This window comes from Callorhinus ursinus, unplaced genomic scaffold (assembly GCF_003265705.2).
Source record: "Callorhinus ursinus isolate GAN/ISIS: 27379988/994484 unplaced genomic scaffold, GSC_fseal_2.0 scaffold20, whole genome shotgun sequence".
Classification (NCBI taxonomy): domain Eukaryota; kingdom Metazoa; phylum Chordata; class Mammalia; order Carnivora; family Otariidae; genus Callorhinus; species Callorhinus ursinus.
In genome coordinates, this window is record NW_027397082.1 from 25089533 (window position 1) to 25144230 (window position 54698).

A 54698-nucleotide genomic window follows, 5' to 3' on the forward strand; every position below is an offset into this window, starting at 1 on the left:
GTGTGTGTGTGTGTGTGTGTGTGTGTGTGTGTGTGTGTGTGTGTGTGTGTAAGCCAGGCACCGATGGCGCCCCCATGGGGAGAACTGTCTCTATTCCTGACTGACTGTCACCCGGGCTCTAACTGGATAACTGGATGTTTGTTAAAACAGGACACAAAACACAGGCCAGAAGGCAGAAAACTGGCTCACATGCCAGTTTCTCCCCAGCAGTCAGGTGGGGGGTGTGTGGAGGAGACAGGTGGGGAGGGGCATCCCTGGATGTTGCAGGAGGAAAGATAAAACCAAGAGTCTGACAGCAGGAGAGGCCCTCAAAGACCCAAAAATAGTTTTTTCTTTTCCAATAAGCTGCAGGGAAGGACCTGGGAAAACCAAAGGACTGCATCCTGGTGGAAGTACATATACAGCTAATCACTCAGGCAAAGAACACTTAGTGAGCACCTGTGATGTGCCAGGCACTTTTAAGCCCTGGATGACCAGGAGTGGGTAGACTAGAGGAGTGGCAGGAACCACCCCCCCAAATGCTAGGGTGACAAACACCCTGTGTCCTCTCGTCCCCCTCCTTCGCTCACCTCTTCTCCCTTCCCCGAAGAATCTGCTACTTGGTGAATGGGACAGAAACTCGAGTGTGTTTCTCCGGGCCACCTGAGCACGAGGCAGACTCTGGGGATGGGGCGGGGGCGGGGGGGCAGTGCTGATGGGCGAGGCCTGCCTGAGGGAAAGTTACCTGAAATGTGAAGTACTCATCTGTAGGGGCATTCAGCATGTTACATATCTGTAAAGCAAGAGAACATGAAAGTCCTAAAACATCATGTGGCAGAACCACGAACCCACAAAGCAGACGTAAGAAAGAATGCATCGGAAGTGAGGGTTTCCTCCGCGCCTCTCCATGGCTTGCAGGCAAATTATTCACACTGAACCCTGGCTGGGCCAAATTTGCTAAAAACACATTGAGGTTCTCTTCTGCTAATTAAGTCATTGCATGACATTTAGCACAATCTTTGCTCTTTCCTACTCCCAGCCTCTAAGGATTCTTCTTCCAGATTCAAAACAACTGTTCAGACCAAGGAGAGGAGGAAGCTGAGCAGAAGATGGTTCTGCTAGAGCAGGTGGGGCAGTGATGCGAGGAAGGCTCTGTTTCCCTCCCTCCCTTCCTTCCTTTCTTTTTTTCTGATGTGGGATCTGAATTGCAAGCAGGTGCCTACGGGGCAGAAGGAAGCAGCCAGGCAGATTTAGGTATAAGGTAAGAAGTCACTCTGAGATATATTTGAAGTACTGAATTCAGAAACTATTGCTTTCACCCATAAGGACAAGAAATCATTCCATTCTTGGTAATTTTTAATTATCTGTATGTCACATCATATCCACAAATGAGTCTTAATAAAATGCTATAGCTTTGTTTCTACCAAAATTCTAGTAGATATTTAAAATCATAACATTTTAAAGTTGGAAGGAACTTTAATCATTAAGCTTAGCTTTTTTGTCTAAAGATGAGGAAATAGAAGCCCAAAGATGTTAAGAGACTTTGTTCAAAACCATGGGCGGAAGCTCGAAGTGAAGTCTGAGTGTGGGGCCTGGTGTTACCAGTTCTCCTGGTGAGGGGTGGGGAAGGCCCTCATTCGTCAGATCTGCCAATTTCCACGGCTCCAATTCTCCCACCATGGGGGATTGCCAGCAGCTGACAGTTTAACAACTTGCTCATAAAATCGCTGAAACTCTAACGCTGGTGAGCAGGGAGCAGTGGCCCTGTACTGTGAGCCAGCCCGGCTCACAGCGCCTCCGGCCCAGCGTCAGCGCTCGCAAGCAGCCCACGGTGGCTGAGCCACATCAGCTGTGTTTGCGTTACTCTCAGGAAGCAACTGTGCAAGTCTTTCGAAGTTTTTGTTAGCATATACAGCTGAAGAATCGAAGGAATTATGTGTGCCGTCCATTAATTTTATGATCTAATCTGAATGAATTACATGAATTCGCGGCTGAGCATCCTTCAGGTGTGTTTTAAAGAGGCAAAATGTAGCTTAGTCCTCTTTTCTGACCTTTCTACCAACAGTGTCAGTTTTCACCCATCCTTTTAAGGACTCTAGAGAACATCTACAGATGGGTCAAGGTCCTAGAGGCCAGGCTTTTATCTCATATTCAGAAATCCTCGCTTCTCTCTCTGTCTCTTTCTCTTTCTCAGTTCACATGTCTTCTTGATTCCAGCTTGGCTCGATCCTGTATTTAGTGCCTTCAATTCTACAAATGTGCCTAATTCTCATTTTTAATATCTGAGAAATCATTAAACCAGTGCCTGTCACGTCCCATTCAGAGCTGGGATGTACTTGTCTAATGAGAACTCTGTGCATGTGTCCCCTAAGTCCAGAGAGGTCCAGCCTCGGGACTTCTGCGACACCTCACCCTAAAGTATGCCTTTACTCTTTCTCTCTCTCTAACCCTTTTAGCTTTAAAAAGCTAAAAGGAAAAGTTTCAACACTATAGGAGCACAAATAATTGTGATTAAAATTGCAGATCATTTTTATCTAGAAAATAGCATTTAGAAACTCTCGAAGTCCCCATCTCTTAAATGATTAGGTCAGTAACCTTATTTTACAAATGTGAGTGTTAAAACCCAGAGAGGTCAGGGCATTTGCCCGAGGTCAAGGATTTGCCAAGGGATTTGGCCAAGGCAGGACTGAGTCAAGGCACCCAGGGTTCTTCAGCCATAGCCTTTTGCTCTCTTGGCCAGAATGCATGACTATATTACAGAATGCAGGTTCCCCGGGGATGCATTGCTCTGGCTGAGGCTGCTGAAATGTTTGAGACCATTCTTTAGACTAGGGGTTCCCAGCCAGGGTGGTGTGTATAGCCTCTGGTGGGTAGAAGGCAGGGATGCTGCTGAGCACCTTACAATGTGCAGCTAGCTCCCCCTGCCCCCCATAAAGAATCGTCTGGCCCCAAATATCAATAATTAAGTTTGAGAAAATCCTGTGCTAAACACAAAATATGTTCTTAGTAATCCCTGCCTCTTGTAAGTACATCGTATAGTCTGACACCTTTAGGAGGGGAGAGGAGGACTATTAATAACTCCAGCACAACAGGTGTACATGGAAGCTGGCCAGGCAAACTGGGATGTATGTTCACCCTAATTATGGAATCCCAGGAAATGGCTCAAGCTCAACTCTCTGAAAATCAATTCCCACTTTGGGAATGCCAAATTGCCTAATGAGCACTTTGGTGAGAAATACCTTAAACTAGACTTACAAGAGTTTGCCCCCAGTCCTGGGCTACCAGCAGAGCAGGGACGGGGCCTGGGGCGCGAGCTGAGATATGAAGGGCAGGGGTGCAGCATATGCGGGCGATCTGTGATAGAACCGAAACCTGGGAGAAAATCCTCCCCTGCTTTGGGAATCCATCCCTTGGCAAGCTGGTTATATGGCAAGTTGATGACTTGGCAGATTAGCCATTCAGTGAATTGGCTTTTGACACCTTTGCTTTGTCCAAATTGATTTTGGGGGGAAAACCTGTTTCCCTAGGAAAGAGCCTAGGAGAGAATAGGTACTTAAAAGTCGGGGCATAAATCCCTCCACACTGGCATGGCAGCTTTGGCCATATCAAATTTGATAAAAGCTCCAAACAGGGGTCTAGTAGGTAACCCTCTCCAGGAAGCCAAGGACGGGTGCCGATGGTCAAGGAATTTGGCGATGTACTGAAGCTGAAAAGTTGTGGTATCTGTGGACTCAGGAACGAATTGGAATGTTTTGGTCATTACTACTAAGTCAAGAAGGACATTTAAAAAACATTTTGACTATTTTGGAGCAAACATGAAAATATGGTATTTATTTGTACATAGTCCTGTTTATTCCTAAAAGAAATAAGCTTGTTTTTTTCCCTTCTTTCTCTTTTCTTCTCCTTTGGCAAGTCTCTACACTAGAAAAAGGGATCATGTCACCTGTTCGAGGCCACCTGGTCCTGTAACCAGTGAGCCCAGGGTTTAGGCCTCCTGGGAACCCCCAAGTAAAGCCCCTTGACATAGGAAGATCCTTCAGCCACATCCAGAATTTTCCTCACTCTGCTACCATTCCAAACCCAGCAATTTTCACACTAAGCAGAGACCAATTTGTGCCAGTAAAGGAAAACGGGAGCTAACCTAGGTTTTGTTTCCCCTTCTCTCTGACCCTTGAGTGACTCTATTGGTCACTATAATTTACATGCCCATTTACTAAATAATGAGGATGAATGAACATGGTCGACAACACAAGGACAACACTAAAGAAAAACCAAATATGCAAATAAGTGCTATAAATACATTACAGAAACTTGGACTTGTAAAGCGGAAGACAGGAAAATGCCAACATAAAGAAGTGTGGGAAGCACTGAGCTCTCTTGCAGGGAGGAATCTTGATACCAAAAGATGACACAGATGGTGGAGAAGCCCAGCAGGGGAGAGAAATCCACCAAGAGAAGGAAGGAGAGTATGCTGGAAGAGTGGGGAAGTTATGCTGACTCTAGTTCTCTGGCCTGGAGACCTATGGGACCTACCAGAGACCTCTTGTTTGTTGTCTATCCACACCTGACCTCTATTCGCCAGACCTGACCTGCTATCTTTCCACCCGACCTGACAGACCAGGGCAAAACTCTTTACTTCCTTTATCAACTCACTCATTTTGCATGGCCATCAGTGGCAAAGTTCTCCATTTACACATTTTTGTCTTTTGTCAGTAATTTCTCATGCTTCGAAAGTTTTGGCCGAGGTAACTATACTTGAGATCTAATTAAACCCAATACGAATCATAGCCACAGACTTTCAAAGGACATCTGAAATTTGCATGACTGCTGAATAAGAAGTTGGGGGGTTGGATGAATCTTTCTCATGTTGACTAAATATTTTCGTGTAGAGTATGGAAGTCTCTAGTTAACCTCCTTTCAACTGCCAAGATTCCTCTCTCCCACGTCCTGTGCAGGCATGTCACTCTTCCCTCCTGCATTTTACTTTCACAACTGTTCCCATCCCATAACAAATAAGAGTTTCATCCAATACTATTCAAGATTTGAATAGAAACTTACAAATCCATTTTCGGCAACGTATGTTGGCAACCCACTAACAAGAGTCCAGTGGTCTGCAGGGGGTGTCCTTGAGGAAGATTAGAAGAAAGAGAATCATTGCCACACAGAGAAATGCAACATGGGCAAAAACAAAATGACAACTCCTGCCACCTCAGGACAGTACTCACGGAATCACTTTGATCTCTTCTTTTCCGTGTAAAATGTAATCGATGATTTTGTAAAAGATGACTTCCTAGGAGGAAAGAGATTATGAGAACAATCTTATTTCCCAAAGAAAACACTTTTCATCAGCGAACTTGTACTTTAAAGCTCATTTAATTGTACCTTATTTTCTAACCACATTGCTCTGCATAAGTACCACCTAATTACTCACGTCCTGATTACAAGCTTGCAGTACATCTAGAAATACTAGTGGCTGTTTATCTACATGAACAAGCCTGTGGAGCTAAATTTTTTAAAAGTTGAATTTATCCAGACAGCTTTCAAAGGAATCTTGTTTTACTTTTAACTGATCCCTTTCTATTGTCCAGAAATATCTGGCTGATAACTGTAGTGGAACAAAGCATGTAATTTCTCAACCTCGGTCAATGTGTTCCCTTCCCCACTGTGCATTGAACACTTCCCACCTTCCAGCACTGGCTGATTGGAACAGGTGTCTCAGGAACAGGATTCAGCAGTTGCTTCGTCAAAGCTGGGAGGGACTTGAGAACTAGTCTCTCTACTTCTTTGGGCAGATGACAAACCTGAGGCCTGGACACATTCCATCCCAATACCCTCACTTTCCTGTGCGCTGGGAATACGGTGGTGAGACATCATTCCTGCCCTCTGAAGCTTGCTGGCAAGGGGAAAGTAAATCCAATCTAACCCTTGCCTGGAGTTTCCAATCTAGCAGGTTTGAAGGAGGGCCTGGCCACAGGGTGCTCAGAAAGCTAAGCAGGGGACTCTGATGTGTCCCTCCCTCTGGAGAATTACTGATTCACCAAGCCCGGCTATATAGAAAAGGAAACTGAGAAGTGGAACAATGAGTTTAGGCAAGGGCCACCCAGCCAGCTTGGGCAGAGCTGAGACTTGAACCTCAAACTCCTTGTCCAGTGCTCTTTCTACTACTCTGAGGTTTCCCAGAAACTCACAGGACTAGAACCCAGGGCTTCTCGGGCCGGTGCTCTTTCCTCTCTGCTGGTTTTGGCACTCTGTACCATGCACACGTATCACTGAGGAAGATGTTGGCACTTACTCTGCCATCGGGGGTCTTCGGACCTTTATAAGGTTCGACTTCTCCAAGTTTGATTGGCCATTCATCGTAGAATTCCTGAAAGCAATTATATTTAAATATTATTAAACAAACTGTTTCATGACCTACTGTATCTTCTGTGAGTTTCATGGCTTTGCGTATTTTATGTTAATTTAGAATTCTGGAATTTTAGAGCTGAAAAAGACCTATAATTCCCAGCAATACTGCTTACAAACTTGAGACTGTGAACAAGTCACTTAGCTGTTTTCATCTGTAAAACAGGGATAGTAATAGAATTTATACTATAGGGTGGTTGTGAGGATTAAATGAACAATACAGACAGAGCACCTACCTTGACACATAGGTAAAGGGACTCGGTAGCTAGCAGCTTTTTATAGATAATTAAACTAAATCTAAGTAGGTTAAGAGATGTGGCCAAGGTCACACAGAGTGGCCAACAGTGTGGGCTGCCTTACCCAACGTCTATTCTCCCCCTCTTCCTCTTTAACAGATCCCAATTTATTTAGGCATCAGGTAGTCATTTTCTCAGGGAAGATGGGCCTGCACAGCCCCTGAGTGGCCTATATATGGTGCCTGGGATTAGTTGGAGGGCAGGCACACGGCCAGTCCTGGACAGCGGAGAAGGGGGAGAAGTCTGTAGAGGCGCTTCTGGGGAAGAGCATCCCTCGGATGAAAGGCAATGGAAATGATATTTGCAGGAGGTGCCTCCCAGTTTTGTCCTGTCTGTGTGTCACACCTTGAGCTGCAACAGCTTTCTTGCCACCCCTAAGAGGAGACCTCTCCAGCTTGCTGCAGGTGGCAGAGACCTTGCTAGGGGAAAACAGCAAGCCGCTGGGACCTTGATGACTATACTGAGCTCTGAATGAACCAGTCGTAGAACTGCCCGATCTTGGGACTTCTTGTTAAATGAGATAATAACTGTCTTGCTGTTACTTACTGGGTCTTATGTTCCTTGCAGTCAAAAGCACCCTAACCAATACACTCAACCACCAAGTCCCAGAGCGAGGATCGAAGCCCAGCTCTCCTGACACCTGGTCCCGTGTTTATCCACTTAGAACAGTTACTCTGAAAAAATAACTTCCATTCACATGCAGAATAAGCAGTATAAATGATATAGTATTCATTACTTATGTTGAGCTAGGAGACCTCCAACCGAATTAATGAAACAAGATGAGAAATGAACATTATATATATATTGTGTGAATAGTATCCATTTTTTAATGGATCACATTTCATGTGGTAGGTGTTGTATAGACGATTTGAGGGGAGACAAAATGTGTGAAGTGACGAGGACCTTCTCCTTGGTCATGTCCAGCAGTCCGATGGAGTACCGCTCACAATTCAGGTATGCTCTAACTGTGTAGAGTGCTTTGTGAAACTGGCGCTCCACATCTGTGAGCTCTTCAAACACTTTGTTGGCCGACCACATGAGGATCTGGAAGGAGGAATTAAAAAGAAAACACTCAGAACAAAACACACAGTGAAGAGGTAGAGCATTAGCCAAAAGAAAGTAGGAGGGGTCTCCAATAAAAAGAACATGTATCACTGAACAATGCACTTTCATTTTTGAACTTGTGCTTGTCTGACACACTACTCAGATTCTCTGAGTGGGATGATTAGACCTGTGCAAGGGTGAGGGTCTCTGAAAGAGGTATGCCATGATTGGTCCCCATGTCAAAGGGCAAGTGACCTCACCTTGGAAGCAGAGACAGTCCCTGGGCAGAGGGTCCAGTATTGGTGGTGCCCTGGCTCCTGCCGTTCCCCCACTGGGGAGAAAGCCATATGCCTCCTTCCACACATCCTGAGCTACTCAGAGGTAACCTTATCTGGACAGTTGGATAGGAGGGGATGTTGGAAGCCCTTCATCCCCACCCCTCTCCCACCATTGTACAGATGAAGAAACTGATGTCTAGAGAGTGGCCCAGACTGAAGTACTCTGGTTACCAATGTTGTTCCTTATCCCTCTGGCTCAAGGAGGCAACAGACTTCAGAAGAGTGATTGGTTCCTCAAATTAATAGCTTCGATATGTACCAGGAACTGTTAAGAGCTTTGTGTGGACGAATTCATATCATGATCATGTAATAGTCACAACAACCACGTAGGGTAGGTACTATAATTATCTCACAGAAGAAACCATGGCTAGCCAGAATAAAGACGAGGCAAGCCAGTTGTACACACAGATGGAGGAGCAGAGAAGTGGGGGTGGGAGGCAGGGGCAGACCATGACCATGGTGAAGACCATGACTATGACCATGAGAAGACAGCCAGGACTAAAGTCTGAGAATCAGCTCCATGTGCCTTAAACCCCCAAGAGCGATAGGAGGGGTCTGGGCTTGTTGCCTCTGGGTCCCTTTGTCAGCACAGGAAAGCATGGAGTGATGAAGGTCACCTTCCTAGTACCTGGCTTCTTCGGGATTCAACACTGTACAGGTAGTTGGTGTGATGAAGCTTTAGGATGACAGACACAAAGTTGAGGTATCTGCAAAAGACCTACAGGAAGCAAAGAAAAACAAATTAGGTATGATGTCTTTCTCTCCATTAAACAACAAATAAATTTCCTAAGCTTCCAGCTGGATGCCCAAGGTTAGCATTACCTCTTCATCCTGTTTGGAAAATTCAGATGCGTTTACTTTGTTAACTGCCATAACCACGGCAAGAACCTCTTTGCCCATCACAATTGGAGTTGCCAGCAGGTTCTTGGTGACATACCCAGTTTGTTTGTCCATGAAGTCAGAGAAATGGCTGTTCTGAAAGACACATTCACACGTTTGCCAAAGCAGCACAGAACCATGGAGTGTAGGTCTAGGAATGGCAACAGACCATTCTCTCTAGTCCAAACCTTCTGGACAGGTAACCAGGGCCCCAGCACAGCGGTCCCACCCACAACCCCATCCTATGATTGCACAGAGTGAACTCACTGGTTTTAGGACGAGCAGCTCCCACCTGAGCTATGGCCTATCTAGGTGAGGCTGCGGTAGAGCTGGGAAAAAAGAGCTGATGTCACGGCCAAGAGGAAAGTGAGATGCTAAGAGGAAATGGGGTTACAATGGACAGAACGTGTGCAGGGAAGTAGCACACAGCTGGGATTACAGGTGTAGGCGCATGGAGCTCTTCTTTCTAATTATGAGAGTAAAATGTACGTGAAACCAAACAACCGGTACATCATAACATAAAGAAAAAATTAATGACTCCTCAAACTCCTTCTAATCTCGCTCACTTGAGGGAACCAGTGTTAACAGCTTGGTATGTCTCCTTTTTTCCCTTCTTATTTTTTAGAGATTGATTGATTGGAGAGAGGGAGAGAGGGGAGAGGGGCAGAGAGAGAGGGAGGCAAGCCGACTCCTTGCTGAGCGGGGAGCCCAACACTGGGCTCCATCCCAGGACCCTGAGATCACGACCTGAGCCGAAACCAAGAGTCAGATGCTTCATGGACTGAGCTACCCGGGTGCCCCGGTATGTCTCCTTGTATGCCTTTCTCTAACTCTTGGACAAAAGTTTTTCTTTTTTATAAAATTTTCTTTTCTAATTCACACAATGCTTGCATCATATAACAATATTTTATGGACTTCCATCCAGACTCGTGCATATGGGTGTGAATTCAGCCTCTAGATTCTTGCACAATACTGCACAGTGTGGGAGGCCCATGGTCTGCTCAACCATTCTCCACTGACTTAGTCTGCTTATAGTTTTCCCCACTGAAAACAATGCTGTACTAATCATTCTTGCTTTCATTTTTATGTGATGGATTCCCCGAATTGGAAATCTCTTTTGCTGGATCCACAGGTGTATGCGGTTTTTATTTACACAGATTACTTTTATAAAAGGTTGGAAATCTTACTTCCACTGGTCATGTGTGAGAGGATCCTCTCTTGCCAGCACAAAATGCTTATCAGTTTTTAATGTTCTACCAAGCTAACATCTTTCATACATGTTTCTCTCTCTCTCTCCCTCTCTCTCTCCCTCTCTCTGTGGGAGAGAGGAAGTGGATCTTCCCAGATACAAGCCTCATGCAGTAGATGTGAGAGATGATTCTAATATCCTAACCATGGAAAGGGTGGAGTGATGAGTGTGGCAAGGTCCCTAAATGGAAGAGCTTCAGAAGGTCAAGGACAGCGGCTCTTATTAGCTGTGAACTAGAGGATCGCCCACTCTAGATGGGTGTAGACACAGCCTTCCATGGTTCATACTATCTCATCTTTGAACTTGAGTCTCCTTCAACTGGAACTAAACTTTCAGCCTGATTCTGAGACTCACTGGCCAAAGTTAATGGGGTTTTCCTTTCATAGGTTGTATTATTTTCATTTCCTTGTGTTGACGGTGCTTCTGAGATTAGCACGAACCCCTGGAAGCTGGACTCTGTTCAGTTTCTAAAATTAAAAATATGGGAGTCTGCAGTGCTACTTCTGGGCCAGAATCTCACCCAGGGAGCAGGGCTCCTTGGCCAATAGAACTCGCAGCTCAGCTCAGAGCAGCAGACCTGGGCTGTGCCTTACAAACACCTGCAGACAAACTCAGATTTGCAGACCTCCCAGCAGGCCCACCGAATCCTGACCTTCTAGAGTAGCATCTGTCTTCCCCAGGAATCTGTACTCTTAGTGAGTGAATCACTCCTGTGGAGGATCCCTTAGGAATGGTGAGATGCTAAGGGAGTCAGATGCAGCCCCTTATCCCAGATCTCTTTTCTATCTTTCCCAGCGTGGACCCACACAAACCAACTATTTACTTACGAGGCTGCATCACCTAATGTTGAAGAAGGCTCTGGCATCAGAGTTGCCCGGCTAAAACCAGACCCCAGTTCACTAGCTTTGTGATCCTGGGCATGCTACTTAGCCTTTGTGGAAATAAACGCTGATATTATGGACTGTTTAGAGTCCCAGCACATAGAATAATACAGTATGGGAAGAGCACTTAGAAAAGTGTCTGACACATGGTAGGTCCTCAAGGATTACTGGGAAGAGACGCCTGGGATTTTATTGGGCTTCCCTGGATGAGAAGTAGTTCTCTTTTGCAGTGACCATTCTGCTTCTAGTTCTAGCTTTTATAACCAATCCTAACCACTGAAGAAACTAGATGCTCTTAGCCCATGTAGGCCTCCTATGCCCGGAAGCACTCGTTTGCCTGAGGGCCAATCTCTGGCTTGCCCCCCATCTCCCACCTCCAGGCTCCACCTTCAAGAACCACATTTCTTTCCTAACCACCTGATCTGCCATTCTCTCTGCCTCTGGTAACATCTTCCCTGTCAGGTCAGGACGTCTTCAGACTTTGTTAGTTTCTTTCTCCTCATCCACTGCTTGCCCACGGCAGCTCGCATTCCATTTTCCTCCTAATCTATTACCCATTATGGGTTGCGATCACCTTCATTTACACAGCAATCTTGGCCACTAAATGAATAATCAAAATACCAGATCAGATGCACACACCATGGGATGGTCAGGCAGGTGTGTTTCTCTGCAAGCACACTTCACTCGGCAGCTTCAAACTTTATGCTCTTTTATTCTAGATTCTAAACACAAGGAAGTATTCCTAAATTCATTTGGCTGTTTTCAGAAAATGATATACGTTTCAAAAAGTAATGCTTGCCTATTATTGTATCTGAAAGCCCTACATAAAACCATCCGTCAGATGACAGGGTAGGCAAGGTGAGGCTTTCAGGTTCACTAGCCGAACAATCCCTAGTGAAGTTTGCTTGAGTAATTCCTATGGTTCTCGGATTCACGAACTCCCCTGGGTAGACCTTCAAAGATGCCAGTGAAGGCATCTGGGGAACACTGTGTACAGCAGCAGATGGACCGGGCCCCTCATCCAGTCTCAGCCTTGTTAAACTCTGATTAAGTGCCATTATCCCTTGAGACCAGGAGTCAGAAAGAGAGGAGGGAAGGAAGAGAGAGGAGAGAGGAACAGGAGTTAGAGGCACTCTGTTAATTATTGAAAACTTAGGATTTCTCCCATGGTTTCCTTTTAAACCACAGTCAGAAGGAGAACCACCCATAGAGTTAATCAGCAGTTTTCCCAATAGAAAAAGAAATAACCTGAGGAGGTTATCTCTCTGTTTCCTGTCATTAAAAGTTTCCCTGTCTTTAACCTGTTTTAAAAACAGGCGATAATCAGCAACCCTTTTTTTGGCCACCTACGCCCAGCCCCCAAATGCCCCTTGGCATAAATATAATATTATAATAGTTGTCATTTATTGAGCACCTACTAGGAGTCAGGCACTTTATATTCATTTAATCTGTATATTGGTTTGCCTCCACGTCTCAGGTGCAGAAATGCAATCTATCACACAGTTACCTAGCTAGTCTCAAACCCGCATCTGCGCCGAGGTCTCTCTGATGCCAGAGGTCTCACCCTACACCTTAGCTTCCTGGCTATCACCTTCATGGACCCCCAAGGTTGGGGACATCTGGCTCTACCTCTTTGTCTAGGTATGAGAACTCCTTCCCTCACCTGTGCACACATTGCCAACCAGGGAGAAGCCACGTGTGGTCAGTGGCGTGGTAAAAGAGGGAGGCCTCAGAAGACCCAAGTTATGGTCCCAGACCCGCCACATCCTGCCTGATTGACCTTGACAAGATTCTTCCACATACAGGTTGGAAATAAAAATATGCTCCCTCCTTCCTCACAGGGTCTTTGCCAGAATCAAATGAGATTAAGAATGTGAAAATGCCTTAGAAATTGTCAAATACAATGAGAAGCTGAGAATTAGAAATTTCATTCAAACATTGGTTTCCATTTTCTTGCTTTTTGCAGATTTTACCATAGCTATTCAAGTCTGGCAAATTGCAGGGAAGTGGGGGTAGGTGGAGGGTGGAAAGAGTGCTGGACACAGAGTGAAGACACCCCGTCTAGTCCAGCCCTTCTCACTCACTGACCGTACCATGGACTCTAGGAGAGATGCAGCCCCTGTGACCTCAGCTTCCTGTCTGCCCAAGGGAAGAGTCAGCTCAAGAGTCCCAGAGCCCCCGCCACTGAGAATCCCCTGGTTGCTCTGAAATCCAATTTTTCCTCCTGCATCTGCTCACCCAACACACCAGTGTTTTTCAGCATTGACTGCATTTTAGAATCACCTGGGGAGCTTTTTAAAAATACTGTTGCCTGCATCCCAACCCCTGAAAGTCTGGTGTATTGGTCTATTGAGTCTTGGACGGTATTTTTTTTGAAGCTCCAGACTCAATTTTAATGTACATTTGGAGTTGAAAAGCACCACTCTTCTCTTCCTAAGAGAAACATGCTTAGAAGCAGTAGAAATGGAAAGCAAATGAGGCCCTGTCTCTCCTCTGAGCTGAGGAGGGTGTCTGTCTTCAACTTACACTTCTCTGTCCTGCCCGGAAGAGCCAGGAGTCCTTAGGAAAAAAGACAAGGGGAAAACATGGCCCCCCCCCCCACCTCCATTTACTGCCCTGTCCACGCAGTGACGCTCACCATGGACAGCAACACACTAAGGCCACCTGCTCTTTCCAGCCGCCCTCTGCTATCATTCTCTTCTCAACATGCCAACTGGGCTCACTGATAATGTGTTACAACAGAAATCATTTTACCCATCTCTTTAAACAATTTTTTTTTTCAGAAAAAAACTTGCATGTCCCTTTCTTAAGTTTGAAGTCCTAGTAATTTTGGAGATGTCCTCAGTTGGGGACTGGCAAGAAGCATACTCCTGTGAGAAAACCTCAGAGTGTGCGGGCCTAGCCTCCTAATCGAAGTCTGGAGAATTTTGCCTAAAGGGGACAAATCCATCTAGTCACGGGAGCTGTGACAGTCAGCGTCAGAAGCTCCCTGAAACTAGCTTGAGCTCCCTGAAGGCAGGGATCAGAAAGGGACTGAGGACTCTGGTGGCGGATAGCAACCCTTGCACCAGAGGGTTGTGCTGGGCTTGTTTGCTGAGGGTTGCTAATGTTTGATGACTTCTGTGCCTTCTGGATCCGTGCGGCCCTCATCCTGTAATCAGCTTCAGGAGGCATGTAGGGGATTAGCTTCCTGCCACCAGCTGTCCCTGTCCACGAGCGGCCAGTAAACCTTGGCACAGAAGCGGGAAGCATTTCAGGGACACTCCCCATCAACCCCATTCCATCATAAGCCACTGCTCCCCTTCGGTTAACAGCAAAATCATAGTCACAGAACATGCATGTAGAAAAAAAGTTAGCAGGAGAAACCCCAGGCTGGTACCTGTGGTTACTGATGAGCAGAGCAATTATGAGTGATTTACATTTCCTCCTTCTTGTTTATTTGTATTTTTTAATTTTTTTTTTTAATGAACAAGCATTGTGGTAAGAAGGGTGATTTTGTTGTTGTTTTTAAAAGCGCAGAACAACACCTTGTGTTTGCTCAGTATGCTGTTAATCTCAGGAGCATACTGCATGATTGGAGTTGATTCTCGCTAGAGCTGACTTATGGGGGGTTGGGATGGTCGATTGCACTTATCAGCCAAATTTACATTTTTCACAATCCAAATGTGAACATCTGAATTTTCACATGGTATTATCTGTTCTTTCTGCACATTTGGTCTGTAAGTGAAAGAATCCATTTATGAGCCCTGCCGTCCCAGAGAACTGAGTGACCTCAAAGGGTTGTGAGTGAAAAAAAAAAAACCAAAAAACCCCAAAACAAACAAACAAAAATAAGGGTTGTGAGTGAGAGGTGTGAGGAGCAGCTCACGAGTCTCGGCACCAGGCACCTTGCTGATCTCACCAGTGTGGGCTGCTTTGCCACGCTGTTCAGAAGGAAAGTTCCCAGAGCAGGGAGGATATGTAAGGAGCAGGTGTCGGATGCACCAGGCCCAGCTAAGTTTGCCCGATAAGATGCCAAACATTATAAGGGACACCCACTAAAAACCTACTCATTGTTTATCTCAAATCCAACTTGAACTGAGCATCTTATATTTTTATTTGCTAAATCGAGCAACCCTTGGCCTCGGGGATCCCCTCCCCGCTGTTCCTACCCCTCAGGTTATAGCCACGCCGATGCCGCAGGCTGGCCCCTGGCTCCCAGCTCTGCCCACTGGCTCTTCCACGACCCTGCCAAGACATCGGTCGGCCCCACTGTCATCAAGCCACCTACCTTCTGCACATCTGGGACATTAACGGCTTTCTTCGTGCGAGCAACCCAACCCACTATCCCAATGTCCAACGGAAACACAACTTCTCTGTCGGGGACCACCAGGCTGTCCTCAAACCTGGAGGTAGGGGTGATGTCGAGCAGCCTGGAGGCCACCTCGGGCGTGCCGTTGCGGGCCCGGCAGGCAAAAAGGCTGCAGCGGTCAGCCTGCAGCAGCTGGGCCACCTTCTGCAGGGCCCGGTGCACCGTGGGCTCGGCACTGGCCTCCTCCTCCCGCACGGCCAGCAGCAGCTCTTCGCATACGGCCCACTCCGCGGCCAGTGACAGCGGCCCGCTGGGCCCTGGGGCTTCCCCCAGCCTCTTGGCGAAGTACTCCTTGGCAAACTGAGGGTGGTCCTCCAGGTACTTCTCTACCGCCTCTTGGTTGATCTCACCCATGGTGTGGCTTGCTTTGCTGTTCTGGTTCAGAAAACGAGACCCTCAGAGCACCACCTGGGATGGAGGCCCCAGAAGGAACTACATCCTGGTCAAAGTCACTGAGAAAACCCTACATGGCACCTCAGAAGATCCCCCAAAGATGGAGCAGAATGGTTGCTTAGCAGAGCTTTCAAAAAAAAAAAAAAAAAACAAACCAAACTGCCGGTCACTCTTGGGCTGTGACAGAAGGTCTGGCTTAGAGTAGGATTCAGGGAGCACAGGATTAAAGAGTTCTTCAGGACATGCAATCCCTAAGCATTCTTAGCCCATAAGTCCTCAGAGAATCCTCAGAACATCTTAGATCAGCCAGGCAAGTGGCAAGTCGAGGTGACTATTCCAGAAAAATCATTGGACATGGGCTGCTGTCCACAGCAAGGAGAATCATCGATGTATCCATTAATGATAGGACATTAAAATCACACTTTGACTCATTTTTTTTTCATGATAGCTATATAAAGTGAAACTATTAGACCTTGGACATGTCTGGTTATTTATATAGCAACTTTAATTAGCATTTGGGGGAGACAGAAGGGTTTAGCATCAATGCAACATAAAATGGCATATTAATCTTTCCTTCTCTTAAAAGTCCTATGATCATCCAAGTTGCCTGGCCTTCTTTTTCTAAAACCTTCGCCTCTCAATTTCCCTCATTTAAAAGCTTGACCTCGGGAGTGTTTTAAAGGAACAAACCTTAATCTTGTTCTAGAAAGGTGAACATGGCAAAACATTTGCCTGTGATCCAAGCCTAATCAAGCCACAACGTAAACAATAATCCTTGTCAAAAGACATGATTGTAAAAGGCAGCCCATGCACCTGCTAACTGGGTCTTCCTGTCACGCGTATTAGTTTGGATTTTGTTTTGAATAGTAGTGGCCAGCCCCATGCATTTTTGCTTCAAGATACAGTCTGTTAAATCTAGTGGATAAAACCTGTCTTGTCTGTTGCTAGGATCTCTAACGTCTCGGGGTGGGGGGGTTAGGCGTGGAAAAACACTTACCGCTACTTAGTTGTGTTTAATGTTTCGTTTATTAAGCTTTTACATCGATTAAGCACACTTTCCCAAATATTTAAACACTATTATACAACTAATTAGGTCACACAACACATTTCATGAACCAATTTCCTTGAATATTTAAATGCTGATTTCAAACTTCGTCAAGGTCTTCTAGCATTTCAATAAAACTGCAAACTTTGTGGCAGATTCTCCTGAATGAACACACACATTACAGGGACTCTAAAAGTTAGTGTTAGACCCACATTTAAGTCCACTTCAAAGAGAGCAATGCTGTGGGTTTCATTTACTTTGCTAAACTTATCTTGATAGAGTGATAATAGTCTTATCAGAAAAGAAAAAGACATCTGCTGAGGTTACAGGTTCTAGGCCAGTAAACAAGAGGTTCTTGGTCAGAACATGGTTTTCCCAGGGGAACTGAACTCAAACTGGCATTTGTTAAGCTATGTGGCTTCTTTACAGATGAGTTCACTTACCACCTCAAGAGCCCTGCCAAGCACATATCTTTTCTTGTGCCTTCCTTCTGTCACACTCAGTGTAGTCTCAAGAGGGTCCTCTTCAGAGTACTGTTAACTGCATAACATCCTATTAGCATCTCGTTATAATTATAATAATGCAGAGATTTATCTCCTAAGAGGAAGGAGTTGAGTCAGCCCAGTCACCCCTCCCAGGGGACCATCACATTCTAACACAGTTTGGGACACTTTCTACCCAGTTATTTTGTGTGACCATGGCACAGCTCCAAGTTCTACCAAAAGTATGTTGTGTGCTCACAATTCCCCAATTCCACGCTTCCCTCGTGCGCAAAGAGAGAAAAAAAAACACGTATCTGTGTTCCATATGCAGATATCTACTTAAGAAGAAAAACAAAATAACCATAGATGTAATATTCCTCTACTTATAGAAATGAAAATTAACATAAAAATGAAACATAGCCTACTATTGTCACCATTCTTTTGGTTTTATAACTATTTCTAGATTTGTGATTTGCTCATTCTTTGAACGCATGCCTATTGATTGTCCATTATAAACAAGTCGCCATATTAGCTTCTGTGGTAGAGACTTCATGTTCCCCTTCATCTGATTCTCCTCCTAGTTATAGGGGAAGATCCTTCTTTTCTGCCCTCCTCCCCCGGTACTTTGCCTCTGGGTTGTGGTGTTAAATGTCTCTTGCAGGTAAGAACAGTTCATTGCCAGCATAAGAACCTGGGCTCTCCATTCTCCCCGTTGCCACATCAGTTCCAGATGGAGGGGTCTCTGGATTCCGAGTGAGGATGTCCTGGAACAGAGCCCCCTGCTGACCTGGGATGGACTTGTAGCATGAGGGAGAAAGAAACCTTTCTTGTTTTTAGTCTCTCAGAGATGAGGGTTGTCTGTTACCGCAGTACAGCCGAGTCAGTCCTGACTGTGACACTTGTACTCCGGGGATGCCAGGGATGAGTAAGTCTTGGTTCCAGTTTCACAAGCACTTGTGGTGGAGAAGGGCGATGAGAGCAGTACATAAAGAGCCATGGAGCGAGGTAGAGAATATGATAGATGCCAGAAGTGAGGTATATACCCAGGGGTATGAAAGTTCAGAAAAGAGATCATATCTAGAATGGGTAGAGATGGGGGGGGGGGCGGAACCGAGTGTGTTCCAGGTGGTAGGAACAGCAGAAGCAACAACATGGGGTGTAGAGTAACGGGGAAGGGTGAGAGATGAATCTGAAAAGGCGAGTTGGGCTCAGATTACAGGCGCCTCAGAAGCTAGGCTGAGGCTGGACCCTGGAAAGTTTTGGGGGCAGGAAGAAAACATTATAAGGGTCCTTTCCTACAAACTTAATCTGGCAGTGCTTAGAAAGATGAGTTGGAGAAAAGAAATACTGGACATAGGGATAAGGTTAAGAGGCTATACTGCATTTGGTTCATCATCAAATACCCTAAAAATGTGTATAGGCTTTGACCCTGAAATTCTGCTTTTATGAATTTATCTTGCAGAAATATAAGATTGTATGTGATTAATGCAGTTATCAGGGTGTTCATCAAAAGTACAACTATAAAAGTGAAAGATCAGAAATAACCTAGATTTTCAACAATAGGAGGTTGAGTAAATAAATAGCATTATATCCACAGAATAGAAAACTACATTTATTAATAATCCTACTGTTAAGGTTTATTTATTTATATGAAGAAATATTTATGATATGCAATAAATTGTAAGATAGTTTTGCAATACAATTCCACACATATACACATACATGAAGGTGTATGTACCAACATGGTAACAGTGATTATTACAAAGTGACTGGATTCAACACGTTAATCTTTTTCATTTTTTTTGCTTATCTGGTTTTTCTCAAGTATCTACAATGAATATATATAATTTATGTAATAAATTCATGCATTCATAAACAAAGGTTTTAAGGTTATTTTCATAGGCTATGGGTGAGGTTGCTTGGGAACAAAAAAGGAGACAAATGTGAGACCCAATTCTAGGCAACAATTGACAGAAGAAGGCAATTGATGAGTTAGAAAAAGCAAGCAAGACAGAGGGATCACTGGTGACTACTTTGCCTACGGCATGACATTGTATAAAGACAGATTGTTTTTAACGTGAAATATTGGAAGTATGCCTTGTTGCACGCACACAGATCTCTCTCTCCTTCTCTTGTCTTTGACTGAGTCCCCTTGTCTTCACTGCCCTTCCTCCTGGGGGCTGGTCCTTGCAGAGTCTCTGGCTCACAAGAGTGAGCTCACAAGATCTTTGTGTCTCCTACTGGCTTGTCAGTCTGGGGCACTGAAAAAAACAAGTGTAAGAAAAGAACAATATATTTTTTTAAAATTTTCAAACAGACCACTTAGAATGAATTTCTAATACTACACAATATGGGTTGACTTTGTTGAACTTCACTGTTTCTTATGTCAGCATTTCTAAGATTTTACAGACATTGATTATCATTTATTTAGATAAAACATCTCTGAAACAATAACCAGGTCAATGTGAAAACTCCATTCCATTTACTCAGAATATTTTTAGAAATATAAGCCATAGGTATTGATAATAAAAAAATGATCATAAGAATAGCTAACATTATAATATATAATCTGTGCCAGGTACTCTTCTAAGACCCTTACATATATTATCTCATTTAATTCTTACAGTAACCCAATGAGGTAGGTACTCTTATTGTTTGTATTTTACAGGTGAAATTGAAGCATGGAGAAATTAAGTAACTTGCTCAAGGTGACACAGCTAGTAAGTGATAGTGACCTACCCCAAAACTGCCAGTTTAAATAGGATTAGATTAAAAAGGGTACCCATGAGGTGCACAAGACATCATACTAGCTTCTCTAGGGGAATATACAAAGACATTTCCTTTAAGAAATTTAATATATAGGGTGCCTGGGTGGCTCAGATGGTTAAGCGACTGCCTTCGGCTCAGGTCATGATCCTGGAGTCCTGGGATGTAGTCCCACATTGGGCTCCCTGCTCAGCAGGGAGTCTGCTTCTCCGTCTGATCCTCCCCCCTCTCACGTGCTCTCTCTCAAATAAATAAATAAAATCTTTAAAAAGAAAAGAAATTTAATATATATACGAGAAAAAAAAATATATATCAGAAAATGTTATTAAACACCAATTTAAAAAAAATCTAAATCAAAATTCTAGGAACTCTTTTTAAAAGCCTACAGAGGGGCACCTGGGGGACACAGTCAGTTGGGTGTTCCACTCTTGGTTTCAGCTCAGGTCATGATCTCAGGGTCATGAGATTGAGCCCTGCGTCGGGCTCTAGGCTCTGGGCTCTATGCTCAGCATGGAGTCCGCTTGGGTTTCTCTCTCCCTCTCCCCCTCCCCCTGCATGCTCTCTCTCGCTCTCTCTCTCTCTCTCTCAAAGAAATAAATCTTTTTTAAAAAGCCTACAGATGTACCAAAGAATGGTTTCATTTCCTTAAACTTTCTGCTTAACAAATTTACATTTTTCAATAGTCTACTAATAAACACATGTAACGCCTAATTCTATCATTGCTAACATTTCCCACGGCAGTTAACCATTTCTACAGGAAGCAATGCTTATAGCCCAACCACATGAACCTGAGGTTGAAGCACCAACCAAATCTAATAATGTCCTGGATTAACCGAATGCACTCCAGATCATTATACTGAATTCACTCTTCGGCTCCACTTTAGCCAGATTCTCTGTTCCTACCATTACTCATCACCAAAAGGCACCCCCTAAAGTTAGGGATTTCAGGCACATCCCAGCAGTCAAGTGCAAATGGGCTCTTTCACCTTGCACATCTGCTCACAGGAATCTCTGCGCACACCTAATTGTTGGGTGTGACCCAGTGTCTCAGAAATAACTCACTTGGTGGGATCCATGTGATTTTCCCCTAAATTAAGGACACTGACTGGTGGCTTTGTGATCACTGAAAGAAACCTTATTGAAAAAAATTAGTTTGACTCTTTGTACCTGAAAAAGCTGGCTGAATAATCTTTTCATTTTCCCACCAATTATTTTGGCATTTTTAAATGTAGTCAGAAGATAAATCCTACCCCATTTCCTTGTTTTTCATTTTCTTTGGCCTCTCTGTCAGGATGTGGATGTAAATGTCAGTTTGCACAAAATGGAGCTGGTTTGAAATGCTTCATTTTTATGAGGGCAAGGACATAAAGTTCTTGCCTTAGCTCTTCTTTTAATTAGGGTAACACATATTTCCCTATTTCCCAGGAGCCAGTGACTAGCTTGTTGCTGAGTTCATTAAGGCCGCACGAGCTTCTGTTACAGGTGGCCCCCTCAAAAACGCAGCAGCTAATCCAATGGAAGTTTATTTTTCATTCACAGAAAGTTAGTCACTGGTGGGGTCCTAGGATGATGGAGGCTCCACCACTTGGCAGATGAGAGAAGAGGGACAGGCAGCTTTTGCAAGTCCTGTCTGGGAGTGACACGCAGCACTTTTTTCCACATTCCTTCCACCAGACTTAGGCATGTGGCTTTATAGAGCTACAGGAAGTGAGGAGGTGCCCTCTGGCAGAAAAATCTCTTCCCAACAACTCTAAACCATGGAAGAGGAATGCAGACTTTTTGGTGGAAGACTAGCTAGCCACCTCTGCCACAAGTGCTAAATCCTGAGAAATTATCTATTTTTAAAGATATTTTATTTATTTGAGAGAGAGTGAGCAAGAGAGAGAGAGAGAGAGAGAGAGAGAGCATGAGCAGAGGGAGAGCCAGAGAGAGAGAAACAGGGAGCCAAACGTGGGCCTTGATCCCAGGACCCCGGGATTATGACCTGAGCTGAAGGCAGATGCATAACCAACTGAACCACCCAGGCAACCCCCGAGAAATTATATTTTAGAAACAATGACCTCTGACCAAATCTTTTTAAATAAATATTTTTGGAAGTTTACCTAATGTGATGAATTTCAGTAAGATTATAAATCTTATTATATTATATGTATATTTATAATATATTATAAATCTATTATAAGAAAATAAATCAATATCTATTGGTTGAGCACCTGGTAAGTACAAGTCTCAATAAATCTCATGGAAAAGTTTGGAGGAGGAACAGATAACAAGATGAATGAATCACGGTCTGTTCATGCAGTATGGCAAAAATGAACTTTTGTGTATATACAATTACAATTACATCCATTAAGATGCCATTTAAAACATAATCTCATTGCTAGAAAGAGAAAAATGTTTGCAACAAGAATATTTGTTTTGTTTTCCGATTAAACAGTTTCACTGTAGGAAAATTTGGAAATTATAAAAAGTACAAATCAAATGTCCTTAATTCTATCACAGGGAGGTAATCACTGTGAACATTTTTTTCCTGTTTATATTATATATATATGTATATTCGAAAAATTATTTTATGAGGAAAAATTTCAAAGCACTGAAGTTAAAAAAACATCAGTCGTCCTGCATTCACCTATTTGTAATCATGAAGAAATTCGAGAGAGAATGCCAAAATAAACTTTTTCTTTGCTGGTATCTGGGACACCAAGGTTCACGATTTATCATTAAAGAGAGAAGGAGAGGGGCACCTGGGTGGCTCAGTCGTTAAGCGTCTGCCTTCAGCTCAGGTCATGATCCCAGGGTCCTGGGATGGAGCCCCACATCGGGCTCCCTGCTCAGTGGGGAGTCTGCTTCTCCCTCTCCCTCTGCCTGCCTGTCTGCCTACTTGTGATCTCTTTCTCTCTCTCTCTCTCTCTGTGTCAAATAAATAAATAAAATCTTAAAAAGAGAGAGAGAGAAGGAGAAACAGTTGCAGCCCCTCTTAGGCATCTAACACATAGAGGAAAAAAACATGTTGCTGCAAAAACAATCAACGTAACGATGCACTGAAAGTCCCTCCATTCAGTCAACATTTATGTAGCATGTGCAAGGACCACCAGAATATGTTCTAGAAGAAACAGATGAAAGGGAGGGGGCTGTTGGGAGAACTTTTCTGGCAGCAATAACTGTCCAAAGGCAATTAAGGCTCAGCCAGGAGCTCTCCGTCCATCACTGGACGTGTTGGAGAAGAAGCTGGAAGACCTTGTGGACTCTGGAATGTTGAGGGGGGACGCAAGCGCTGGGCAGGAGAAAGATGCCCTACGGTCACTTCCCACCCAGGGTGCGTGGACGCTACCACTGCGCATCCCCACACGTGGTCCCTGCAGGAGCAGCTCTTATAGGAGCTATTTGGGATTACACATCCTGGGATAAAACTGGCCGAACCAGTTAGCTGGTTGGCCAGAAACAGGGCTCTCCTAGCTCTGGGGCAGGAAGGAGTTAAATGCGGCATCCTTGGCACTCCGGAGACCCCCTAAAGACTCAACTGGGAAGCAGGAACGGAGGGAACGGTGGAAAGTGGAAGCGGAGAACCAGGCAGGTAGATGTCCAAAGAGTTATAGGAAGGTGCCTATTTCTTTGCCAAATTACTGATTGTCATTCAGTCAAAAGCTGCATCTTGTGACTTCTTTGATCAATTAGAGGAACTGTAACTCTGAATGACATGGTCAGTAAATTCTGCCATCGCGTAGGCAAAATAACATAAGTCGTCACAGCGTTTTGACTCAATTGACCATTGACTATAGAATTTTGTTCACCTCCCCACTCTTGTCCGCTCCTCAGGTGAATGCACCTTAGCTGTTTTGAAAACAAACCTCCACTGTGGCTTTGCAAACACATTGCGTCATAAACAATTGGTAGAGGCGCTTCCAAGTGGTTTGAGCGAAGTGCCACAGAGTAAACAGGCGACCACCAAGGTTGCTAAAGTTATTTCCTGCCCTGAGCAGGGTTCATTTCTGGAGAATATTTAACAGGGAGGGTTTTAATGCTTCTAAAGATGTTGAAACTAAAGAACAAATATTGACCCAGAAGGTACCACAACTCTCCTGAAAGAGAGTAAAATAAATCCTTTATAAAATGAAAAACTACTTGGCCGAAATACCGCGCCCCCCGCCGCCCCCCCCCCTTCGCTGCACAACTGGCCCTCGAGGGCAGAGAGGCCGACCTGGCAGGGCCAGGGCGCGGGCGCTAAGGCACCGGCCAGCATCGCGGGTCCCCTCTCTCTGGGAGGCCGTGGTCCACCCGCCAGGCCGACTCGCGCCTCCGGCCAGAGCAGCCGCCCCCCCCCCACTTCCCCCACTCCTCCGCCAGACCACCCCAGGCCGCAGCTGGCGGCCGCTGGCACGAGTGCCGGGTGACCAGGCCAGGGCTTGTTCCCGCGGCTCGGCGCCGTGGGGAGCTGGGCTCGGCCGAGGCGGCCCTGGACGTGCGGCTCCCGCCCAAGGGGACCCTCCCTGCGCCCGGGCGGCGGTGAGTCAGGGCGCGTTATGCAAGTGCTGGCCGGCCGGCCCGGCGCCTCCCCTCGGTCTTTCACCCCGGCCGTTACGAAAGCGCGACCCCCCTCCCGCCCCGGCTATAAAGCGGCCGGGCGGCCCCAGCGGCTCGTTCGCTTCCCTGGCTCCACGCGCGCCCGACGCCGCGGCCAGGCTTGAGCGCAGCTCCGGGCGGTGAGCGGCGGCAGGGCGGCCGGGGACCAGGGGCCGGGGGCCGGGGGCCGCGGGCGGGCAGGGCCGGGGGCGAGGGGCCGCGGCCAGGCACTCACGGCGCGCGGTCCCCGCAGGGAGGACTCCGGGCACGATGGCGTGGGTATGGGCGCTTGTGCTGCTGGCCGTGCTGGGCAGCGCCCGGGCGGAGCGCGACTGCCGGGTGAGCAGCTTCCGAGTCAAGGAGAACTTCGACAAGGCTCGCGTAGGTATCTGCCGGGCGGCCCCGGTGGCCGCGGTGCCGGGTTCCCCGCGTTCTCCCTTCCCGGCGGCCGGCCGTGCATGCCGGGCCACCAAACCCTGCGCTCACCTCTTTCGCAGTTCTCCGGGACCTGGTACGCCATGGCCAAGAAGGACCCCGAGGGCCTCTTCCTGCAGGACAACATCGTCGCTGAGTTCTCTGTGGATGAGAATGGCCAGATGAGCGCCACGGCCAAGGGCCGAGTCCGTCTTTTGAAGTCAGAGCCCCCCACCCCCAACCCCCGGCTGAGCACCAAACCAGACTGGGGAGGGAGGGGAGCATCAGGGTGAGACGGAGGGAGGAAGCCCTTTGCCGGCCTGGCTCAGGATCTCCTTGGCTTTTGCAGTAACTGGGAAGTGTGCGCAGACATGGTGGGCACCTTCACAGACACGGAGGACCCCGCTAAGTTCAAGATGAAGTATTGGGGCATAGCGTCCTTTCTCCAGAAAGGAAGTGAGTAGTCAGTTCAGTGGAACCGTCTCAGGGGATGGGGATCATACCTGACAAATTTGCTGGGTTTCTTCTCCAGTGGCAGCCTGGAAAACAATGGTGTGTAGGTGGCAGGAACCGTCAGCAGAGCCGGAGGTTAGGGACGTGAGACCGGGACTAGTGAGGCCCCTTCCTGGCCCACCCTTCACCTTCAGCTCCAAAAACCGGGCCCAAGCTCAAAATGACCTTTGGGCCTGTCAGGTGACATCCTTCTGCCATTTTCACGTCCAGCCCTTGTGCCAAGGTGTGTCTTCTCCATGCTCAGACGTCCCACCTCCCCAAGACCCAGCCCACATCACCACTCAACCTGGTTTTGTATTTCCTCCATTTCATTGGGCTGGATCCCTGGGACAGCTTGATTACTCGGACACCCCCAGCAGAGGCGGGGAGACCCTCATCCAAGGATGTAGGGAGCATTGTGCATAGGGCTGGCTCACTCCCGGGTGTCCTACCTGCAGATGCTGAAATACTGAGCCAGGCATAGCGTTCTGAGTGGCACCAACCTCTTCCCTTGTTCTAAGCACCAAAACTCAGATGGGGGACAGGGTGTTGAAGACTCTCAGAAAAGCACCCTACAATTTGGGCTGATCATAAGAACACGACATTTACGTGCCCTTTCTAATTTCTTTCCATTTCTCTTAAGTTTCAAATCTGGAATCTCTTTGGTGCCCAGAGAATAAGGTAGGACATATCATGGGATCTTAGAGATGGAGAGTTAACCCTACGAAGGGGGTTCAATATACAGATGAATAAAATGAGACCAAGAGAAGGTAGCGATTTGCCCATGGTCATACAAGTTTATGGGAGCCAGTGTCAAAAGCCAGGGGTTCCAACTCCCAGGTGAGTAGTAACAATTATTTCAAGTAATGTAGCAAAACTTGCTAGAATGAGTCATTTAGTGTGAAAGGTACGTTTTTCTGATAATGAATTACAAATTACTCTGGGGTGGGGCCCCAGAGTCTGTAGGTTTGCTGTGGTCCTTAGGAATGCTCCTGCACAATGAAGCTTAAGAAACTGCTCTAGATAATTCAATTCAAAGAATTTGGAGTTTGGAGGACCAAGTTCATTCCTTTCGAGTGGCGCTCAGGCTGTTCATCTCTCATCTCAGGAGGGAAAGTCTAGTAAAGATTGTTAGGATTTAAATTCTTTGTTGTCTTTGAACTATTTAGCCAAAAAGAGCCTGGAGATCAACCAAACCAACTTAGGCCTTTCTTTTAAAGTCAAGAATGGTAGTCAGTTGTCTTTAAAACCAAGCATCGACAGTTACTTAGTTCTTATGTCAGAATTCACTTCTGGCAACAATCTTGGAAAAAGGAAATTAAGCTGCAGATTGGCTGAGCTAATAGCTGCCTCGATCATGAATTGGGGTAACATTTCAAAGAAGAGTGCATGTGTGTCTGAGGGGTTAGGCTGCTGGGGTGCCTCCGACGGACAGACTGAGCCCCACCACCAGGGAAGAAGTGACTTCATTTGCAGAGGAGGAAGACTGCCCAGAGGCTCAGGAGCCGGTGAGGGGAGCGCATGGGTAGGGTGAGGCCCAGCAGGCGGTCCCATGGCTTCTGTTCCTGGCCCGTCTGATGAATACCTGAGCAGTCATGTGTCTGGGCGCCCCCAGCTCTGGCCTCTGACACTCTCCTGTGGGAGAGCCTGGGAGGTGCCGTGGTGGCCCATTCTTCCTCCTGGAGAGCTTGGAGGGAGCCGAGTGTGGGGCTCTGGGACCCACGCCCGTGCAGCTGTCCTGCAGGCCTGAGTTTGGGCTGAACCCCTCCTCGGCTGGCACTCCGGGGGTTCTCAGAACCGAGAGGTGACTTAGGGTGGGCAAGAGAGTCCTCCCTCATGCTGTCTGATGCTGGGGGACCCGGGTTCCTCTGCATTCCTCCCGCATGGAACCAACATAGAGCAGAGACCATCACCCGCTTCATGGCCTGGGCATGACATGGAAGCATAGAGGCTTTTTCTTTCTTGTTTCTTGTCCCCTCTCCCCCACAACTTACCTACTGCCTGGAGACAGTGTGGTGGAGATATTAGGCATGTGGGCTTCGGTTCTGTCTTGCTCTTTGTGACCTTGAGTAAATTAGTTTCTCTGTGCCTCGGTTTCCTCATGGGTAAGATAGAAATAACAGCGTGCACTTTTGGGTAGATGTGAGGAATAATTGAGAAAATATGGAACCTGTCTACATGGTGACTGATACATCATTAAGTGCTCAGAAAGTCCTAGCCATGGTTCCGTGTCAATGAGAGCATTAAATCAAGTGGAGGTGTGCCACATTTTATCAATGTAAGGTGTTTGGATACACTTGAGCATTGTTGTTTCTCCAGGGTCAATCTCTCCAGCGCATGTTGTTATTAATGTTTTTTCTCATCCTGCCTTTGTTGACATTTATGCCCCCTTTGCGTACACGTCTTCCTGGCCTACCTCCCAGCCTCAGGAATAAATGCGATCTGAATTCTTCAGGGGCTCAGCTCTGCCTCTGTCTGGGAGATCTGAAAAGTACAAGCTCTAAGAAAGAAGACTGTGTGAAGCAGAGGGTGGGCCTCTTGTACCCTCAACACAAAAACTACTCTCTTTTGTCAGCGCAGAGAAGGCAGTCAGGTGACTAAGCCAGAATTAGGATGGAACAGAGTAGCCGTGAAGCAGATCATCAGAGTGGCATCCTCCAGGGGATCGAGGGACGGCAGGGCAGCGAGACAGAAGCTGGTGGCTGCCAGACGTCAGCCACAAAGGCACACACATTGTTGGAGAACAGATGGAGAAGACAGCAGTAGAAAGGTCTCTTTTATGGTTTCAATGGGCTCACATTCTCTGTTGTTCTTTGGACAGATACCAGCACATTTATTGTCAGGGTAAGAGATAATCATTGAAGCGAACGAGGTCTCCCCCTGCCCCACCACCTCCCGACCCCAGGATTCTTTTCTGTGAAGGAGAACAAGGTCCTTTCTTGTCCTCCCAATTTTATGAAAGCCATCAGAATCCTCTGTAGTCTCCTGCTTCCTAAAGAAATGAAACCAGTTTCAGGAAGGCGCTGGTTTCGTGAGCCTGGTGCTTCCCTGATGCCTGAGCCTGCCGAGGGAGAGGCATTGGCTCTGTGGCTTTCTGGCTTGCAGATGATGACCACTGGATCATCGACACGGACTATGACACCTACGCTGTGCAGTACTCCTGCCGCCTCCTGAACCTCGACGGCACCTGTGCCGACAGCTACTCCTTCGTGTTTGCCCGCAACCCCAACGGCCTTCCCCTGGATGCGCAGAAGATCGTGCGGCAGAGGCAGGAGGAGCTGTGCCTGGCCAGGCAGTACAGGCTGATCGTTCACAACGGTGAGTGGGCGGCCGGCAGCAGGGTGCCGCTGACTCTCCCTGAGGGGCCAGGGAGATGCATTTCATCTGCATGTGGGAGAAAACAGGAGTCTGAGAAGCCCCATGGGACCCATCTTGGTCCTTCTTTTTAAATTTTTTAAAAAAGATTTTATGTAGTTATTTGTGTGTGAGAGAGAGAGGGAGAGATATCACGAGCAGGGGGCAGGGTAGAGGGAGAAGCATACTCCCCACAGAGCAGGGAGCAGGGACCCCGATGCGGGGCTCGATCCCAGGACCCCGAGATCATGACCCGAGCCAAAGGCAGACGCTTAACTATGACTGAGCCACCCATGAGCCCCATCTTGATCCTTCTTGACCAGATCTTTCATGGTACTGTTTGATAAGGAGTGGGGGGAAAAGCCCTTTTCCAAAACCCTGGCACTTTTAATTAAGTCAAGCTGCAGAGGACAGGCTCTTCCTTTTTATCTGCTCCCCTAGGTCCGGCCTGTAGTCACATGGTTTTGTCCCCAGCTATACTGCCCAAAAAGCCATTTTGACTGAATTCATATTGCTCAGAGATTCCGTGGTGCCAGTGAAAGGCCAGGTAGCAAACATGGCCGTTGGTGTAAAAAGTGAAAGAGAGACATCACCATAGCAAAGTTCAAAACAGAACCATTTCAACAGATGCTCTTTTTCTCATATGGAACAAAATAACGGTGGAGTTGCCTAGCTGGTTTTCCTCACTTATGTTTTTTGAGATTCCCTGGAACAACCACTGAATCTTTTTATAGATGTTACCTTTGTTAGGATCTTGATTTTAAAACCAATAACTTTCTGGAGGAAAGTGTGCAGTCTATTTAGAAACGACATTCCCTCACTCCCACAGGAAACAGAATTTCAACGTCCATTTAGGGTAATGTTAAAATGTAGAAACAAAACTGAACTTTTCTGTTGGTCATCTAACTGGCTGGTCCACATGACACCCAACAGATATGAACCCAAACCAAAAACATTAAAAAAGAAGGTCTTGATGCTTCATCCTGGGCGCAGCCTAAATGTAGGGCAGGGGAAGGACCTCACCACAGGCAGGCCCCATGCCATGCCGTTTACCTGCATTACCCCCCTCAGGCCTCAGAGAACCTTATGAAATACATACTGTCATTATCCCCATTCTACCGATGAGAAAACGCAGGCTGAGAAAGATCAGACAGGTTGCCCAAGCTCTCTCACGGTTAGCTGAGCTGGATGTAAACCAAGGTTGTTCTGTGATCCCAAAGCCCCCTGTGGCACTGCCTGGTGACACCTGGCACAGGACACGGTGAACATTCCATAAAGCCACCCACACAGCAGCCAAGGCCAGGCTGATTTGGCCCCCACTTCCCGAAATAGGAGCATGTGCCCCCGATCCTTCAAAATGCAGTGAGGCAAATTTAAGACAAGGCAAAGGAGAACTTTCAGAAAGCAGATCCTATGCTCTTGGACCCTCTCTTGCCCCCAGAGAGATTCAAAGGGTCTCAGGAAGAGCCTGGGGGATGCCTCTTAATCACAGCCACATCTAGCTGTGACCTTACAAGACACGTTTGGACACAGCCAAGCCCTAAGGCCATCATGATATTCGCTGTGTACATTGAACAATGGGTCCATCTTTCTGTCCTCGATGACTGTTTTCTCTATTTCAGGTTACTGTGACGGCAGATCAGAACAAACCATTTTGTAGCAACATGGAGTTTCATGGGAGAAGTTCCCATTAAGTCACGCAGCCTTCAGCTCGATCTGATCTTAGGAGTTTAGTTTGCCCTGCTCTGCTCCCCTCCCCTCTGCAAACACGGAACCTCAGTGCACATAAAAATATATGTGGGGATAAGTGAATCTGCACCCAAATGACTGTCTTTTCTGGAATTTTCTAAGCAATTGTTTAAGGCTTAGGACTCCAGACTTTGATTTATTAAAATATAGTCACCCGTTTCCTATGATCTGGGTTTTTATTTGTGCTGCATCTGTGTCAGCGTGACAAATCCTGTAGATGGTTGGGTAGGGTGCGCTGTTATATACCAGTAGGGGCTCCTCTCTCCCCACTCTTCATGACTTTTGGTCTTTTCTGGTGCCTAATCTCCATTATTAATGACTGTGGCTTCTCCTGACTTCCTGGAAAGGGGGCTTCCCTATTAACCAAGAAAGGGCCTTAACTACAAGCCTGGGCAAGTCACTGGAGACCAAAAGAGGAGGTGAGTGTTGGCTAGGCCAGGCCAGCAAGCTCAACGCCTCAGTTGACCCAAGGTCCGTGAGGAAGGTGGGATGGTGGGCTCACCCCCAGCCCTTCATGGTCTCTAGCACTTAATTCACTGCTTAGTTCAGGTGTGGCCAAAATGTTGAGGGAGAGGTGGCTGGGGGCTTCCCTGGGGGAGTTAGGAGATGGGCCCCTGGAAACCAGATCCGTGGGGAGATCATGGCACCTCCCACTGGAGTGCGGGAACGGGCTAGCTGGGGAGAGAAGTAGCGGGACTGGGGAGGATCACCAGTGTCCACACCATCAGTGGCATCCGAGAACTCAGTATGTCACCGCATGCAGAGTCATCTGCCTTCGTTCCCCAGGAGCGCCCGGGAGCATCACGTTTTTATCTGGAAAAGGCATCAAGGCTTTGGTACCAGAGTCTTGGTTTTAAATCAAAATCAGGGTCAGATACATATTAACTGTGTGATTTGGAGCTGCTTATCTCTTTTCTCTGAGCCTCGCTCTTGTGAAATATGGGGAAACAGTACCTGCCTGATGGGGTGCGGTGAGGATTCGGTGAGAGCCCTTTGGAGCTGTGCAATCCTGGCGACAGTGCCAGGCTGACATCTGTGACATGTGTCGGGAAGTGGGGAAGGGCACAGGCGTGTAGAGACCGCTGCCCGTGAGCTGGCAGAGCAAGGAGCCATGGGTGCCCTGCGTCCCCCCTTCGATGTGCTTTGTTTTCCGAGCAGCAAGAAGAGGAGACAGCAAGGGAGGAGACAGGCAGCTGGATATGGGAAAACTCTGCCTGTTGCTCATGTCAGAGCCAGGCGCTTCAGCCTGTTTGATGATCCCAGACGCCCATAACATAGCCACACCTCACTTCACAAACAGCTTTAATTTACCAAATCTAGCAACTAAAGATGAACCAAAGATCCCTGCTGTCCTCTTGTTCTCAAGCTTGTGATCTCCATAAATCTTACTTCAGAAGCAAGCTATTCAAGAAACCTCGTGAACGATGACAACCAGTGGCACTGATTTGCTTTGCAACGAAGATTCATTGAGCACCTACGACGTGCTAGGCCCCAAGCTGCTGTGCGTTCCAGTCGTTGCCCTGCCTCCAAGTGACAGGTTCTCTTTGGCTCTGGTTTCTTCTCCCCATCTCTTTGTCCCAGGGATATTTCACAAAACCATAGACCTGTAAACACTACGTGACGACTCCTAGCCTTGTATGTTTGGGCCCAAGTCCCACATCCCTTTCCATTAGGATCTCAAATTTGTACGCCCCAAGCACAACTCTTGGTTCTCCTAGCTGCCATTCTTCTAGTCATTCCCATTTTTGTGGCCTGCCCAGCCATCCAACCACTGTCAGGAGTCACCCTTGAATCTTCTCTTTCCCCCACGTTCTACATCCTGTCCATCAGTAAATGGTGCCTACTCTGCCTTCCCAGAGTGATTCTGAGATCCTTTCTCACAACACCCCCACTGAGGCCACCCAGCTCTGACTTCCCTCTTGTTCTACTTCAGCAGCCGCCTAACTGGTCTTGTTTTCATTCCTGCTTCTCAGAGTCCATTCCCTGCACATCAGCCAGGGTCATATTTAAAGATAGATATTAGGTCATATCAGTCTCCAATTGCAAACCTCCAGTCGTTGCCCACTGAACAGAATAAACTCCTTATGTGGCCTCCCAGACCCCACACAGTCCAACCTTCTACCTTCTCTGGTTTTAATCAATGGGCTCCAGTAGGTCACCCATCTGTCCTGGCATCAGGGACAGTTTGTAGCATAGAGGAAGCTCAGTCAATACTTTGCTTCACCCACACCAAATTTTTTTCTGTCCCACAAGTATACCAACCCCTTTGCACCAGGACCCGTGTCTGCAAGGTCTGCAAAGCCCTGCTCCCCTGGATTCAGATGGTTGGCTCTTTCTTGTGGTTTAGCTTTGGGCCCAAATATCACCCCCCAGAAAGGTCTTCCTAGACCCCTCCCCACCCATCCAAATTGCCATCACTGTCCTATGTTCTCATGATGTTACTCCACTCTCTACTGACTTCTATTTATATTATCTACTGACTTCTGTTTAGTGCTTCTCTCCCCGGAATAGAAGGTAAGTAAGCTCCATAAGGATAGGTCCCTCCCTTAAGAAGCACCTGACAGGTGGATTTGTGGAGGGACTCTCCTGTGCTCTCACTTTCAGTGTTTTGAATCATCCTATCTCCTCTCTGATTTCATGACATGGCTTCTCCTAAAGGGCTCCACGGCATTTCTTATAAGTGAAAAACTAAAGTCGCCTTTAATTATTCCTTGGAAATTCCTCAAGTGCTCTTGACATTAGTGAATGGTCTTGAGGCCTTGCAAGTCTGGTGGAAGGCAGGGAGGGGTACCTAGAGTGGCTGTGACCCTTCAAGGAGAAATCTGGGTCCTGGATCATTTCCAAGACTCATTCCAGAAACCAACATGGTGTGGCTTTACATGTAAGAGATGTGATTGCTGAACAGTTATAAATAAAAATTTATTAAACTCAATCATATTACAAATATACTGAAAAAAAGTTCATATTTAAAAGGAGCCCATAGCAAAACCTTTTATAAAGGGTAAAACTGTTATACTGAATGATCACCCCTTAATTGACTGGTGCTATAAATGTGTATTTGCATAGGTTATATTTTGTTAAAGCAGGCTACACTGATGTGATGGTCCTGGAAATTCACTCCCTTTGAAAACATATCATGGCCTTCCAGAGGGTGATAAATTCTGCCTAGAGAGAAAATTTAACTAGTTGGAAATAATAGACAGATCATTTCTTCTGACAGACGTATCTGTAAACATGGCTCCCTTTTCCGGGTAGAAGAAGCAGTGAAAAATTTTCCTCCATTCATTCCTAAACAGTGACATGTTATAGAGAATGGGGTTCAGGGCTGAGTTGGCAAACGTGAAGGCCACCACCCAGAAGAAGAGGGATGGCCAGATGACCAGATCTTGCTTGAAGTTCTGGATCAAGATGAGGAGGATGGTGATGATGATGGGGCTCCACATAATGAAGAAGGAGATCATGAGCAGGAAGAGCGTCCGGAAGAGCCGGAAGTCCTGCTGGGACACGCGGATATGGTGGTTCTCCGAGTAAGCCAGGTTCACTGTGAGCCTTTTCCTTGATGCCTTCGTGATCTGCAGGAACACCAAACAGAGCCAGACCACAATTTACTGCAGGATGTTGGGGGATTTTGACTTAGGAGGAGCAAAGCATCCAGCGTTGGAATCTGCCATCCCTGCTGCCCTGGGACAATTTGGCTTTGGAACTTTGTGTGGAGAGCACCTGTCTCAACAGCCTGCACTCAGGACGCTCTGGGGAAATGGGGCACCTGGCTGACCCCCACTCCCAGGAAAGAAGGCAGAAAATCATCCATATTGTAAATAAAGTTGATGCAGAGAAGTGAAAAGGCTGAACTGGATCGTCTAGGAGAGAAATATGTGAACAGAAGTGCACTGCTACAGTCCGAATGCCTCCCCCGACATTCATACGGTGGAACGTTACGGCCTTCCCAGGGCTATGGCCCTGGGAGGCCGGGCCCTTGGAACGTGATCAGGTTATGGGCACCAAGCCCCCAGGTGTCCCCAGGCTGTGGTACTTTGTTTTTGTTGTTGTTGTTTATTTGTTTGTTTGTTTTAAAGATTTTATTTATTTATTTGAGAGAGAGTGAGAGAGAGAGAGAGAGAGAGAGAGCACCTGAAGGGGGGAGAATCAGACGGAGAAGCAGACTCCCTGCTGAGCAGGGAGCCCGATGTGGGACTCGATCCTGGGACTCCAGGATCATGACCTGAGCCGAAGGCAGTCGCTTAACCAACTGAGCCACCCAGGTGCCCAGTGGTACTTTGTGATGGCAGCCCAAACAGACTAAGACACACATCTGCCTTAGTATTTCTTTCTTTCTTTTTTTTTGAAAGAGGTAAGTAACTAACTGTATAAAAGCAGTATCTGTTCAAGGTACAAACTCAAACAATATGATACCGAAGCAGATCAAATTAAAAATATAAGGACTGTGGCCTCCTGTACCCTCCATTTCCACTCCCTGGAAGAGACCGGTGACCAGGGTCCTGTATGTCTTTCTGGGAATGCTCCGCTATCACCCACAGGCCTGGCCATGGGAACACAGATGTCTGCACTTCTGCTTTGCACACACTTGGGACCATGCCACGCACCTCATTCTTAAGCCTTCTTCTCTTTCGCTTAGCAGTTTATATTGGTGCTCATTCCATATCAGCCCAGAGACAAGGCACCTCGTTCTTGTTATTGTGTCAGTGGTTGCAGAGGTTCCAGAGTGTGGCTTTTCCAGAATTTATCCAGGCCCCTATTGATGGGTATTTTATTTATTTCGCCTTTTTTAAGGGGGAGGGGCACTGGTTGAAGTGGCAACACACACACTAGTCCATTTCCCCACCCCTCCAGGTTGTTGGGTGGCAGAGGGGGCAGTGGGAGATGGCATGAGGGTGTGGCCAGTCGGGCAGAAAGGGAGCACTGAACCCCCACATTTGGTTCCTTTCCTTCCTAGGAGCAATTGACCTGGATCCTAGTCTTGCCACAGGCCCCTGAGGTGAGGTCAGTGGAAGGTGGCGGAGACTGGAAGCTGCTCATTTGCTAGGACAGCTGTAACTGGGAGTCAGCCTGAAAACGAAGCTGGTCGGGGAAGGGCCCACGATGCCTGGAGTGTGGGCCATTTGGGAATGATCCCCTGATCTGTGGGCTCTGTTGGCACCACCATCGGGCTACATAGAGATCAGACACCATTCATACAGAAGGGGACAGTCCCCTCACAAGGGTGGGCACATAGGGAGATTTCAACAGCAGCCTCATCATTTATGCTGTCCACATTACCCTGCCAAGAAGGCTAGAGTCCCTCATACAGTGTCTTAGACATATTTTTTGAGTGATGTGGATGTACATTCCTAGTTATTGAGCACTTACTACGTGCCAGGCCCTGTACATATCACTTGGCTTATCTCTTTACATTCTCCCAACAATTCTGTGACAGATGTACTTTGATGATCCCCATTTTACAGATGAGAAAACTGAGGCTCAAAGAGGCTGAGGAACTTGCCCAACAGTGCCCAGCTAAGCAGTCACAAAGCTGGGCTTCAGACCTGGGCAGTCTGACTCTAGCCCATGCTCTTAATCTTAAACTAGTTCCTTCCTACCCTCTACTATTTCCACCAATGGAAATCCTTCTGCCTGACCTATGACCCCAAGCTCTAATGGCAGCCACACCAAGAAGGCTTTCTGGTTCCTCTCCCAAGTGGCATCCTGCCGTGCTTTGTTTCTGGTACTCACGTGGCCCTTGCCACGTGGCCTGTGCCATGTGGTCGCTGCTGATGTGTCGTGGCTACCTCTGACCACCTGCAGACCGCAGTCTCCCTGGGGGCTGGGCAGCCGTGTGGCTTCCGTGGCCCGGGGCTCTAGCAAGTGCCTGACGGTGACTGGGAGCAGACAGGGAAATGGGCTGACTCATGGACTGAGTGGGTAAGTGGTTGGGTCTGTTTTTAGCACTGACTGATGCTACCATTTCCTCTGCCTGTGATTCCCATGACTTCCAGGGAGTGCGAAGAAAATGGGCTCCTTATAATCCAGTGTGGCTCCTTGTTGCTCCCCTCCCCGTGTTAGATGACGAGATGAGTCAACTTCTACCTGGGCTTCAAAATGTCTCTGTCATTGCACAGAATGCTTCGTGTGTTTTAGGAGAAATTCAATGTTCGACCAACTTGAGGGTTAACTTTAATCCTTAAAACAGGCCTATGGGGTAGGTTCTGTCATTGCCACAAAAGATGGAGGCTCTGAGAGGTGAGGTAACTTGCTCAGGGCTCATGGTCAAGGGTCGGGGGGAAGCATACCTCAGGGGGAGGCGTCTGAGCTCTTCACTGTGGGGCTACGAGGAGAGAGCACGGTGCACCCAGGTGTGCGGTCCATGGCCACCCTGTCAGAGTGACCAGGCAAGTGCCTGGGCGCACTGTCAGATACTTTGGTGGGTCTGAGCGGGCCCAGAAAACTGTACTTCTCACAAACTCCCAGGTGATCCTTGCTGACTAAAATATGAGGACTACTAATTTAGGCCAACAGATCTGGGATTTTCTCCCAGTTCTTTGAAAAGAGTCACCTTGTAAACTGTCCTCTTGGATGCATTGCCTTCACACCCATGGGAGTGTCCGAAGGCCCTGAGGGAAAACTCTCTCCACCTCACACCTCTGCAGGTCTGTGCCTCCACGCCATGGCTGCCAAGGCTGGGTGCAGGGAGAGGCGGGTCCCCACTGACATAGCTCGTGCCCTAGGGGTTGGCTCTCCTCTGGGGCTGCTTGGTCAGTCAGCAACCTCCAGATTAGAATCTTCAGACAATAGACTCCGTCTTTCCAGAGGGCCCACCTCCCTCTCCATCACCAGCAAGCAGGCCCCAAAGCTGGGGAGGGGCCAGACGTGGAGAAGGGGCTGCATGTTCACTACCTAACACCTTCATGGTTAGCTAAAACGGAGCTCATTTCTCAGGTGAGTGCTGAGGTAGGGGAGGGTTTTCCAACTTGAAGCTAGACGCTCACACTCCCATTCGGCAAACATTTACTGAGCCCCTACCAGGTGCCACGTACTCTTACAAGTGCTAGATAGTCAGCAAGAAAGAAGGGAGCCCTGCCCACCCCACTTTCCATGGAGATCGAGGATGGGGAACGAGAAATGTAAACCAAGCCCCAACAGCCAGCAGGGACAGGCACATCGAAGGCACTTGGGAGTGACTGGGAGATTATTACCCTGGGAAGGTCTTGATTGGAAAAAGCCACTGAAGATGTATAGTGTGCTTGAGTCATGAGGAAAGGGGAAGGAGGGAAGGCAGAACGGTGGGTAAGGCCACTGCCCTGAGCTCGTGGAGCAGCTCTGGAAGAGAAGGGCCCAGCTGAGGCCTGTTCTCGGTCCTTGTGTACGTAGAGCAGAGGCAGTGCCCAGGGCAGGGACCTTAGAGCAATGTTCCCCAAAGGAGACCCACGGAGCACCAGGGCAGAGAGATGTTCTGTGGGGGGAAAGGGGGGGTCTGTGGTCAGATTTAGCAATGCTGCCTCCTCTGTTCCTGTGTCAAAGACTCTCAAAGTACATTAGTGTAATGAAGTCTCTCAGAAGTCCTGCAGTGAAGAGACCCACTTGACACTGATTCATCGGCATTTCCCAAACTCATGGGATCAGGGACCCCCTTTTTTAACATCTAACAGCCCATGGAGTTCTAGAGAGTGCTTTAGGGGAGATGCTGTAAATAAAAGCAATAAAAGATCAGGGTGACTTTAAAAAGGCACTTCTCAGGCCCATACATGGAAACTGAATCAGAGGCCGTACTAACAGGAAAGAGGAGGGAAAGGGGTGGTAAGTGGAGTTTTGTGTCTTCAGGTTTCAGATGATTTGCTAGTTGTGTCTCTATGAAAATAGCTGAATAACACTGATGTTCATTTTACAGAGTTATGCTCTTGACAGAAGAATCTCAGCTGAAAAGCTGTTCCAGTGTGTCTGAGTTATGAGTATCTTCAGAGGGAGGGAGACACAAGTTATGAGGCCCTGTGCAGACGCTCCATCCACCTGGCAGCTTACCTGCTTCCAAGTTACCCGCCAGCCAAACCCACAGGTCCAAAGTGAGGACAAACATCACAGTCTTCCCAGAAAATGGGCAATAGTAAGTTTGGCTAGTGGGATGGAAAGTAAATTTTTTTAAGTCTTATATTTGCATTAGCATGATTTTCAATATCACAATGCTAGATCTCTTTCCAATTAAAGTCTAGCAGCCACAGGGCGCCTGGGTGGCTCAGTTGTTGAGCGTCTGCCTTCGGCTCAGGTCATGATCCCAGGATCCTGGGATCGAGCCCCGCATCGGGCTCCCTGCTCCGTGGGGAGCCTGCTTCTCCCTCTGCCTCTCCCCCTGCTTGTGTTGCCTCTCTCTCTGTGTCTCTCTCTGTCAAATAAATAAATAAAATCTTAAAAAAAAAAAAGTCTAGCAGTCTGTTTGAAATTTTATCATATCTGCATTCTCATTTTATTGTGTTAAGCAATCCACTGAGGCCTATCTAGCTCCAGACAAAACTGAGGCCCACGGTAGTTAAATGACTTGCCTAAGGTCACACAGTAATAAAGTTTGGACTAGAATCTGGGTCTTAGGACTTTTTGTTCAGTGATTTTGTTCAGTAATTCTCCCGCCCAAAAGGAGAAGGTACTGTAGGCCCTTTCAATGTGAGCCAAGGTTTGTGTCTTACTCATTCGGGGTTTACTGAGTATCTACAATGAATAAGCCAGGCTCTGTGCTAGGCATGGAGCTACAGCAGGAAACAAAACAAAGTCTCGGCCCTTGTGGAGCTTGCATTCTAGTGAGCAAACAGATGCTTTACAAATAAATCCACATAAATGGAATATGACAGGTTGTAAGTGCACTGAAGAGAAATAAATCGGGGTAATAGGGACTGGAGAATGATGAGGAGGGTCTCCGGGAAGAGCCTTTTGAGCAGAGACCTTATGGAATGGGGGAGTGGCCCGCACAGAAATTGGGGGAATAGAGATCCACAAGAGGAAATCACAGGTGCAAAGGCCCTGAGGCAGCTGTGGGTTGGCATGTGTGAGGGACAGCCCCACAGCCAATGTGGCCACAAGAGAAGGCAAGAGATGAGGTGAGAGGGCAGCCAGATCACACAGGGTCTTAAGGTGAGGGCTTTGAGTTTTGCTCAATGTGTGACGGAAGCAATGGGTTCTAACTGGTATCTTTGAGTCACTACTCAGAGCACTGTTTCATAACTGTGAGTCTTAATACATATTCTGTCTCACCCAGGAGCCATCCTGGGGTCTGTGACGGGAAGAACTGAAGGCCGGCCATGGATCTGGAAAGTGACAACCTGCAGTTTAGAGGCAGATGAATACAAGGACAGCTCCCCCAAATCATCAGGGCCCTTGGGGGCTCCTGGAATGTTTCTGCGTGGGCCCTGGCCTGACAGAAAGATGGAAGACGGTGGGATAAGTCAATCCTCCCTCAGAAGGTGACTGAGAAGTCTGAGGTGAAGTACATAGGGGCAGACCCAAGCCCTGGCGGCCTCTAGGGAACTCGGGAGTGCGACTGCCCAGGGAGGAGCCCTGCTCTAGCCAGCGAGCCCTGCTCTAGCGTCGGTTCCTGGTTCTTCATTCTTGCCATGCTCTGAATCTGCACCCTGCGGTTTATTCAAAATCTCAACGGTAGCTTTCCCCAGCATGCTCTGAGAGAAGGGTCAGAGGGGCTACCTTGCCTAACACATAACAACAGAAGTAGTTTACTCATCCCCTGCTATGGGCAGGCAGTATCTCTGACCTGTCTCCCAACAATCCTACACCATCCGAGGCATCACCATTCCGCAGATGAGGGAGCTGAGGTTCAGAGAAAGTAAGTATCTTGCCAAAGGCCACACAGCAAGGACTCAAAAACTGGGTTATTAAAAGAGTCCTTTCTTGTCTCTGTGTCTGCCTTTCACGGCCCTTTGCTCTTCTCTCTCCTTCCCCTCATTCACTTCCTACATCTGTGCAACACTCAACAGTTTGCCGAGGGTTAAACCTCCTTCTGGATCAAGAATGTGACCTGCGCGCTCTTGACCAATCTCCACTCCCCGCCAACACGTCGTCGCATAGAGCAACTTCTTAACAAATGTTTGAGGAATTAAGGTGTTGGGACCCTGGGGCCAGACTGCCCGCCTGTAAATCCTGATCCTGCTGCATATGTGCTCTGTGATCTTGGGCAATTTACTTAGCCTCTCTGTGCACTGGTTTTCTCATCTGTAATTCTTAATAGGATTAAATGAATTCGCTCCTGACACATTGTAAATACTACATAAATATTTGTTAAATAATTTTTAAAGAATTCATTCTAAATTTATCTTCCTTTTTCCCTTACCCCCTTTCTTTTAAGGTAATAACAGCTAATACTGATAGAGCATTTACACATGCCAGGCCCTCATTACAAGCATGTTACAGACCTTAACTTCAGGCCTGACTCTGCCTCATACCCTTGAAAAAGCCCCAGGCTGGGTGTCACTTAAGTGGGTCACAAGTCAACTGGTGGGGAAGAGTCTAGAGAAGAGCATGGCAGGCCATCTCCCACAGGACCCAGGATTAGCAGAACCAGATGGAGGTTGGCCTGGTTTTGGGTTCCAAGCCTCTAAGAAGTTTACAGATCCTCAGCTACAAAGAAAGGGCCATAAAAGTGGCCAGATAGCAAGCAGGACCTACAGGGCCCCACTTCAATAAGCTCATTTGCCAGATGACCTGTAATATGCAATAAAAACCAAGATTCAACAACTATAAACCTCCAAGAGGACTTCTTGCATTAAACCTTCTGAGATGAGCATGAACACACGCCAACTGCCTGCGCCCATGTGAATGGGCTGTGTCAAGAGGCAGGAGCCAGGGGTGCCTGTGTGGCTCGGTCGGCTGGGCATCTGCCTTCGGCTCAGGTCATGATCCCAGGGTCCTGGGATCGAACCCCACATCGGGCTCCCTGCTCGGCGGGGAGCCTGCTTCTCCCTCTCCCGCTTCCCCTACCTGATGTTCCTGCTCTCACTGTGTCTCAATAAAATCTTTAAAAAAAAAGAGGCAGGAGCCAGGCTGGCAAGGTCCTTCCCATTGTCCCTGTACATATTCACTTCGAAGGTAGCGATCACTTCCTGGTTCAGCGCACTTTTGAAAAGCACCTTCTCTGGGAGTGTGGGGTAGCAATGGGACGGTCACAGAAAGGGGCTCTGGTAACGTTCTGTTTCTCGTTTTGTTTCTGGGAGCTGCTTCTAGGAGTATGGTCACTTTGTGAGCTGGGTATGCTTTTCTGGATGTATATTACACTTCAATGAAAAGTTTTTAGACATGTCCATTCTCCATCACTATATTGCTATTTGTAATGGGGTAACAATGGACTCAACCCAAAAGTCCATAAAATAAATTATGTCACATCCATAGGATGGAAGACCATGAAGCCATTAAAAAAATGAGGCAGAGATATAAAAACAAATATGGAAAGATACTGCAATCTAGTGTTAAGCCAAAAAAGGAAATTACAAATAGTGTTATCTCAAATCTGAAACAAACAAACCAACAATGGGTTGAAACATGATATACAGCTGATATTTGACCATTTTATATGGTTTATCATATATATATGTATATGTAACATATATACACGCATATGGCATAAAAGTATATATATAGGTAAATTTGTAAGAAAATTAACCTCAAAAATGTACTTTGAACTGTTAACAGTGGGAGTAGATGTTTGATTTCTGTGTTATACATTTCTACATGTCTTTAATTTTTTATAATGTGCTTTGCATTGCTTTAGTGATCAGCAAAATAATAAAAATAATGATAACAGTCATAAAGATATAACTTTTTTTTTTCCAAATACCAAACTCTTGCCCCTCAGTGTTGCAGAAGGGTGGACCTGGGCAGGGAGCCAGGACTGGACTGGCGTGGACCCTAAGATAACTTCTGACCTGGAGGCTGATTCCATCTGAAACATCCCGAGCCCAAGTGGACTTCAGCTGTGGCACTCGAAGCACACATACCTGTAAAATTTTGGAGTAGCTGATCACAATGAGCAATCCTGGCACCAAGAAGTTCAAAGTAGCAAATGACACATCCCAGGAGATTTCTCCGGCAGTGCTGGGCCAAACCAGAGTGCAAATCAGAATTTCCTAGTTACAAGAAGGAAGAGAACGTCATTTGCGTGGAGCCTTCTTATTTGACTTTAGCTCAGTCCCAGTAGGAGGGTGCCCTAAACTGTTACACTGGGGTGTTACACATGATGCAACTAGGATGACAAGGAAGCTCAGCATCTCTTCCCCTGCCCAGGCAAACACACCTACAAATCATTTCTCTCTGACCCACAGAATAACCACAACTATTATGCCCATTCTCCAGGAGATGCAACTGGGTCTCAGGGTCACACGCTGGTAAACAGCTCGAGTTAGTTCCCGGGCATGACTCCAGGCCCAGTGTTCTTCCCACTTCCCTGGATTGAGCTGCCAAGAGCCCTGGAGCCTTCTCTGCCAAGTCCCTCATTTTATAGATGACAACCCTAGATTGGAAGGGACATGCTGCACATGGATTGGTTACATAGATTGAAAGTGACATGCTGCACACAGGCATATAAAAACAGTCGTGAGGTTGCAATGCAGTCACCCTGGGACCACTGAAGTCACCAGAAACAATGTTAAGGCACTAAGGGTTCATTTAGGGGATGTGCAAATGTCTAAAATGCGTCAAGCTGCATCAAAGAAAGCCGCAGCTTACCCCAAGACAATCCTGGGGCCCAGACTTGGAAGCTCTCTCCTCATGTGTCTCTCCTTGCAGAGAGTCACGCGACAGCCCCGCATAAGATGGAAAACCACTGGCATGGGGCGGAAAGGCCTGGTTTGTGACCTTGCTGTTGCCAGTATGTTGTGCTGAATTCGAGCGTTTGACACTAATTACCAACCTCAAAGCATGTGGGGATCTTATTACATAGTTACTAGGAGCTACCACAACAATTTCCTCCAAAGAATAAATAGGTCAATGAAAAGAGATCTGTCTGTCTGTCTCTCCTACCAAACACAAATTTCCTGTGCCTGCTTGACTGTAGGAGCAAACTATTTAGAAACCAAGTTGCCCTAAACACTTCTGAACACAGAGCAGACTTTCAAGAGCACATTCTGTGTAAAAAGAGCACATTCTTGACGTTTGATGGACAAGGCATCTTAACGAATTGTAGTAGTAGGATTTATAGCATCATTCATTCATTCGGCCAATATGTGTTGAATGCTACACTAAGCAAGGGCAAAGAACTTTTATCACATATATCATAACTGGGTGCTCAAACTCAAAATGCAAACAAATAGGCACTTCTTTTCCTGTTCCATATTAACTGAAAATACTCACTGAGCGTTTATTCTAAGCCAGGAACCACTTTACATACGTTATCTCCTTCAGTATTCACAACAACCATATTGAAATGCATATTATTATTTTTCCGATTACACAGAGGAGAAAACTAAGGCTTGGAAACATCTTCTTAAACAAGAGTCTAAGACACTGAAAGTGTAGTTCTTTTTAATCATATAATATCTTCTCCAGAGAGCTAAGTGGTTATAAAAGAAATACAGGGACCTACCAAGAAAACTCTTACGGCAAGTCGAGCAGGGAAGAGTGCTTTAGTGGTATTTGTACCTTGAAAGAGGGGTGAGGATGGGGCTTCCTTTTCCTGTCGTGTTTGGATGACTCACAAATGTACTAGTCATTCCAAAAACTTGGCCCTCGATCCCCAGCCCCACTGTCCACACCCAAGAGGACAAAGTACATTCGATCTTTCTACATTGTGGTGACTGGAAAGAAATGTGTGTCCCTCAAGGATCTTCCGAGTACTGGCAGTGTGGTGATTATTTTGAGATGATCTCTGCCCACCATGCCCTCAGTCTACTACACCGGTGGGCAACACGGACCAGCAGATATGCTGGAGCAGCAATCAGAAAAGATGATTCCAGCCCTGAATGTGCCTTGGTCTCTGATTGCTATACTTGAGATAGAAAAATGTACAGGAAGGGCAGAAAAACAGGCCCCAGAACTGTTTCTTAAAATCCCCAAAGGCCCCCGCCTCTTTCCAAAAGCCTTCTCCAGAATGTCTGCCAAAATCTCTCCAGGCTTAACACGATTTTGTAGAATGTGTAACAACAGAGCCAGGTGTTCTCCCTTCGATAGGAACAAAGAAGTAGATCCCCAAACACTCTGCCTGTATTAGTCCCGTGTTGCTGAAGAAAATGCGTAGGTGTGAATGGACAGATAATCACCTGTGCGCACACCCCCACCCACCCCGACACACATATGCGTAGACAAAAGACTGGAGGGTACATTCCAGAAAATTAAGTGTCTGTTTCTAGGTGGGACTCAAGTTATTTTTGTTCTTTTGGCTTATCTGAATTTTCTAGAATGTACATATTTTATTTTATAAGAGCAAAAAATATGGCGATAAAAGTCCATTTTTTTAAAAGAAATGAGCATCAGGGCACCTGGGTGGCTCAGTTGGTTAAGTGACTGGCTTCGGCTCAGGTTATGATCCTGGAGTCCTGGGATCGAGTCCTGCATCGGGCTCCCGACTCAGCGGGGAGCCTGCTTCTCCCTCTGACCTTCTCCCCTCTCATGCTGTTTCTCTCTCTCTCTCTCTCAAATAAATAAATAAAATCTTTAAAAAAAGTAAAAGAAATGAGCATCAAACATGAAACATAGATTACCATGCTAGTTTAGCAAAACTAACCAGCTATTTTTTTCAACAAAAACAAGGAACTCATCCAGGAAGTTCCCCCAATTTCATGACTCTGATGAAGACCCTCCTTTACCTTCTGATTTCTGGCGCTCGCTCTAAGCACAGAGTGTGATAAGGAAGTAAGAGAAGAACTTTGCACAGCACCCCCATGCATGGCCGGAGTGACGGTGCAACTGGCCTGTGTGGACTGCATGACGGATTTATATGCTCTTTAGAAAGCTTTATATGGTTTCCTTGGTGAAGGGCAGTGTTTATTCTCATTTAAAAATCTAACAACAGGCACCAGGTGCACAAAGAGTTGGCCTGGTATTAGAATTGTGTTTTTGTGGGAAAATCTGTCTGACTTACATTATTTTGATTCTAGGTATTCTCTTCCGGGCTGTGACTTAGGAGGGAGCGTGGCAGTGAGTCGGCTCTGGAAGGTGGGAGACGTGAATCTTATAATATTCCCTCTACTTTTTCTGCACATTTGAAATGTTTCCTGATTTTAAAAAGGAAACTTGAAAACCCAAAGGGCTAGCCCTGCTTTGTTACTGAGCTACAGAAGCAGAGCTGGCCAAGTCCCCGACTGTCCTTTAATTGCTTTCTTCAACCACTTGCTGACTCGAGCCCTGGTGGCTGCATCACCGTAGGCCACAGTGAGGATGGGCAAGGCGAGGCCCCTGCCCTCAAGGGGGCTCTGATGTGCTCAGGGAGAGAGAGAAGCGCTAAGAAGCTTCAATACAGGGCAGCGAGCCGCAGTGCCCAGAGCTACCGGGGACAGGCGAGCGCAGTCCCAGAGGACAGTGGCATCCTGGGGGGGAGGGGCGGCTGGGTCCGCTGTGCCCGGAGGGATGGGGCTTCAGTCAGGAGAATGGGGAAGCTGGAGCTCAGTGTTGGGACCAGAAGGGATAAAGGCAGGAGGCCACATACAAGGGTGTTAAGTGTGGTTAAGTGTGACTTGTATCCCCATCCCAACCTCTACCTCTCCTGGGCAATCTCATCCATTTCCATGGTTTCTTTTCCAAGGCGCCACTGCTTTTTCCCAGCCCCGTCTTCTCCTGAACCCTAGACTGGCCCCTGTGTCCTGAGGACATCTCTCAAGGCTGCCTCACAGGCATGTCAGGCTCCGATGTCCCACCCCAGAAGGCCCCACCTCCTGCCATCCCTGACTCAGGGCATGGAGTCCCCGTTCCCTACGTTGCCAGCAACCTGAGTATGGGCTTTCTGCCGTCTCCCTCCTCCCTCCCCACTCAGAGGGAACCTTTAAGCTCTGCCCTAATAACTATCCAACCCCCCCCCATCCCCATATCTCAGTCTCGCTGACTCACCCCCTCCCAGGCCAGGCCATCTCTCACCTCCAGGGGCATACCTGACCCTTCTCCAGCTGACCCCCGCCGCTCCTTCCAGCACCATGTCTTGCCAACACGTGGGCTATTTCCTCTGCTTGTAATGTCCCTCCAGTCCTCCACATCCGTGTCTGGCTAACTGCCTTTCATCTTCACCTGAAGCTGAGATACCACTCATTCTCTCCTGAGAAGACTCCCCTGTGGATGGGAGCATCTATCTATAGGCACTGCTCAATGCGGACCCTTCTCCACCCTGGCTGACTTATTTGCAAATGCCATCTGATTCCAGCTATTCCTTGTCAATTCCTCTAGTGGTCTTTCTCCGAGTAGCCCTGAGGGCCCCTTTGTAAACCATTCTCCCTCTTCCAGCTCTTCAAACAAAATAGAAGTCTTCGAGAGCACTTTAAGGAAGTGGGAATTCTAGTGGATATCCCCTTGTCTACCAGCTTCCCAACAGAAGAGAAAGAACATATCAAGGCAAGAGATGCACTTATATCTTAAAGGTATCCTCTAATAGTAACAGAGGCCAGCCAACTGTGTTTATCTCCTCAGCCAATTCACACTCAGCAGAGACACGATGGCCTTCTGGCCTGCGATGAGACTGGGGCAAGCCGAGCAGTAAGACAGAGGGCTCCTAAGGAAGTGTGAACTCGCAGGAAAAGGCACTGGGAGAAGCACAGACCTGGGCTAAATTCTGGTTCCATCCCTTGTCTGCTCTGTGACTTTAGGCATTTCCCCCTTCGGGAAATGAACATACGAACACCTATTTGTAGGGTTTCTTGGAGAACCAAACTGGGCCAGGGTCTGAGACCATCTGCATTGTCGATACGTGCACCTCTTTGATCAGGATGCTGTCGTGGTCATGTGACTCCTGGTGAGGGCAGCGGGGGCTGGGGGGGGGTGCTCAGTAAATGTTTGTGCTATGAATAGGCAGCACATTCTGGCCGGGGTGGACAGTCCCCCCAACCTGCCGATGGGGGTCAGTGCCTGCCAGAGCCACAGCACACACAGGCAGGAATCCTGTTGGAACAGGCTGAGTGGACCGGGCTGAGATGTCTCTGTTGCTAGAAGGTACCCACCCTCTTAAAATGGCAGTCTATTATTTTACAGCAATCAAAAGAATTACACTATTTAAAGAATGTTTGAAATATTTATAACCAAAGATAAGGAAACTAATAATAGCTGGCAATTCTTGAGTGCTTAACTGTGTATGTGCCAGGTGTTGGCTCGCTCACTGAACACTAGTCCCCATGGCAATCTTATAAGGCTCTACTGTCATCACGCCAGTTCTACAAATGAGGAAAGGAAGGTAAAGAGGTGGGGACCCCTCGCCTCTGTCACACAGCCCCTAAATGACAGAGATGGGATTCAGACTCGGAACACTGGACTTCAGAGCCCACACTCCGAATAACAAATTATCTATCATTCTTAGCATGTCTCTCATTTCATCCTCCCCGCAGAGAAGTTTGAGGGAGGCTGGTCACCCTGGACTGCAGGGAACCCACTGCACAAATGGACAAAGGTACTCATGTTGCTGTTCTGGGGAGCTGGGGGGCACTCGGATTGGCAGAAAGCTCTGAGAGGGGCGCTGTCGCCCTGGCTAGCCCTCCTCAAGAGGAGGTGGCCAGTGTGTGCTTGGGGTTAGTGAGTTCCCTCAGCCGGTGGTTTGGGTAGGAAAGTGTCCCCCATCCAAAACCTCCGTATTTAGTGTCCACGTAGGAAGGGGCGGGCAGAATCTACAGACAGGAAGCTGGGAATAGAGGATTAAGAAAACAAGCTTTTGCTAATTTTAAATGTGAGACTCTGTTCCGTCTAGCCTAGATCCTTCTCTGTCTCTTTTTTTTTAAATGGCCACACTCTTTTTTTTCCCCCGTTTCTCATTCTTTCAACTTATTTCTTCCACCCCTGAGCCTCAGTTTGCTCACCTATAAGAGGAGTTGTTTCCTATATGCTCAGGTCACAGCGCTTGAGGAACAGGGGAGTTTTTCTGTTCCTTGGCTTGTTGGCAGGTGCACGTGGTGGGGGAAAAGACAAAGTGGATGGGGAGTTCGAAAGGACCATCTGGTTTTTTCATTACAAGCTCCCTTGCCCCCCCCTCCTAAGTTCAGGGAGGAGGGCTCCTGCGGCCAACTCACCTAGCCCTCAACCTTCTGAGGTGCTTCTGAGGTGCTCTGCCCAATCCCTCTCCAAAGGCTCTATGACCAAGGAGGTGTTTCTGCATTTATAAAGGAGAGGTCTGCATGCCCGCCCCAAGGGAAACTGAGGGAAAGCCACCACAACACAAGTCCCCATGGAAGCCCCTCACAGTTCAGCTCTGGTCATCCTGGAAGTGCTTTCGAAGGCTCCGACCACACAGACACCCTACCAGAGGTAAAGTACAGAGTGACAAAACAGGGAAGCTCCCTCATCTGAGAGAAGGCCTTCTTGCTCAAACAACCACCTGTGTCCATGTAAGCAAGCAGTTTTAGTCTGGGAAGAGACAAGAGCCTCACTTTTTTTTAGCATTATTTGCCAATTAAGTCCAAGTGTATCTAAAACAGTTGTAAAAGGGAGGGGCACAAGGTACATGTCTGGGAACATAAGATACCCTGAAGATATATTCTATTTGATCTTTAATTTCCTGACTGTCATTGTTTTCTGTAAGAAAAAAAAAAAAACAGGGAGAAGTCCCTCAAGGTCTGTGAAAAATACAGAAACACTGTTATTCCGTGAGAGAATAACTTAAAAAAAATCAAAAGGCCGATGGCAAAACCTAGCCTCCAGCTGATCCAATGGGTCTGGGGTGAGGCCTGGTCTTTCACTTATTTTAGAAGCATCTGAGTGACCCACTTTGATTCTCCAGTACATCCGGGTTGAGGAGGACAGGCCTGCCCACTAGGTTAGGGTCCTTGGTCTGCTATGCTAATGGCACCCCACTAGCTCAGCTGAGCCCAGCCATCCTGGCCCCCACTTGAGGGGGCATGGCCACAGGCTTCCATGCTCTTTGATCAAGTGCCACAGGCCTGACACGGTTCCTGCCTATTAGTCATTCAAGGCCTTAAAACAAAACAAAACAATCAAACAAAAACCCCACAATGTTCCATGCAAAAAATAAACTATTAGGAAAGAGACTTTCAGGTCTGATTTGTGTTAAAAAGAAAAAAAGAGAGAGAGAGAGATACTGCTTACACAGGAGGCAGACTTCTCCCCACAAGCCATTAAAAGGCCTGTGTGAGAGACTGGTCTAGGGAGACCCCCAGAGAAACCCACATCTGTGTGTATGCTCCAGAGCACATACCCAGGAGGGCGTCCTCTGCTCAGACTGTGTCCATCTCTGTAGCAGGAAGCCTTCCCCCAGGTCACATCTCATTCCTGTACCTTCCTACCTTCTCACTCCCTTCTGGTCACTGGGTAGGCCTCTCTTTGGGACTGTGGTTTGTGATGGTTTTGCTCAGGCCAGAAAACCAGTGAGTTGTAGAGAAAGGGAGGGAGCCGGGGAAAACCAGCTTAGGGCAGACCCTCGTAGAGGCTGAGCCCAGGCAGGACTCCTGCCTTCCTCTATAAAGGGTGCACAGACTTATGTCCTTTCTCTGTCCCTCCCCATGAGGCGCAGAAAACCTAGTACACTGGGCTGACAACCAGAACCACGGGCCACTCTCCTCCACCCGGCCCGCCTGCAGGTGCCGCGTCCCCGACTGAGTCTCGGTGCACAAACTCTGCAACAGCGCAGCAGGGCAGCAACAGGAACAGATGTGGACCGCGATTCTGGACCGTGATTCTGGACTGCCGAACTGGAGTGGACCCGAGCCAATGTCATGAACTGTCCGCAGAACACCCCCCCCCCTTTTTTAGGTCATGGACCTCCACAAAGATCCTAATGACAGCTCTGAGCATACTGCTCAGAATAAAGCTCATCTGCCAGCGTCCGGAATCTGCCGAACATTCAGGCGCCCAGGATACTCTGAAGCCACCCATCATGCCAGGCTCACGGGGCGAGATCCTGTGGTCTAGTCTAATCTTTCCGTCTTGCACTTGGAAAAACTGAGGCCCCGGGAAAGGATCACAACACCCCTAGTGGCAGCATTGGGTTTGGGGTCCTTGGGTCTCCGATGCCCTTTCTCCCTGATTCTACCCTCTGATTCTCAAAGCAGGACCCTTACCCAGCCCGCGCTGAATCTGCTGAGCACGATCTCAGCTCCTCCTCGCGCTAAGGATGAGATGCCCTGAGCAAGTCATTCCTCTGTGTGCCTCAGCTTCCTCATATGTAAAGTGGATGTGCTAGTAAGAGTCCCGTAGCACCCTGCGAGAAAGCAGATTTCAGTATACACGAATGCGATTAGCCATTCCGGATCCTCGAAGTTCCATCTGGCTGGCTCCTAAACTCCCCGCTCTTTCACTAACCTCAATATAAAGAGTGCACTTTGCAAGCGTTTGGGGGACTCCACTTTCAAGTTTTTGGAGGGCGTTTACGGGACGTACGTCCCTGCAGTGAAATTTAGAGCTAAAACTTCAGAGCACCCGGTACAGTGACACAACGATTAAATGCAACAAATCGTCTATTACTGTTCTGTTGTTTTTGTTACTCATTATCCCAGGTCATCGTTTCCGTGGGATCCCCTCCTGCCAGCCCGCCCCAGACACCTGCCTGGCGAGCACAGCCCGGCGCTCACCTGGTCCTGGCCGGAGGGCAGCTGGGGGACGACGCGGAAGAAGACGCACAGGGGTAGCGCGGCCAGCGCCGAGTAGCCCCAGATGAGCGCCAGCAGCGCGGCCCTCGCCCGCCGCCCCAGGCCCCGCATGCCCCGCTGCAGGCGAACGATGCACACCATGCGCTCCAGGCTGACGGCCGCCAGGGTGAGGATGGTGACGCTGCCGCTCAAGCTCATCACGTAGAAGAGCAGGTGGCAGGCGACCGGGCCCAGCAGCCAGGCCTCGGTCCATCGCACGGCCATCACCGGCGGGATCGCGCTGGTGAAGAGCAGGTCCGCGCAGAACAGGTTGAGCACCAGGCAGGCGGTGTTGCCGCGGCGCCGACGGCGCGCCACCAGCACCAAGGCGCACACGTTGCCGAACAGCGACACCGCAAAGATGAGCGCCAGCACGACCGTCTCCACAGCGGTCAGCACCAGCCGGTGGTCGCCCTTGACGTCGGAGAAGAATGGGAAGCGGGTGCGGTTGGCCCGCTCCAGGCTGCGCGGGGACCCTGTGCCCGCCGCCTGCGCGCACTCAGGGGACATGCCCGGCGCCCGGCGGCCCGCAGCCGTCTGCAAGCGCGCTCATCTGGGAGGCGACTGAGCGCCAAGGCGGGGAAAGAGGGAGGGAGGCGGTTGCGACATCTCCCCTCTGGCCCCCTCCCGCCGCAGGAGCGCCGGCGCTGGGCGTTGCGCGCTGAGCCTGGGGCGCGCGGGAACGAGGAAGTGCCAGGCGACACCGCTGCATACACCCGGGCTAGGCGGCGGCCGGTTCCCGGGCCTCACGCCCTCAAACTCTGGGGGAGCGCCTGAGAGGCCGGGAAACCCCACCTAAAGAACCCCCTGGAACCCCTGCAGGGCCTCCCCAGCTCCTGTCATCCTCCAGGGGCATCTTGTATGTGAAACCCCTAATCCATCGATTTAAGTAAAATTGATTTAGGAGTGTCAGAGCTGGGCTTTGGAAATCATTTTGGAGATCTGTGTTGTTCAGGCTTATCAAAGAAGCCCTACCGGTCTGGGGGTAGATTCCAAAGCACTCTGCAATGGGCCCAGACCTTTTGGGGGTGGGGGGAGAGGGAATCGTTTGTTTTATCATTGCTTAGTAACATGTGACCTTGGCTAGATTATTTTATTTCTCCATTCCCCAGGGTTTTTTTCGTCGATAAAATGGGACTAAAATATCTCATTGGGTAATTGTGAGGATCATAAAAAGAGATGAATACTTGGCGCATAGTAATTGCTCCTGAAATGTCATCAGTTATTAGTTTCTATAATAAAAATGTATATACATTTTGCATTTTGAGCAACAAGCAAGGATACAAAAATGCTTTCATGTAAAGAGTGGGGTCCCCAAAATCTTCAATAAGCTTGGCACCCCAGAAAGACAGACACTCCACAATTTTCAGGCGGACACACAGGCTGTGAATGTGTCTCAAACACCCCAATTGAGAAGCACTGGGCAATCCAGTCCCCTTTATAGATAAGGAAACTGAGGCATAGTGAGAAGTGACTTGTTCAAGGTGGCCCCTGGTTAGTCATGAGAGCTGTGTCCCCTGACCCATGTCTTTCCCCCACCCCCACAGTGTCTAGTTTTCTGTTACAGTCAATTAGGCAGTTGGAGAATGAAAAATGCGCTTGTGACCCTAGACCCAGTGACTACTTCCCCAGCCGGGCCCTCCCCCACCGCCCCTCTCCCCTTTGCCATACTCCCAGGCCTCTCCCAGGGCCGCATTCTGTCTGTGTATTTATTCAGGATTTGGCACACCAGCCTGAGGTGCTGTCTGGGGAAGGGATGCAGTCTGCTTATCACTGTGTCATGTGTTGACAGCGTGACCTCTGACGCTCCTCTGACCTGAGGAGCAGATTGCATGTCTGTGGAAGATGTTCAACTGGAAACTTGAGGAAATCCAAGTTGTAAAACAGAACCAGAGTGCTTCCTGACACTGTTGAAAAGGGGCAAGAGATTGAAAGAAAGGGAACTCATATGGGATTTGGCAACTGTCTGGGGCCAGGGTATATTTGTTCTTTGTGTGAGGGAAAAGGGAGCTGTGTGTGTGGGAGGGAGAGAGACAGGGTTGGTGGAGGAAGGGGGGTGGATTCCATTAGCACAGGCTCATGTGCCATGGGGACATGATAGGTTTCCCCAGAGTGGGTGACCAGCGTGGGGTGGCAGGGTGAGAAGATCTTCCCCATCATTACCCTCCAGGTTCTTCCAATGGCAAAACAGTGAGTGCAAAGTTTCCCAAATTTTCTACTTTTACACTGCTTTCGTGGCACCCCCAGGCCAAAAGAAATACCTGACAGTTTCATTTATTAAGCAGCTGTGTCCAAATGACTTACTAAGACTTTATGTCCTAAGAGCTCAGTAGCCATCTGGGAAAACAATAAAAGTGAATGAAAAAATAATGTTTTGTTTCATTCTTAAATAGACATAGTGACTTCCTAATGGGAGGGTGCACCTGTTGAGCTCTGCAAAACTGGGAATCAGACTGGACACTGCTACTCTCATTTCCTGCTCCACAGTGGTTTTCGTGTGTCTGTTTTTTATCACAGTAACCCCTGAAAACTGAATTTTTTAAGTGGGCTTCAGGTTGAAACTGTGAATGACCTAGAGCTAGTAGTTCATGGGGAGTCCAGTGGATGTTGAGTAGTCCTGTGTTTCCCTGGGCACCCAAGCACACGTGGGCACATGGCTAAGAACACAGGCTTGGAAACTCGCCTGCCAAGATCAGAATCCTGAGGCACTGGGGTGACTCAGCCGGTTTAGTGTTTGCCTGCGGCTCAAGTCCGGATCTCAGGGGTCCTGGGGTCTGGTTCCCAGCTCTACGGGGTGTTGGTTTCTCCCTCTCCTTCTGCCCTTCCCCCTCCCCCTGCTCATTCTCTCTTTCCCAAATAAATAAATAAATATAATCTAAAAAAAAAAAAAGAACACTGACTATATAAATCACTAGAGTCTCAGCCTTCCCATATATAAAAAGGGTATAATAATAGTACTGATCTCTTAGGGTCTTGAGGGGATTAAATGAAGTTCCTACACATAAAGCCCTTAGCACACTAGTCATCCAGCGCTCAACACTGTTTATGGACTAAAGGACCGACCACACACCCCTGTTTGCTGAGACAGTCTCTGGTTATGAAATTATTATTAGAACCCTTTTTCCCTCTCAAATTGCCCTGGTTTGGAGGATAAATTCTGTGGCGCGCTCACATGAATTGTTAAATTCATGGGGTGCTCATCAAGTCACCACAGGTTAAATAAGTGGTCTGACACACACACACACACACACACACACACACACACACACACACACAC

At 47.7% G+C, this 54698-nt stretch overlaps 3 protein-coding genes across 4 annotated transcripts in view; 1 reads left to right on the forward strand and 2 right to left on the reverse strand.

Annotated features, from left to right (window-relative positions):
- The window catches only part of PDE6C (phosphodiesterase 6C), a 47763-nt gene extending 31987 nt beyond the window's left edge, over positions 1-15776 (reverse strand). Inside the window, exons 1-8 of the mRNA XM_073904430.1 lie at positions 15342-15776; positions 8885-9037; positions 8691-8780; positions 7584-7724; positions 6272-6346; positions 5205-5269; positions 5038-5104; positions 725-772 (exon numbers count right to left, since the gene is read on the reverse strand). Of these exons, the coding sequence (XP_073760531.1) occupies positions 725-772; positions 5038-5104; positions 5205-5269; positions 6272-6346; positions 7584-7724; positions 8691-8780; positions 8885-9037; positions 15342-15776 (1074 nt within the window). The remainder of the gene's footprint in view (positions 1-724; positions 773-5037; positions 5105-5204; positions 5270-6271; positions 6347-7583; positions 7725-8690; positions 8781-8884; positions 9038-15341) is intronic.
- An 8878-nt stretch (positions 15777-24654) lies between these two features.
- On the forward strand, positions 24655-30844 carry RBP4 (retinol binding protein 4). The gene is made up of 6 exons (XM_025880615.2): positions 24655-24808; positions 24922-25049; positions 25166-25302; positions 25432-25538; positions 28680-28892; positions 30551-30844. Exons 2-6 carry the CDS (start codon positions 24939-24941, stop codon positions 30586-30588), a joined length of 606 nt encoding a protein of 201 aa, XP_025736400.1. The 5' UTR covers positions 24655-24808; positions 24922-24938; the 3' UTR covers positions 30589-30844.
- Positions 30845-33575: 2731 nt separating this feature from the next.
- Positions 33576-52049, reverse strand: FFAR4 (free fatty acid receptor 4). 2 transcript variants are annotated; one of them, XM_073904434.1, is made up of 3 exons: positions 51521-52049; positions 42659-42787; positions 33576-34249 (listed from the first exon to the last, which is right to left on the reverse strand). In XM_073904434.1, the coding sequence occupies exons 1-3, from the start codon at positions 51929-51931 to the stop codon at positions 33860-33862; spliced, it is 930 nt and encodes a 309-aa protein (XP_073760535.1). In that variant the 5' UTR covers positions 51932-52049; the 3' UTR covers positions 33576-33859. The 2 variants fall into 2 exon arrangements, with proteins under 2 accessions (XP_073760535.1, XP_025736727.1); XM_025880942.2 differs by having other exon boundaries at positions 51365-52046.
- Between the last annotated feature and the right edge of the window lie 2649 nt (positions 52050-54698).

Bases quoted from the DNA above. Each gene is read 5' to 3' on its own strand.
- RBP4 (XM_025880615.2), top strand. From the start codon at position 24,939: ATGGCGTGGGTATGGGCGCTTGTGCTGCTGGCCGTGCTGGGCAGCGCC. The intron at 25,303-25,431 runs GTCAGAGCCCCC...TGGCTTTTGCAG, and splicing joins GGCCGAGTCCGTCTTTTGAA to TAACTGGGAAGTGTGCGCAG. The intron at 25,539-28,679 runs GTGAGTAGTCAG...TCTGGCTTGCAG, and splicing joins GTCCTTTCTCCAGAAAGGAA to ATGATGACCACTGGATCATC.
- FFAR4 (XM_025880942.2), bottom strand. From the start codon at position 51,931: ATGTCCCCTGAGTGCGCGCAGGCGGCGGGCACAGGGTCCCCGCGCAGC. The intron at 42,788-51,364 runs GTGAGCGCCGGG...TCTTGTAACTAG, and splicing joins TGCCCTCCGGCCAGGACCAG to GAAATTCTGATTTGCACTCT. The intron at 34,250-42,658 runs GTATGTGTGCTT...GTGTTCCTGCAG, and splicing joins GCTACTCCAAAATTTTACAG to ATCACGAAGGCATCAAGGAA.